Raw genomic sequence first — 72,089 nt, forward strand, 5'->3', positions numbered from 1 at the left:
GAATACAAGCAACAATAAATTTTCATGAGGATGTGGGCAAAGAGGTACATTTACATATTGCTGGTGGGACTACAAACTAATGCAACCATTATAGAAATCAGTATGGAGATTCCTCAGAAAATTTGAAATGGAGCCATCATTTGACCCAGCTTTCCCACTCCTTGATTTATACCCAAAGTACTTAAAATCAGCATACTAGAGTGATACAGCCACATCAATGTTTATAGCAGCTCAATTCAAAATAGGTAAACTGGGAAAACAAATTAGATGCCATTTAACAGATGAATGGATAAAGAAAATGTGGATTTTATATATATATATATATATATATATATATATATATATATATATGTAATATTCTAAAATTATGTAATATTCTATTGTGTATATTACATAATTATATATGTAATATACACAATAGAATATTATTCAACCTTAAAAAAGAATGAAATTATATCATTTGCAGGTAAATGCATGGATCTTGAGAATACCATGCTAAGTGATATAAACCAATCCCAAAAACCCAAAGGCCAAATGATTTCTCTGATACATGAGTGCTAGTTCCCAGTAAGAAGGTAGGGCTAAGGAAAAATAGAGATACTTTGGATTAGGCAGAGGGGAGTGAAGGACGGGGAGAAGGCCATGGGGGTAGGAAGAATGGTACAACGCGTCAAACATTATTACCCTATGTACATATATAATTACATAACTGGTGTGATTCTTCATCATGTACAACCAGAAGAATGAGAATATATTCCATTTATGTATTATGTATCAAAATGCATTCTACTGCTGGGCGTGGTGGCACATGCTTGTAATCCCAGAGCCTCCAGGGCTGAGGCAGGAGGATGGTGAGCTCAAAGCCAGCCTCAGCAAAAGCCAGGCACTAAGCAACTCATTGAGACCCTCTCTCTAAATAAAATACAAAATAGGACTGGGTATGTGGCTCAGTGGCTGAGTGTCCCTGAGTTCAATCCCCAGTACCACCCCTCCCTAAAAAAAATGCATTCTACTGTCCTGCGAAACTAATTAGAACAAATTAAAATGGAATTAATAATGCATCTATGAATAGCTAAATGTTATATGGTAATGGGGAGAATCAAGTTAATATTTGAAAAGTACTTTTTTTTTTTTGGTACCAGAGATTGAATTTAGGGACACTGGACCACTGAGCCACATCTCCAGCCACATGTTGTATTTTATTTTAAGAAGTTTTCAACTGAGTTGCTTAGCACCTTGCTGAGGCTGGGTTTGAACTCATGGTTCTCCTGCATAAGCTTCTGGAGCCACTGGATTACAGGCGTGCACCATGCCTGGCTCAAGTACTTTTTATTAAAGAGAAATTTCTGTAGTGCTTTTATAATCTTCTTTTTCTTATATTATTTCACACAATGAGTTAATAATGATTTACAGAGATCAAAAAGATGATCTTCAACTCACTGAAAAATACTTCAATTTGAATATATCACACTTCTTATCTAATGCTTAGATTTGAGGCAACTGGACACATTAGATCAACAAAAGAATGGAAATGGAGCAGAATGTTTTCTCTTATTAACACATTATTGCTTATTTCACAAGCAACTGGGCAAAAATCATTAGTAGCCTGTTTTCTTCTTAATCAATCTTAGAGTTAGGTGAGGACTAAAATTCAATTTTACAGATATGTTTATTTATTTATGTTTACAACTTCAATGTTTTAAATATAAAATTACTCTTGAAGAATAGCCTGGTTTAATTCAGATAAAATGATAAGAAAATTCATGCTCCAGAGTGTGGTGAGCCGCTTCTGCCGTTTCTGCAGACTATGGTCGCCATTACAAGATGTCGCGGGCTCCGCTGTGGTCTGTGACAAACAACTCCTTATTTGGGAGAGTTGGCGCATGGTTTTTCACCACCCTATGAGAAAGCTCCACGTGGCAGCTTCGCATTGGGGCTTGAGATGCTTTATTAAGGCTGGGAGGGGCATCCAAGGGGAAGAAGAAGAAATATCAAGGGCCTGAATAAACTGCTGAAAGAAGATTCCTGAGTTGCGTCTTCCTTGCGGGCAAGGGGTCGCGACAAGTGGTGCCGAAACCCGGGAACCAGAACTTTCAGCAGTCAGGGGTGGTGCACCGGTTAGTCCCAGGTAAGTGGGATCCGCGACCAAAGCGGGGTTAGTCCCAATAAGTGGGATCCGCGACCAAAGCGGGGCAGCTCCTCTGTAAAGAAAGAGAGAGCATTACATTTTATTGCAGCTGCACTGTGTACTTTCGCTTCTACTTTCGCTTTTGTTTTCTGTGTTTCTTTTGTTGTGTCATTTCACTTTTGTTTTTTGTGCTTCTTTTGTTGTTGTGTCATGGGTGCCGCATCTTCAAGTCCGCTTCTCCTGGCCCTAGATGGCCTGTTACGTTCCAAGGGCCTGGAAGTGAAACATAGTACTTTACAGAGATTTTTACAGAAGATAGATATCGCTGCATCGTGGTTTGCATTTTCGGGCAGCCTTACTGTACCTAGTTGGGATAAATTAGGCAAAAATCTTGACTTTGCTTCTGAGCAGGGCATATTAGAGGGTGGGGTGATACCCCTTTGGAAAATGGTCCGTAGTTGCCTTACAGATGGCAGATGTCAGGAAGCACTTACTAAAGGACAGGAAGTTCTAGAGCAATTACATGAGGAGAAATCGGAGACGGCAGGAAGTGAGGTGCCTCAGGAGGATGGGAGTGTGCGGAGCGTGAAACAGGGGAGGAGACGATTGTCTCCGGCAAGAAGTGAGGTATCTCAGAAGGATGGGAGTGTGCGGAGCGTGAAAAAGGGGAGGAGACGATTGTATCCAGATCTCAGTACGCTGCGCACACCCCCATGTGAAAGTGGGTCAGAGGAAGAGGAGGATGAGGAGGAAGAGCTTGGGAGGCTGTCTCATCAGCTGTAGAGTTTAGCTATAGGAGAAGGGAACAGAAATAAACAGGGGCTCAAGAAAAGCGATCCCCCGGATCCACCGCCATATGGTGGGGGTGTTTCGGGGAGAGCTTTCCATGCCCAAACATGGAGGGCTGTTAACGCTGAGATGGGTCTTGCTTATCCAGTTTTTCAGGATGACAATAGGGGAAGATTCCATGAACCCTTAGATTTTAAAATTGTGAAGACCCTGGCAGAATCTGTCCGCACTTATGACATAGATGCCGCTTTCACTCTCACTCAGGTGGAGGGACTTACTAGATTTTGCATGACTCCCTCAGATTGGGCTAGTCTAGTCCGCGCTTGTGTTTCCCCAGGGAAATATTAGGAGTCCAAAGTTGGCTGTTTAATGTTTCTGGCAGTACCCAAGACTTGGAGCGAGGTAGGAGACTTAAAATTACTTCACACAATTCACAATTGTTTAATGCTACATTACCCTCCGCAGCAGTCTGTCTCCAATCTCCGTTCCTGTTTCTTTTGGCTAATGATACATCACAGGGGATGCTTAATTGTTCTAATATTACCTGTTATTTGTCTGAGTGTTGGAATGGCTCCTGGACTACGGCAGTGATTATGAAAATTCCAACCTTTGTCCCAATCCCGGTTACTGCAGATCCAGAGTCTTTTCCTATTGTTGAACTGATTAGAGCCCGTAGAGATTTTGGAATTATGGCAGCTATAGTGACAGCTGTGGCGGTATCTGCTGCTGCAGCAGTTACAGCTGGAGTAGCCATGGCCAGCCAAGTACAAACTGCTGCCACTATTAATCAGGTTATTCAACAAACATCCACCATACTTGAATCTCAAAGTAGAATTAATCAACACATTCTATCTGGGATTCTGGCTGCTAATCAAAGGATAGATCTGCTTCAAGCTCAAGTTGAGGAATTGTCTGACCTAGTACACTTGGGTTATGTTGATCAACGTGCACATTTATGTATAACCTCTGTCAGATTTTATGATTCCAGAAATGCCTCCCACATCATCGGGGAGTATCCATCCGGAACCTGGTCCATGGAAGCAGAAAACTTGATCCAGTCTCAACTAACCCAGATAGCTGTCTTGAACAGTACCCGTGTCGATCCCGTGACTTTGGGTCAATTCACCAATTGGATATCTTCTGCTTTTTCCTTCTTCAAAGAGTGGGTGGGGGTAGGCATTTTTGGTGCAATGTGTTGCTTCGGTATGTTCCTCTGTTTGTGGTTTCTCTGTCGCCTTAAAACTCGCCATGCACAAGAAAAGGCTATGATCATACAAGCTCTTGCAGCTTTAGAAAATGGCAACTCGCCTCAAGTCTGGCTTGCGCATCTTAAACAGTAAACCTTTGTCATGGTCGTTACACCCCAAGTTATTATAACATTGCACTGGGATCGACATGACTTTCCTTGTTATTCTCTTAGTGTTGGAAAGCCCTTGCACTCTGCCGGTCTTACTGCCATTGCACGCAGATGGGTTTCCACACTAGTGCTTTTCTATCGCCTTGAAGTTCGTGCCTTTCTTTCAGGGTGCTGTCAACTTGTTTGTCATTATAAACAACCACAGTTCAGCCTCAGCTATCCCCCTTCGTCCACCATAGTCACGATACAGGATGCGAGGCAAGGCACTGCACTTGAGTGATCCTTGACGTGGACCTCAAGGAGAGCATGTCCTATTGCATGCGGGTTAGACGCGTCCACGCCCCGCCCCACAAAAAAAGGCGTCGGCTGATATGGCCTCAGATCTGGGGAAGGGCCCTCCTTAGGACTGAGCCATACTATGCAGCCACTTCTGCACAGTGGGATAGGACCTCTACTCTTGCTTGTATTGTTTTAAGAAAACAGAAAGGGGGAACTGTGGTGAGCCGCTTCTGCCATTTCTGCAGACTATGGTCGCCATTACAAGATGGCGCTGGCTCCGCTGTGGTCTGTGACAAACAACTCCTTATTTGGGAGAGTTGGCACATGGTTTTTCACCACCCTATGAGAAAGCTCCACGTGGCAGCTTCGAATTGGGGCTTGAGATGCTTTATTAAGGCTGGGAGGGGCATCCGAGGGGAAGAAGAAGAAATATCAAGGGCCTGAATAAACTGCTGAAAGAAGATTCCTGAGTTGCGTCTTCCTTGTGGGCAAGGGGTCGCGACACCAGAGCCCTATCATTTTGTTTGGCTTAGTTTCCTATTTACAAAACCTACTTAAATAGCCATTAGCATTGAACTACCATAATGGATAATACTAAAACAAAGGTTTCAATTATAAAACTTCATTTTAGTTGATTACATCTAACAATACAGTTAAGGAATATTTTCACAATGATCCATATTTTGAAAGGATGATTTCTTAAAATATTTTTAGATATTTTTATATGATTTGGTCTTCATTTTACTGATATTAGAATGAACTAAAGACTCTGTTGGGTGGAAAAATGTTGTTTTCCTTTAACTACTGTAACTCAATGAGATTAATCTGTAAAGTGAACTATATTATTTGATGATATTAGTTTTATAAGTATTATTCCATGAGTAGTCATCTGTTAGAGTCTGTAAACAAGTCAGAATGGTGCCTGGCAAAATGGATGGTGCAGCCAGTCCGGCTGCAGCAGAATAACCAGGGGGTGACGAATAACTTGTGTACGTTGATACAGCAGGAGTAGGAGCCGTTTATTGCAGGACAGGAGCAGTATTTATACATTCCACACAGCTTATCTAATTAGCATAAACTAGATACATCAGTCAACCAATCAGGAATCTCCACACTTAATGGCTTGCTTTTGTTACTTCTCAAACCACTCCCTCTGGCATTTTGCCAGGCACCATCCAGTCTTGTTTACAGACTCTAACATTTCTCTGGCAAAATGCTAGGCGCCATCCTGACTTGTTTACAGACTCTAACAGTCATCACTAATTTAAAGCAACCATAACATGACTATGCTCAAGTTAGTTCAGGTAAGAAAGTGATTTTAAGTGCAGTTACTTTAATATGTTTTATTTATTTATTTATTTTCTTTTTAAGAATGGAACTTTCTGATAATGCATTAACCATCAAAATGCATTTGGGTGTTTGAGACTTGAAATTATAAACTAGATTTCCATATTCTACTTTGATTGACTCAAAATTTCTAAATCATTAAGTAATAAATTTATTGAAGTAATGTGACTATAATATTTATTTCCATCTTTCTAATTCCTCTACTTAATTTTCCATTAATAATTACTTTGTAGCCAAAGCAATTATATGTAGCTCTAATCAATTTTTCTTCAAAAATTCTCTTTTTCCTCTACTTTCTCTTCCAAAATTAATACTTTGTAAAGTGTCTTCATTTTTTCATACAAATGGTTTTATAAATTTTAAATAGACTAATACCAACAATTGAGCTTCTTGTTTATTCTTTTGGACAACTAATCATCAATTTGTTCCTCATATATAATGAATTTGCCACTAGATAGTTTTGTTATAGCCAGAGGTTGAACATTAATTACTACTTCATAAGCAATTTTTATCTCCTCTCCTTTAATTGCTCATGTAATAGAGTTATCCTATCTGTCCACCCACCTACACTTGCCTATCCATGAAGGAAGAGACAAAAGGAGAAGAGGGAGGTAAACAAAAATAATTAAACATAAAAGCATATACACAAGTATCTGGAGAATTATTTGTTATTAATAAATTAAATTTTAAAACTAAATAAAATTAATTTATTGATTAGATTATAGTGATTGATATGTAATTATATTTTATTCTTTCTTTCACTGTATACATGTGTTTTGATTTCCAGAAAGACCAATAGACATATATGTGGGAGGCCAACCTTATGGGTGACTGAGTTACACTCCCCAGCTGGGTGCTGAGGTGCTCAGTCACAGAAATGGGTGTGTCTTGCTACAGCCCCATGGGTGAAGCTATGCTCACCTGTTCCTTTGTAATATAACCCCTTGCCCTGTTTAGGATAGAATCTTCCATGGAAGTGCCTTGTGTGTGTCCCCTCCTCTTACTGTGCCCTTGGGTGTGGCCTACCCAGGTGTCAGTCAACCTGCTGACAGTGGCCATCATGAAGATAGACTTAGCCCTGACCCCTTGCCTCATTGGAATAGCTTCTCCTCAATAAAAAGGGGGCAGCACGTGCTCTAGCTCTCTTTCTCTTTCTGCGGACCCTTAAGGTCAGAGGAGCCGTCACAGCAACCCCAAAGAAAAAGGTATTTGTGTCTCTTGTGTGGTTATTTCGTGCAGCCCAGTTAGCCCAGTTTAACTAGAGTGACCCCTGAGCCTTTTAGTCGTAAGAACAGAAACCCGGGACATATATTTTTTTCACAAAATTTCTTGCCTGTGTATGAACAACTTACATCTTTTAACTGTTCAATGATACATAAAGTGATAACAATAACATTTCCTACAAAAATTGTTGAGCTTATTTAATGATATAAAGAGAGATATGTTGATATAGTCTGTGTTCAGTAAACCAAAGTTTAACAAAATTTTCATTATAAGCTTTATGCACAATAAAACATTTATTTGTACCCTTGATTTTTACTTCAAGTTTCTCCATGCTAGAATGCCTTAATTTTCCTGTACATTTTCTTTGAGACTATATTAAGGCAAATGGAATCCTTAGTAGTACTAAATGTGTCCTCTTTTGGTGAAAATCAATGCTTTCCAACTTTTAAATGCAATATTGGATTTATAGCTGCCTCAAGCAAGTGAAGCCTCCCAAAAGACTGGGAAAATGAATTTTAGAAAAAGTTTAAATTTTATCATTGGTATTCATTATAGACAAAGCAAGCAGCAGTATAGAAAAAAAAATGGTCATTTTATTTTCCTGCTTTATCTCTATAAATTTAAATGAGTTCTTCCACTTGACTAAACTATTAAATTTTATAGACAGGTATGAATGCATGTTTGTGCATACATTAATTTATTATGTGGTGAAGAATATTTATACATTCAAACAAAACTCAGTAAAATTATACATTTATGCAAGTTTATAAACTTGCTAAAATTAATTTTCTCAAAAAAACATGAAATCAGATACTTTTACTTACCATATGTGTTCATCAAATGTTAGGTTAATTAAAAAATTCCATACTTTATTATCAAAAATAAAACAAAATTCTATGCTAGTAAAAAATAGTTTAATTTAGAGGAATTTCACAAGCAACATGTTGAGCAAAAATATCCAGTTGTTCATGAAGTTATAATACTAGTTATGATTGGGAGGTCATAAACAATATAAGGGAGAACAATGGAAATTTTGGGAGCTTACATTGTTCTGTTTTTTGACTAACTGCTGGTTTCATGGGTGCATACAATTTGGTAAAATCTGTCACATTGTTTGCTGATGATATGTGTAATTTTTTATGTATATTACAATAAACAGAAATAAAACACCTTGTTTATTGATATTTTGCTTTCTGAATTTAAATACTATAGGTAATGGTTCATAGAACCTTTAGAAAGTAGGTCCCTTAGCTTTAAATACTATGTATAACAGTGTTGTTGCCCTCCAAAATACTTGCTTACCCTTACTTTTTGTTTTTTTGTTTTTTGTACCAGAGATTGCTTCCAGTAGTGCTTAACCACCTAATCACATGCCCAACCCTTTTTATTTTGAGATAGAATCTTGCTACGTTGTTTAGGACCTTGCTAATTTACTGAAGCTGGCCTGGAACTTTCAATCCTTTTGCCTCAGCCTCTGGAGCCTCTAGAATTACAGGTATGTGTCACTGCTCCCAGTCAAAAGACTTCTAATTTAAAATTGTCATAAAAATTCAATTATTTACTCCCAAACCACCTTTTTTGCCTAGTCCTACTTGTCTTAATAAACATACCAAATGCTCAGTTTTAGCAAAAAATTTGTCTCCTATTGTTCTCAACTCCTAAATATATTATCAAATTGTATTAATTTCATTAATTTAAACTTTTTCAAACACACCCACTGACAGACTGCCATTCCCTCTCCCCAGATTCAACTCAACAATTTTCTCATTGATTTCCCTTATAAGGAAAATATATTTCCTTATATTTTTGCCAAACTAGTATTCACTCTACACAGCAACAAGAAGACTGTTTCCTCCCTCTCTACAATAGTTTCAAATATATTCAAAATTTGCGTAAAACACTCTACATGATCTGCCCTGCTAATTTCTCTTTTGTAATCAGAAACAATAAAAATTCAAAATCTACAAAATAGATTGTATGCACATGTGAGATCTGCAACCTACACACTGCTCTCACCTCATCTCATTCCATTCATCTTCAGGGCTCTATTGACAAGTCTGTAAAGAGTAACTAGCACCACTGCAAACCTTCAATTCCTATCCCCTGAATTTGCATTCTGTATCATTCCCCATCAGCAGCATCAGTGGCTGAAATATTATGCATCTGATTTTTCCTATCATTTTTGCTGTCTCATTCCACTAGAATGCAATCCCATTACCTATAATTTCCCATTCAGATTATTTAAAACATAATAATTTGCCTAGGTTTGCCATTGGAAGACTTGGGAGACTATTTCTTCATCAACTTCATCTTTTGCCACTCTATTCTCTTTCTGCAGTGTAACTCTATCTTTTTTTTTCCCCAGTTTTTGTAAGAACCAAGTGAGTTTGCACTGTTCAATTCTTCTGTACACGCTATTTCTTCCTTATCCAGAATGTGTTTCTACCATCCAATAAAATGAGCTCCTCACCTACTCTTTTAGTTTTAGGATTTTTATTAAATTAACATTCTTTTAATATCCATAATCCAGATATGAAATTTTCAATGGACACATACATACACACACAAACACACAATCTTGCATATAAACAGTATATTTATTTATTCAATTTTTTTTTCTTTTGGGGAAAGAGTTAGTAATGGATCATCAGTTTTTTAGTTCCAGCACTTAACACAGTATTACAGACATTTTTTTTCTTAAATTAAAAAGAAAAAAATCAATCTAAACAGTAATTGATTTAGATTATAAAATTTAAACAATGATTGTTTATAAAGTTATAATTACATTTTAAATGAATTTTAATTTGTATCATCAAAGTCAAGACAATTTCTCAAATATACAAAACATTTTATTAAACTGTCTCTTGTGAATCTAGATGTGAGGTCCTTTGCACCAGTGCTCCATTATGTGTTGAAGATGGCAACAGTACAGACTGTGCACCCAGCCATATGCAGCTAGATAAATAACTCTAAGACGACCAGTGAAGAAAAAAATAATGAACTCTTTTTCTATAAATTTATTTATATTTGTGAGTTACAGTACCATGATTTGATAGATGTATAATATGTGTAATGACCAAATCAGGATAATCAGCATTTCCATTTCCTCAAATATATAACTTTTCCGTGTGTTAGGGATTTACTAATTATTTGTATTTACTCATTATCTGTATATAACCTTGCATTAGCCCTACACATAATTGTTCCCAAATAATGTTAAGTCTTGATCATATTGTTCTACCTGTCTTTTAATATTTTTGACATTATTTTTAAAAGAAAATCAAGGAACAATTTTTTTGTTGTATTTCCCTCTGGAATCATGCATGCACAAAAATGTGGTTTTATTTAGTTTGAGTTCAACAAATCTGTGTTTAATAGGATTTCATTTGTTTGTTTTCTTTTCCTGTGAGGTTATTTTCTTTGAGTAGCTAATCTGATGCTATTATCTAGCATTTCTTTCGAGTTTAAGAATTTATTAAAGGAACAAGTGTTTTCAAATTTCTCTACACAGTCTTCCATTCTCAAATCCTTTTCTTTTGATTTCTTAAATGTTTGCTAAGTATAGAAAATATTGCAAAATAAAATATCGTATTACTGTGAACTCAAGGGAAGCATTTTATACATTTTCTCAATAAATTATTTATGAACTGGTTTAGTATAAAATTTCACTGAAGTATGTTACTTAAAATATTTTGAAAAATTCTAAGCAAATTATAATAATACAAACATTTGTCTTTATATTAGTGAAAGTCATTATGACCCACTAAATTACCACTTGTGTATCATATACTCATTAGGGAAATAAATGAAAAAAAAATAAATGAAATACCCACTGCCACAGTCTGGCTGGGCACAAATGCCGCAGTCTGGCTGGGCACACAATCACGAGCCACCACACAGCTTGTAGATTCAAACAGCAACTCTTTATTCCCGAACTCACACCAGCCGTCTACAGTCACGTTCTGGGGAAATCCACGTTCTCTGCCCAAATCCACCTCCACTGGGCTTCTATATCCAAAATATACTGTGTGAATCCCGTGAGAACTCAAGGGGAACTCAGGCAGCAGGATACGCCCTATTCCCAGCAGGAATAATCTTAAACCTTAAACCTGGAACCTAAACCGGGAACGCCCTAATCGGCCTTGGTCCTTGAGCAAGGTCACCTACATTCAATGTCACTGCAACATGGGGTACGCTGGCAAGGAAATTGTCATACCTACTTGGCTAATGGCTCCCAGCAACCCACAACGATATGAAAGGGTAATGAATACTAATGCCTCTGAATACACTAGGTACACTGTGTTTGAAAAGTCATAAAATATTTATGAAGCAATGGATGTATAATTATTGCTCATCTGAGGTATTTAGAGTTATTAAGACACAGCACCTATTTTTTCAGGGCTTAATATTTGAGAAGAGTTTATAGGTCAAAAGACAAGGTAAAAAAAAAATCTCTGTGCCCCTGTGTTATGGTAATGACAATTACCATAAATGAAGGTAGATAATGGTATGGACATCAGAGGATACAGGATATTTTGTGATTGGAAAATCTATAAATTGTCACTTAATTTATATTTTCTAAGATGATGTGTGAGGAGGACTTATTTAAGATTGATTTATCTGCCAAAATGGAAAAGAAGACTTGCTTAGGAAAAAACAACAACAACAATAGATGTCAGGAAGAAAGGCATGGTGTCATGGAGCACACTTCGAAGATCTCACATGGTTCCAATTAAATGGAACCCAGGCACCTGGATATAATGATGCTATTCCAGGATCAACATGGCCATCCAATCTTTCACTAGCAAATATGAAGTAATCTTTTACTTTTTTTTTACCTACAAATTACTTTACAATAGGCTTATGCTGAGTTGCCCTGAGATAAGAGAAGCCCTAAAAGTTCTTATCTCTAAAGGCTTTTTGAACTGGTTAGCATTTTTTTTCTTCACCCTCAACTGACTTTTCAATGTTCTTTGATATATAACTTACATAGAGTGCTCAAAATTCATTCTTTTATCTCCTATTTTTTTGTCAATGGCTACATAACTTATTTTTGCTGTCTTATGAGACATGAACATTCTAATTTCTTCACAGGTAAAAGATCCTTAAGGAAGAAAGAATAGAATTCCACATCTGGGATGGGATTATCAAGTGGAATAACCTGGATTTAACTCCCAAATACCTTTATCTTTACTTAGCAGAAGTCACTCTTTTACAACATACCAACCTAAGCCAGAGTTGTCTTATCAAGATCCAAGACAGCAAGCATAAAGGCAAAATTCAAGGGAGAGAAAGAGTGGGGGAGGATTTCACTTCATCAATACATGGAGATGTGGGAGGAAACTCAGCACCTGGGTTCTGGCAGCAGCTATGGGCCAGGCTGATATTCCATAGATTTCTCATAGGTTTCTTCACAGCCTGCCCTTCTCTATTCTGGAGTATAAAGGGCTCACTGGTATTAGGACATAAGACAATGGCCATGATAACCAAAGCTCTGTTTTGATCTTTCAAATCCTAGAAGACAAGTGAGTCCAACAAAACCCAAGAATTGGAAGCACCCAGCACATAAATGGGACCTGGCATAGGTGTGTCACTTTTGCTTTTATTTCTGCCAATATTTCTAGATACTGTTATAGAGTCTCCAGGTATAAATTTATAATCAAATGGCTTTTGTTGCCTATATAGGCATAATATATTTAGAACACTGTACAAATGCTCTTTTTTTTATAAGTCATTCTTATATGTCTGAAGAGGACTCATCTATTGTTGCCATGCAGGGGAATCCTCATGCTTTTCTTATGATGTGCACCAGGATGTTTCCCAGATTATGTAACATGGGAATGGAATGGGCTTCTATGAGACATTACAAACCAAGTGCTAAGGGTGAACTCTTTTATCCTCTGCACCTCTGTTTTCTTCCTTGTTAAATAGCAAATGAAAGAGGAACATTTTAAGTGGGAGATTGAAGAAACATAAGTTTGGTGCATCAACTTCTTGAATGAGCTGTCTGGGAAAAACAACTCATAAGCATTGGAAACCTTGGTGATTATGGAGAGTAGCTGGACGTTTTTTGTGGTGCAACTATCTTTCCCACTGGTGATGGGACAAGCAGGCCTCTATATGGAAGTCAGTCAAAGTCCCATTTGGGCTCTTCTACAAGCAATCCCCAGTAACACTGAAGGCCATTTCTGGACAAACTTATTTGTTGCACAAAACCTTTTAAAAATAACATATAAAGATGAAATCATGAAAGGATACTATAGTGTAGCAAGCATAAAGAAACATACTTCCAACTATTTTTTGCCTGATGTTCTTGATAAGGCCAATTTTACTCAGCTATTGGTAATTATTCCTCTAATAAACATTTGACTCCATTTTTGACTCTGTACAAATTAAATAAACACAGAATTATATATTTTTTAACATAATGTCTCAAATTTCAGGAAAAAATAAGTTTTTTTTTTCTATTGAGTCATGTTCATTCTCTCACAAAATCTGTTGTCAAATTTTTCTACTCCAATGCTCTTTTGATACTTAAGATGTTCTCTCTTGATAATTAATATTAAGGTATTTTGTGAACCATATTTCAGAAAAATAAGTTGATAATAATATACTTTATTATGTATAAATATTACATTTCTTCAAACAAAATTAATGCTATTTCTAGTAGTACTTTGTACATGGTGTTTTTTAAAACATTTAGCTTAAAAACATCGATGATTAACATTTTGGTGTATATTAAAGTATGACTAAAAGGCATATATAATATTTAAAATGTTTAAAAAAATCACATCTGAAACTACTACATAAGACAATATTTACTTTCTATATTGCTATAAAAAGACTGATAATAAGATACAAATTTTGTTATGTAAGTATGTAAACATTTGTTATTAAATGTATGTGGTATTTCACGCAATGTAAAGAGGATGTTTAATGCTAAATTAAATATTAAGCAAGCAATTTTAATGAAATAATATAACACTTTGGCTTCAATTATTTGAACAGTAAAATTGAAGAATAGTGTCAACTAAGGAATAGGCATTAAAAGGTTTTGGCAATTAAAACACAGAAAGCTCTCCATGGCATATCGCTCTGAAATGTTCTTTCCTCCTAAGAAACCATTCCCTGTTGACGTTGATTTGTCCTTCCTCTGTGCTACCAAGACACTATTTTATGGAGACTGATTTTATTTGTTACAATAAGATTTTATGTATTTTCTTGTATTTTTAGTTCTCCAATTAGAAGGTAAAATCCTTGAGAAAAACACTCCATCTTATATTGATTTATCCACAGTACATTACCTTTGGGACATCCCTGAGGAGAGTTGCCTGATGCTACAAATCAACATGTGTCAGTGGCTCCAGACAAATGAACTAAAAAAAGGGGTCTCTGGACTCCTTGGATACTACTAAGATAGCAACTAAGAACTTACATTTTAATAATATTCACAAAACTATAGTAGCCACTCATGGTGGTTCACACTTATTATTCCAGTGACTCTGGAGGCTGAAGCATCAGGATCCAAAGTTTGAGGCCAGCCTCATCCACTTCTCAAAATCTGTCTTAAAATAAAAATAGAAAAGGCTGGGAATGAAATTCAGTGGTGGAGTGCTCCAGGTTCAATCCCTAGTATCCCCAATTCAAATCTGAAAACAAAAACCAAAATAAACAAACAAAAACTAGAGCAAAATGCAGAAACTTTTGTCCTACCCTCCCAAGCACAGTGCCCATATCAGTCATCCTGTTTTCTGGCCTTAGAAACTACATCTAATTCGCAAGCTTTGGAATCACATTTAAATATGTGTTGTGAAAGTGAAATGAGGATTATTCTGTTATTTAATTACTTCATTTAATCCTTCTTTTTGAATGTGTTATTAAGCTTGAATTTGAAATGCATCTTGGTGAAGAGCATCATTGTCCAAGCTCAAATGCTCATTTAGATGTCATATGATTTTGTTCCCAACTGAAACACCAAACGACACTCCTGAAAATTAAAATCATAACTTGATTGTCATAAAATCCACATAGATTTACAGTGTGGATATTTAATGTTTCTAATTTAGCTACTGAGTACCTAGAAGTGTGGGGTTTTACTTAAACCACTGAAATAATTATTAAAGAATTTCTCTTTATTATGAAAAAAAATCCCATTTTACCACCAAGATATCTTGAAGAAAATATGTGAGGCCTTTCCATAAAAATCACATCTGTAGAAGAGATGCTTAATGGGAACAGCTGCATAAGGAAGACAAAGCTGCCGTCATCATCTTTTAACATCACGGATTGTCTCACTCATGTGGAACACCATCTGTGTCATTTAGGGAATTCTCTCAGTTTATATGGTAAGAATTCACAGCAAGTCATACAGGTCTGTTGCCTGAGGTTACAACATCTCATCCTCTTTCTCCTGGATATTTTAGTTTGCACATCTATAACTGATAATTTGACAAGAGCTAACATCTGCCTTTTGTAGCATCACCATTTTTAGGGCAATATATTTTCCACTAAAATCTGGAATATACATATATTTAGAAGAATGCAATACCTAATTCTCAATAATTTTTTGTGAATTTTTTTACTTGTGTTTCACTTCTTTATCACCTGTGCTAAAATTTGAAAATGGATTGACAGCATTTTTATTGCTACCATTTGTCTGAAATGAGCTAAAATCTAAGGTATTAGACATCTATTTAAAAAAATGCAGTTACTAGGGTATTATAGGTGAATAGCTGCTAAATATTCTGAATAATGCTTATCCATGTACTTAATTGAGGAAATTTTCACTTTGAGTCTTTGAGTCTCAGAATTGTAGTGGCTAAAGCTTTGAGGAATGCTATGAGACACCATTATAAATAAACTCATATACTGTATGTGAAATTCTCATTAATTTTATCCTTATAATTATACTATGAGAAATATAACATTGCTATACTCCATTTTAGAGATGAATGTGAGACAAAGGTGTTTTACAAATAACTTTGCAAAATCAATTCACCAATCAGTTTGTTGTATAGGTAGGCTTCAAACAAAAAATGACTATTGCTTTATCTATCAGAAATTATGAAAATGTCTAGAAAAGTTCATCATAGCTCATTCATTACAACACTAATTTTTTCTTTAAAAAAATATCCATATGACTTTATTCAGCCCATTGTGCTTTCTGGGTCTCAAGAATATTCCTAAACCCAGGCATTTGTCAGTCTCACAGTTCTACTCAACCCAGACTGTCCCCTCTGTTCAGGCCAGTCTCCTAAGTGTCCAGTCTACATTCAGGGCTTCAAATACCACTGTTGCTTTCCTCTTTATACTTACTGTCATATAGCATTGTCAATAGATAAAAAGTAACAGTGAATGAGATTAGCACGATTTTGGCTACAATTAACCTTTAATAAATCAGAAGTAATATCATTCCTACTACTTTTAGTATTAAGGCTCCCTTTCTTAATAAATACTATTATTATCAATATCAATAAGATGAATAATAAAATTAAACTCTTACATTTAAAAACAGTATTAAAACTTCAATAAATTATATTTCTTATGATTTAAATATTAGTAGGAGACTTAAAATACTGTCCACATATACACCACCAAGCAGGAACTTTAACATAAAATGTGGACTTTGTCAAAGTAGGTTCATCACCTGTAACAAATACACATTATAGTGAGGGATGTTGGTCAAAAGAAGACTCTGCTTGTGTGGGGGCAGGGAGAACATGGGGACTCTCCTCAATTTTTTCTGTGAACCTAAATCTACTTAATAGTTTTCAAAACATGAACAGAAAAATTTACACTCTGGACAAGAACAAGGTATGTGCAAAGAAATCAAAATGAGGAGAAAGCACTGAGAGGAGAGGGGAGACTTTCTATGCTTTCTTACCCAGTGGTTTCCTTTCCTTCTGATTTTGCTAAGCCACTTTGATTAGCTCCTTTAATTAAATTTATTTATTTTTTATTTTTTTTGTATTGGTTGTTCAAAACATTATAAAGCTCTTGACATATCATATTTCATACATTAGATTCAAGTTGGTTATGAACTCCCAATTTTACCCCAAATACAGATTGCAGAATCACATCGGTTACACATCCACATTTTTACATCATGCCCTATTAGTAACTGTTGTATTCTGCTACCTTTCCTATCCTCTACCATCCCCCCTCCCTCCCCTCTCATCTTCTCTCTCTACCCCATCCACTGTAATTCATATCTCTCCTTGTTTATTTTCCCATTCCCCTCACAACCTCTTATATGTAATTTTGTATAACAATGAGGGTCTCCCTCCATTACCATGCAATTTCCCTTTTCTCTCCCTTTCCATCCCACCTCATGTATCTGTTTAATGTTAATCTTTTCTTCCTGCTCTTCCTCCCTGCTCTGTTCTTAGTTGCTCTCATTATATCAAAGAAGACATTTGGTATTTGTTTTTTAGGGATTGGCTAGCTTCACTAAGCATAATCTGCTCTAGTGCCATCCATTTCCCTGCAAATTCTATGATTTTGTCATTTTTTAGTGCTGCGTAATACTCCATGGTGTATAAATGCCACATTTTTTTTATCCATTCATCTATTGAAGGGCATCTGGGTTGGTTCCACAGTCTAGCAATTGTGAATTGTGCTGCTATGAACATCGATGTAGCAGTATCCCTGTAGTACGCTCTTTTAAGGTCTTCAGGGAAAAGCCCAAGAAGGGCAATAGCTGGGTCAAATGGTGGTTCCATTCCCAGCTTTCCCAGGAATCTCCATACTGCTTTCCAGATTGGCCGTACCAGTTTGCAGTCCCACCAGCAATGTACAAGAGTACCCTTTTCCCCACATCCTCTCCAGCACTTGTTGTTTGACTTCCTAATGGCTGCCAATCTTACTGGAGTGAGATGGTATCTTAGGGTGGTTTTGATTTGCATTTCTCTGACTGCTAGAGATGGTGAGCATTTTTTCATGTACTTGTTGATTGATTGTATGTCCTCCTCTGAGAAGTGTCTGTTCAGGTCTTTGGCCCATTTGTTGATTGGGTTATTTGTTTTCTTATTGTTTAATTTTTTGAGTTCTTTGTATACTCTGGATATTAGGGCTCTATCTGAAGTGTGAGGAGTAAAAATTTGTTCCCATGATGTAGGCTCCCTATTTACCTCTTTTATTGTTTCTCTTGCTGAGAGAAAACTTTTCAGTTTAAGTAAGTCCCATTTGTTGATTTTTGTTATCAACTTTTGTGCTATGGGTGTCCTATTAAGGAATTTGGAGCCCGACCCTACAATATGTGGATCGGAGCCAACTTTTTCTTCTATCAGATGCAGAGTCTCTGATTTGATATCTAGCTCCTTGCTCCACTTTCAGTTAACTTTTGTGCATGGCGAGAGGAGGGGATTCAGTTTCATTTTGTTGCATATGGATTTCCAGTTTTCCCAGCACCATTTGTTGAAGATGCTATCCTCCCTCCATTGCATGCTTTTAGCTCCTTTATCAAATATAAGATAGTTGTAGCTTTGTGGATTAGTCTCTGTGTCCTCTATTCTGTACCATTGGTCCACCCTCCTGTTTTGGTACCAGTACCATGCTGTTTTTGTTACTATTGCTCTGTAATATAGTTTTAAGTCTGGTATCGCTATAATTGCACTCCCTACTCACAATGGTACAATATCACAGAACTCATGAGAGAAATTATGAAGTCTGGAAAATTAAGAATGTTATTCATTAAGTGACATACATATATGTGAAAATTATTAATAGTGAACTCTATACTTATCAGTGAATTGGCCATAAAAAATTTGACACTTTAAGAATTTTTATGTAACAAATGATGTAGACTTTTAAGGAAGAATTAAGGGGACATTATCTTGACAAGCATCAGCAATCAGGTCTATATTTGAAAGAAAACACATAAGGCAAAAATTATAAATATTGCAATAGCAACTGGTGACTATTTATTACCAGTATTATTTATAATGTTGTAATCCTATCTTTAAAAAGACTAAAATTGTAGAAAAACATGACTGGGATTTAATACTTCTCATTTGAAATGTAACTGTTTCTGAGAAGAAGTTCAATATTAAGTCACATAGTTATATTTAGTTATAAAATTGTTTTGTTATTTTGCAGAGGAAAATGAACAATAAATAGAATGTGATTTCTTAGAATATAAGTACTTTTTTAGATAAAAGTCAAATCTCTCTTATTCTTCATTGTATCCTATTACTGAACACTAATTTGGACACAATTAAATACATGTGAATCATAAAATGGAGTATCTTATTTAAAACCATGTAATATTTTCTAGATATATTCAATGCCTAGTGATGTGTTCTGAATTAAATAAAGTCACTTAAAATAAGTTGGCTTGTGTTAATGATCACTTTTGTATTAAAGTTTCTCATGAAATAGACAAAGAACTTTCAAAAGAAACTCCAAAAAGTCCTACAAGCAAATTTAATCTAAATTTAACCTGAGGAATACTTCCCATGGTCTACATAATGATATCTCATTATGCCTGAACCAAATAGGAAATCCAGTTTAGTTAGTACAAAACTGGCTGGAGAAAGGTAATAGACTAGTGCACCTACAAGATGGCCTGACTTCCCTTAAAACCTTCATTTTTTCCAAGATACCCCTCTGTGCCCTGAGATGAAGTTATACTACTAAATCTGAGACAACTATAAGTTTGTTGACTAATAGATATTTTTTTACAAGACATTATTATTTCTTAAAACAGTAATTGAATGGAGAGAGATTAGAAAATCCACTGATAAAATATCACAATAGAGTCAATATTTTTCTGTTTATATAATATTAATGGTTTTGGAAAACAAACTAAAATTTTATCCTAAAATTTTATCTAGTTTTATCCTCCTTTTTTCCCAAATTTCCCAACTTGCCCTCACATTTAAAACTGAATCCACACTGTTTTAGGGAGCTGGTCCATGTGTACCCACTATGCAGGTATGAAAACTTCTCTTAAAAGTCTTGTGTGGGGATTTAAGCACACCTGAATATCAGTAACAGCAGGCTTCATATGGCCTTGTTGGAGAAAAGCATAGAAGTTTCACAGGTTGTGGAAAGTTAATTGATGTGACACATGGAAATGAATAAGTAAATAGAATAAGTAGACCAAGCATGGTAAAGATTGTAACCTTTGATTCACTCTGGAATTTCTTGCTATACATGCATTAGACCTGAATTTCATTGCAACAGGTTTTTACAAATGTCTTAAAAATACTGTCTAACTTATGTGTCCTTTTTGGACATATATATTCATTTTGGATATCTACGGTTTCTTGTTATTGTTTAGTGAAAGTTAAGCCTAACAAGTGTTTCCAAAATCTCATGCAAATGACCTGATCAGACATAATTTTATTATCAGTGCAGGTCCTCCATTTTGTACAGCACCTTTCCATTTTCTAAGCAATGTTTACCTAAGAATTTAACTATTTCAGCTCCAGTAAATGACCTCAGGTACCACTTGTAAAAATCTAAAATACGTGAGAATAATTTCATTCAATTTACACTTGGAAATAGTGGATTGAGCTCCCGCCATGAAATAGGTACTTTTCTAAGAGCCAACAAAAGATATTCAATATTTGCCTCTGTGGAGTTAAATTGTAGTCTTTACATTCAATTATCTGGAATAGAAGTGGTTTGAATGTGTGCATGTAAGAAAAGATCCAACAATATGTATGACTTGGCAAAAAAATCCAAGAATATATTTGACATAAAGGATTAGATTGTTAATATTTCCACTTTTCTTTTCATTCAATTTTTATTTCCCATTAAATAATTATTTTTAATTAATTCCATAAACAGCACATAGATGAATTGTCTCATTTACATATATTATGGATTTAATGTTTCATAATTGATAAGTCTATGAATTACATATCTGATATGTAATATAAATACATATATTCATATGTAATAAAATATTCATTTTATATACTATTTATAATAAAATATTTACTATATTTACTTAGGTGGCTTACATTTAAAATATTACTTAGCTAAACAATCAGGATAAGAAAACAATTAGAAAAAGGTTCAAATAAGATAATTCTTACGAATTAGGTTTTGTTCAAAGTCATAAAATATATATTTGTCCAATATACTCATCCTTAAAAATGTATGCCATATTGTAGTATGAAGTCATTTACATGACAATAGAAAATGATGAGCTCTGGGGCTGATAATTCAGATCCAATTGAAGATTATAGGACTTTTTCCTACAAGAGTATTGAGTATTTTTATCAAAAACTCCCCAGATTCTGTAGCAAAGATTAAATACTTTGTAAGGTCTACATTAGAAGGACTGTAATACTGCATTACTTACAATCTATTTGTAACAAACTAATGAAAACAATATATATCATTCAATAATCAGAACAATAAATAGTTACTACCAATTAGAATTGTGGTGTTGCTCCTTAACCTTGAATAGTATAATCAATCACTCACTCAAACTGAAAAACTCTTAGAGATGACAGATGCTTACACCACAGAGTCAGGGTCACATCAAATATAGCCTCATGCCCTTTCTTTTACTGGTGCTAAGAAACAGCAAAATCCATTAAACAAAATGTTGAAGTAAAAAGATTCTCCTGCTATTCTCTATAATTTAGACAGTTTTGGAAAGATTGCACACTATATCTTTGATGATGTGAAGTATAAAATCTACCAATTTCAATGGTCATTTAGGTTCTATTTACACATTTGAAATCAACAATTTATCTGCTTTCATAAACAAAGCTAAGTGTTGATGCAATATTCTTTAACATGATAAAGACACCCTCTACAGAGAAAAAAAATTGTCTTTCACAAGGAATATGGTTACTTTTATTTTGTATTTACTATAACTAATTTTCAAATAAACCTTGAAGGATTTCTTTGTCCAAAGATGAGGTGTTTTATTTTTTTTTTCCTGGTTGTATACATAGTATATTCATACCAATTCGTGTCTTCATACATGTACTTTGGATAGTAATGATCATCACATTCCACCATAATTAATTACCCCATGCCCCCTCCCTTACTCCAACACCTCTGCCATATCTAGAGTTCGTCTATTCTTCCTATGCTCCTGTTTCCTATCCCACTATGAATCAGCCTCTTTTTTATCAAAGAAAACTTCCAGAATTTGTTTTTTTTTTGGGGGGGGGGGGATTGGCTAACTTCCCTTAGCATGATCTCTAATTCCATCAATTTGCCTGCAAATGCCATGATTTTAATCTCTTTTATTGTTGAGTAATATTTCATTGTGTATATATGCCACATATTCTTTTATCCATTCATTTACTGAAGGGCATCTAGGTTGGTTCCATAGTTTAGCTATTGTGAATTGTGCTGCTGTAAACATTGATGTGGTTGTGTCCCTGCAGTATGCTGTTTTATGGAAAGCAGTATGGATATTTCTTGGAAATTTGGGAATGGAACCATCATTTGACCCAGATGTCCGGCCCCTCCATCTATACGCAAAGACGAGTTTTTCTACACCATGTTTCTCTAAAGTCTTCTTTGAATTCCGAAGTCATAAGTTTCAATGTGGAATCTTGCAAAATGTTGTATTTCAAAGGGAAAATGTGAGCTTTATCTTTACTAGTACATTTTAATATGAGTAATTGTAGTGAAGATTCTGTTTATGTTAGTAATTATGCTCTTAAGGTTAGGTCACTATAGAACTCTTCAAGGTCACATGCAACTTAAGTCACCTTAGGCAAGTTATTTAATTTGTCTAAGTTTCAGTTATGTTACAAATGAAATGTGTTTAAATACTTGGTGTTGATAGAGTTCACTGAGTAGGTGTTAATAAAGTGTAAGCATAATGACCTAATTAATAAACAGACTGATTTTTAAATGTTATCACTGATATTATTGCATTGGTTGTGATTATAATTCATTACTTTGTTTTCAATAAAACTGCTTACGTAAACATGCAAAATTAATATTTCATTATTTTTTAAGAAAATAGGTCACAAATAACTGCTTATGGTAAAAGACAATGCTGTGAGTTGTTTGTGAGATTCTCTTAGTAATTATGAGATGTTTGTGAAAGATATTTATGACTTTTTCTTTCTAGAACTAGCCTCTACCCTGCTCTTCCTGGCCTTGCTAATTCTCCTTCTTTCTGTGTTGAATATGTCTTAGTTCTTGGGCCTAATAAGATTAGGTGTCTCCTATTAAGAAACCACATACAAGCTGATATATGAAAAAAAAAAACACACACTAATCTTATCCAGACTATTTTAAATTTTCCCTTGTACATGGTGTATAAAAGAGCATTTGCAAATCTATTAGAAATTACATTTATGTTTCTGTAATATTATATAGCTTTTATAAAGTAAGTAGATAATAAGACAACAAGAGATTTTTTGGTGAGGAACAATGCAAAGCAAACACTTGATAAAATGATTTCTAAAGGGAAAAAATAGCCAATAATCAATTTATAGATTGCTTAGCCCTAGATGCTATAGACACTAAGTGTGTTACAAAATTACAAAGTAAGATGTGTTGTTCTACTTTCTTAGTTTCATCAGAAATGACATCATTTGCCAATGAATAGAATCAATGGAAATACATTTTTATTACAATGGATTTTTAATATTACTTGATCAATCAGCTTTTAAAAAAATAAGAATGTCATATCAAAAATAAAGTGAAAAAATTCAAATATAGTCTATAGTAGGGTTGTTTTCCAAAGGGACTGAAATCAAAGATGCATTGTTTCAAAGATGCTCTAAAGGGAAAATTATGTCAAAAATAATTCATTGGTTAATCATTACTATATATCTACAGTAGTGCATGATTCTTTTAAACTTCAAATCAAATAAGATGTTAAGATTATTAACGGTAATAAGTACAAAAATTATGTGCACACAAAGAAAATTCAGATGATACACATAAGGGAAAGAATAAGGAAAGCATATCATTATAAAATCCAACAAATCACAAAGCAAGATAGCAGAAGAGGAAAAGAGGAATAAAAATAAATAAGAAAGAATACAATTAACAAAATTACAGCAGTAAGACCTTCCTAATTACTTTAAGTTTAGTGAATGGATTAACCTCTTCAATCAAAAGCAGAGTGACTGGATTTTATAAAGCTTCAAATATATGCTGTTTATAATAGACTCACCTTAGATTTAAGAACACATATAGGCTGAAAGTGAAGGAATATAAATTATATACTTTATTCCATGTGAATAGCAACCAAAAGAGAGAGGAAGTGGCCATGTTTACATCAGACAAAATAAATTATAAGTCAAAGAGTGTCACAATAGACAAATGGTCATTGTGCAATGATAGAAGGTAAAAGAATGAATTCACCAGGAAAATATAACAGATATATATGTGTGTATATACATATGCATTATGCATTATATATACATATGTGCATATGTATATATATATATATATATATATATATATATATACATATACATATATATATATATATATGCATACACTTATCAAACCACAACAATTTTATAAAGCATCTGTTGACAGAACTGAAGAGAGAAATTGACAGCATTGTAATAATAGTTGGAGACTTCAATGATGATTAGGACACTTTTCATTAATCAATTGAACAAGACACAAAATCAATACAAAACAGTACATCTGAGCAACACCATAGCAAAAATGAAACTAACAGGCATACAAGGCATACATACAGAGGAGATTCTGTCCAAAAGTAGAACACATTTTTCTCAAGCACACAGAGAACACTCTCCAGAATATATCATGTTAATTCATAAAACATATCTGAACAAATTTATGAAGACTAAAACCCTACCAAGTATTTTTTTTTTAAATTGAAGTGTAATGACACTAAAAATCTATAGTGGAATTGAAAACCTGGACATTTTCACAAACAAATGGAAATTAAACAATACAACACCGAACAATCAATAGGCCAAATAACAAATCTAAAAAAAACATTAGAAAATATTCTAAGACAAACAAAATCAAATTACAACATATCTAAATTTATGGGATTCTTAAAAATAAGTTTTCAGAGAGTATTTGGTAATGCATTTAAACAAAGAACTGTCTTTTTGACACAACCTAATTTTATAGTTCATGGAATTAGAAACAAAAAATCAAAGCAAAAGCAAACAAAGAACAAAGATCAAAGTAGGCAGAGGAAAGGATATAACAAATATTAAAACATAAAATTGAGAATAGGAAACCCTGGAAAAACATCAGTGAAAACAGCAGTTGTTTCTGTCTTTAAAAGATCAATAATATTACTCAGCTTTAATAATATTCAATAATATTACTTCAATAATATTACTTCAATAATATTACTCAGAGTAAAATTATGGCATTTGCCAGTAAATAGTTGGAGTGGAGAATATCATGCTCAGTGAAATAAGCCAATCCCACAAAACCAAAGGCAAAATGTTTTCTCTAATATCAGGATGCTAATTCACAATAAGGCAGGGTGGGGGTGGTACAGCCACTAGGGACGAATAGCATTACCTTAGATTGGGTAGAAGAAAGTGATGGGAGGGGAGGAGATGGGATGTGGGATAGAAAACATAGTAGAATGAACAGACATTACTACTGTATATATGTAAATGCATGACCAATATGATTCTGCAACATGTACACTCAGAAAAATGAGAAACTATATCCCATCTGTGTGTGCTATATCAAAGTGCATAAATGCATTCTACCTTCATGTGTAACTAGTTAAAACAAATAAAACAATTAAAAAAGTAAATAAAAGTAAGATATTTTAAGCCACTACTAGAGATTACTAAGGAGATGAAAGACTTGTACACTGAAAACTTTAATACATTGGCAAAATAAGTGAATAAAATATGAATAAATAGAAAAATAATCCATGTTCATGGATTGAAAGATTTAATACAGTGAAATTGTTCATAGTACCCAAAGTTAGCTGTAGATTCTATGCAATATCTATCAAAATTCCAATGGTAGTGTTCACAGAAATAAGAAAAACAAATCCTATTGTGTACAACCAGAGAGATGAAAATTTGTGCTCTATATATGTGCAATGAATTGAAATGCATTCTGCTGTCATAAATAACAAATTAGAAGAAATAAATACATTTAAAAATTTTTCCTAAAAGGGCTGCACATGTAGCTTAGGAGTGAAGTGCCTCTGAATTCTATCTCTAAGACCAAAAAATAAAAGAATTACACAAATTTCAAATACATAGTTCAGTGGGGACAAGTGTATATATATAACCACATAAGCCACCTGATTGAGAAAGTATTCCCACAACCTGAGAAAATTCTTCTGACCTTTTCCTGTCAATTCATGATGCTTCTCCAGTAATAACTAATGATTTATGTCACCACGGAATAATTTTATTTATTTTAGAGTTTCATGTAAATAAAACCATGAAGCATGAAAAAAAAAAAGAAAAACAAATCCTAAAACCATGAAAGATCCAAAATGACCAAATGGATCTTGAGAAACAATACATATGGCACATGATGATTTGTGATTTGAAGACATATTAGAAAGCTACAGTAATCTAAATTATATTACACTGACATGAAAACAAATACACAGAACAATGAAAGATGGTAGAAAACTAAGCAATGAACCTATGCTAATATGATCGATTACTCTTCACAAGGGTACCAAGAAAATAAAATGAGGAAAAGACAGTGCCTTCAACCCCTTGTCAAAAATAGATACCCACTTGCAAAGGAATAAAAGTGAAACTTTATAACCATATAAAATTCCATTGAAAATTAATTAAAAACTGCAATATATAGGACCTGAAACTGAAACTACTAGAAGAAAAGAGGGATAAAGCTTTGACACTGGTTGAAGCAATGAAAGAACAAGTAACAAAAGAAAAATATAGACAAGGAGGACTATCTGAAACTCTAAACCCTCTGCATAGCACAGGAAACACTGGAACAAAGGGAAATATCACCTATATGTAATGGAAGAAAATGCATACAAGTCATACGCATGATAAGGGATTAATATTCAAAATATATAATAAACTGCTACAACTCACCAACAAAACTAGCTAAAAACTGGGCAAAAGACTTGAACAGACATTTGTCCTCTGAAGACGTGAAAAGGCCCAAAAGGTGTATGGAAAAGTGTTGTATACCACTAGTCCTCAAAGAAATGCAATCTGAAAACACAGTCAGTTGTGTTTTCATACGTGTTAAGATGGCCATTACATTTTAACAAAAACAACAGAAAAAGTTATTGAGGATATTGAGAAAATTCAAGTCATATACACTGTGGGTAGAAATGCAAAAGAGTTAAGTAGACATCACGGTAGACAGTATGGAGGTTTTTCAAAATTTAAAAATTAAATTATCATTAATCCATCAATTCCACTTGTAGGTATACCTAAAATGATTGAAATCAGGATCGTACAGTGATACCTGCATTCCCATGTTTGCTGTAGCATTATTCCCAGTAGCCAAGATGTGAAAACAACATGTATGTGATTTTTGTATACAATTGTATACTATTCAGCCATGAATTAGCCAATCATGAATTAAGCCAGTAATAAAAGACAAAAACAAAACAACAACAACAACAAAAAAAAAAACAGCTGCAGAATTTCACTTATGTTTCTCCACAGTAGTCAGAGTCATAAAAACAGAGTGCATGGTGAGTAACAGGTACTAGGGGAGGATGAAATGTGAAGTTACTATCAACAGATCTTAAGTTTCAGGTTTGCAATAATGATAAATTCTAGAGGTAACGACACAATACTGTTGTTGTCCCCACTAAAGTTTGTTAAGAGGGAAGAACTCGTGCTAATGGTTTCTCCCTGAAATTAAAAAAAAAAAAGGGTGTACACTGGAGGTGATTGTCATAAACTTTGACTCTCTGAAACAAACATAGTACCTTGCATCAGTGATATACAAACCTCAGCAACCAAAGACATTTGTATTGAAATCATACATTTTAAGACTATTGGTATTACATCACATATTTGAGAAAAACTACTACTAATAGTAATAGTTTTTAGCACAAAATGGTACTTTAGAAGTCTGTAATAATAAACTCCCCAAATCAATTAGATTAACTTCATTGACTTATAGTCTATTGATTTTTTTAGAATGAATTTCATTAATTTCAAGTCATTTGTTCAGAACTCAATATATAAATATTTCTCTGTATTGTTTTATAAAGGGCAGAGAAGTTCTCTTTGAGAGACTATTTGGAATATGTCACAAAACGGCCAATAATAAAGAAACTTAAAGGCCAAAAGAAACAAGCTTTGCATATTTAATTTAAAAAGAGAGCAGAAATGTATTTACTAAGGCATTACAACCAACACTGATTTTCAGCCAATTGTTTAAAATATGCACTCATATTTCATTCATGCATGTTTTGCAAGGATATAGAACCATGATTTGATTGCCTATCACAGATACTTTATTTAGGCAGTTTTAGTATTGAACACGATCAGAAATACTACAGTAAGTGAGAGAATGGTGCGAAAATGCACCTCTTCCAGCACTTGTCACAGAGGATGTTGACATATGATTTAATTATGATTGGTGATTTTTAGAACATTTCTGGAAATGTTCCTTTTCTATTATTGCTTTCAGTATTCTTTCTTCCTATAGTCTGAGTCCAACTTACTTGCTATGGGCAGAGAGAAAATATCTGTTAGAATCAGACATTTCTGTGGGCTTTAATTTACTCTTCATTGGTTATGAAATCTTACATTTGGATTGTGCAAAACCATCATGTGAAAATTGTATTTTCTGTTAAAACCTAAGTTTCTGAGACGCATACATCGAACTTTTCAATTTATGTGTGATTAATTCTATTGTGATATAAATTCATAAATATTGTTCATTTAATTAAACTATAAATTTTGGTATGTCAGGATCTCAAAGGAACACCAATATTTCTTTCACTATAATTGATAATAGATATTTAAACCAATGATAATGTAATAAGAAAATATATTATATAACATATAACTTCATTGAAATATGTGAATGTTGTTAGTCATAGATAAAATATTAAAAAATAGCTGTTTAGACAAAAATTAACAAGAAGAAATTTTAGAGGCCATTTTTGCAGAGACAATTCCAGGAATCATTAACATTGTTATTTCCTATAGGAAAAATACTAATTTTAAATCAAAAAAGAGACACTAAAATGTACATATAAGGAGTATTGTCATTTTTACATGCATTAGGTTGTTTCTCTCTTTCTATCCAGTTTATTAAAAAATTCACAACAGTGAGGATTGCACTGAAATTGATGTTGTAAAGTTCTTAAAATTTTTGGAGAAGGTTTCTTAGAATGGCCTCATGATATAATTCACTCTGTAAAAGAAAGAAACATATTAGTTATTTCTGACTTATAAGCATTTGTTAGTGTAAGTTGTGTGTGTAAGTAGCTTTCATAGATTATTTTAGATTAGTTGAGTCTCTTCCTATTTTTTCTCACTAGGGGAACTTAAAAAACTAATAAATAAATAAAGTATTTGTGATACTCCAAATAAAATATAGATATAATAAAGGTGTTTCCACAATATACATAGTTCTCTATTTTGCAGATCAGTTTATATTCAGTTATTTTTCGAGTAAAGCCTTCCAAACCATATCATTCCTTTTCATCAATTATTGGAAGTCCATTTGGGAATTGTGGATACTCTAGAGGGATAAAAATTATAAAAGAAGCTTTTAATATAATTCTGCATTTAGAGAATAAAGGAAGAATTGTAAATGAAAGATACGAATATCCTTCCTGTCTCTGTAAATGCCCAAATTTCTATGCTAAAATGGAGCTGAGGATTAGAAATGAAGTACAATATCAAGCAGGTAGTACCCCTGCTGCACTTAATCAATAGGAGACTTTCCCAGGGGCCTCAAAAATCATTAAAGTTCAATTTAAAATGAATCCAGGTCAGTTTACAAGTACCAGGGTCATCCACCCTAGAATGAGCTCTCACATGTGTGGACTGCTCTGTACAGCTGATATTCCTCGCTGAGGCTTAACCCTAAACACTTCCTCCTCCTCCTCCACCTCCTAATTCCTTTCCTGTTCAGGTCCTCAAGTGCCTCCAGGAGATATGAACTCTGCCCTTGCAAGACTTAAGATTCTTACTCTTTTATGCTTCAGAGTCTGATCTGTTTATAGAAATCAGATAGATGATACAAATAAATGTGGAAAGATATTTGTTGAAAAAAAAACAAAAACTTAAAGGTGAGCAGTGGTGTATCCAAAAATGAATCAGGATGACACTTGAAAAGTCGGAAGGAGGGAGTATACAAATTCAGTCTTTTTTTTTTTATTTTGCAAAACCTTTTTTTTTATTTTTTATTATTGGTTGTTCAAAACATTACATAGTTCTTGACATATCATATTTAAAGAGCAATAGTACGGTAACCTGGGTTAACAATCTCATCAGAACTAGAAGTCAATCCCTTACCCTTCCTTCCAAAGAAATTGTGTTCCTGGGAACTGCATGAAGGTTGACATCCTGAGGTTATTAAATTCACTGGCCATGCTCACCAGGCTTCCCCTTATGATTTTCCCCGGTGGTCACTTCGTAGTCTGAGTTCATATCAATGTTCAAAAGACAGGAATCATTTTTCTAATTTTGTGATGCAAGTTCTGAAGTACGTATATTTTTAAAATGTTTTCTTGTTTTAAGAAGATTCTCATGTTGTTCCAAAAAGATATATCTTATATAAGTCCTACTTGGGGAACATCACTTTGAGTTTTGTTAATTCTTTCATTGTTGTCATCATGCAAAGAAATCCCAAACAATACTTTATTGTCATTTGAAGAAAGGAAATTGTTATCTGGTACTGGAATCTTGAGAACACCTGGTTCAACATGGAATAGTGACCACCTCAAGTATGGAGGTGACAACAAGAAGGACCCTTTGACAACCCCTAGAAATGCTTAACTAAAAAATTAAGTTCCACCCTTCATGTCCCTATATCCTACCCCAGGCTTTATGTGGAAGTCAGTTCCCAGTCTCCACTGGGACCCCTCTTCAGGTTTGTTCCTTAACTTGTATTACAGTTGAGTTGCTTCTCCTCTCTATTTTCTTCATCAAGTGTCAGTAAATAAATGCCCTCACTTTCTGACCTCCAGGGGAGTGATTCCAGGGAGCTTTCTATGTGAATCTTCAGAAGGTCCTCAGGGGACTGAATCCCAGCTGTGCACAGTGATAACTGGCTTAAAAATATCTGATTAATCAACTCTTTTTATTTTCCTGTCTCTATCAAAGCTTTTGGGAATACTTTTCAAATATAATTTATGCAAAAATATTTCTTGTCTCAGCCTATGATTTCAGGGTGAATTCATTCTAAAAACCTATCACTTAGTATTTAATTCTAAACAGGATTTAGATTCAGCTAACAAAGGAATGAACATTACCTAAATATACTAAAACGGCTATGGTTTATAAGCATCTGATTGTAATCTTTCCCTGATTAAGAGCTAGTATTTCAAGTAAAAAAGAAGGAAAATTTATTTTTATTTAGAGGCTTAAAATTGCAGAATTATGATCTGACAATAGATACAGTTTTACTACAGAGTATTTCATAAACCCAGCCTCAACACACCCATCTAAATTCTCCTGTGAGTCTCATAGGAAAGTTAGTAACTCTATTTTCCAGAACTCCTTCCTTATCTGTATCCTGTTTGGACTATGCCACAAAGACACATTCCCTGAAGATTTAGAAGGTAAAAGAGTTAATAGAGACTGCATGCTAGGGACCAAATCATGAGCAAATACTTCATGTGGGGACAAATTCATTGACTTACCAAATATCATAGGAGTCATGTATATTAATATCACAAGCTGAGATAGTCAAGGGCCAATGGCCAGGCATATCTTTTTCATAGCTCCTTTAGGGAGAGATCTTCAGTAATTTTAGTGCTATCAGCTGCATATATTGTCATTGTAGACTTTAAAAGACTTGCTCTATCAAAGATTATATGTGCCTATATTTTCCTCTATTAAAAGTATTTGTTCTGGATCTAGTAAGTGTTCTATTTTCTTATTTAAATCTTAGCAAATGCAAGAGGTTATAGGATAGCCCAGTGAGAAATAAACGGCAGGTGAATGCATGGAAATGATGTTGCCAGATATAATCGGGCATTGTTTGAGACGTGAAGCTTCTTCCATAGACAAGAATCAATCTTATTTTTATAACTGGGCCTATTTCTCTAGGCTTATGCTTGAGGTACTTATTGTGTGTTGTGTGAGTGTGTGTGTGTGTATGTGTGTGTGTGATGTGAGAGAGAAAAAGATTTGGTTAGTGAATAATAAAACACACTTAATGTGACTTTTTCTGCAATTATTTAATGTGCTCAGAGGTAAAAGAGTATTTTAAATCTACTTATTGCTTTCATTAACAATGGTCTAGCCATTTGAAACTGATTATCTTTATTATACACAAAATATTGAAAACAGAATCAAGCATGTAGTAGAGTTTTTCCATGAGAATTTCATGAGTTTGTATCATCTCTACTTCTTCCCTTCATGTCTTCAACTTTCATACCAAACCTCAAATAAAACAAAATCAAAATCAAAGCAAAAACAACAACAACAAGAATAACACAAACCAATATGTACTAACCCCCCACCACACACACACACACGCACCATTTTTTAGGAATAATTAAAAATTATTGACAAGGATAGAGACTGGGTGTTGAAAATCAGTGTCCTGAAAGAGGATGTTTATTGAGGAAAAGATAGTTTTGTCAATTTGACACAGCAAACATGGTTTGAGCATGACTGTAACAAAAATAATGGGAAACATGACTGTCAAAATTGGGGGTGTGGGGATGCTACCCATCTCTAGTAAGTAGGCCCTAAGGGCCCTGATAAATACCTTACAAAGCACAGACTACATAGCATATGAAATTCAAAAGTTACATGGTTTTATATGTCAGCAAATGCTGAGAAATTGTTTTAGTATTGGGAAAGCAAATGCAAGTGGTAGAGTGACTTGTCACTTTTGCGGTATTTCTACAATGGTGTGAGTTGCTTTCTCACTGAAAATTTCATTATTCATATAAAAAGCGGATTTCTAAACCTAGAGTTAGAATAAAAAGCATCTGTCTATATAATCATATGTACTATAACCAGAATAAGCAATATTTCAAAAAAATGTTCCTGAATATGGATTAATATTTAGGTGTTTGAAGAAAAACATGTCTTACATATCTCACAAAGTACTAAAACAAAGCAGGGCAAAAAAAAATGGGAAACATTTTAAAGAAATGTAGACTAGAAATATAAGGTAAGAAAAAGATTGGTGGATTTAAAAAGTTTTCATGTCTAGAATAAAATATGGTTTATATAGCATAGTTTGGTCAATTTCATGTTAATGAATATCTATTCATCACTATTTTAAAAATCAGTAAATAAGTAGAAGAAAGACCAATAAAGTAGGGGAAGGGGAACAGCAGGAAGGGAAAGGGCAAGGAAAAGGGAAGGGCTGGGGGCTGAAGTAAAGCAAATTATATCCCATGCCTGTATAATTATGTCAAAATGAACCAAAATATTATGTATAACTACAATGTACTAATAAAAAATTGAAAATAAAAACATGATTTTTGAGTTAAGGAAGGGAGTGTGAGGACCATATGGAGAGGCAGACCTTACACCAAGCTCCCTGCTTTCTAGGCAAGAAAAATATGCATGCATAGTGACTGTCTGTCTACACCGAAGTCATCAGCTACCAATATGCATGAAGCTCAAAGAGGAAATGCAAAATCATCAAATTTATTTTAACAATATGAGTGATTTTGCATTTCTGGCATTTCTAAGGAGCCTGTTAATGCTCCTTAGAAATAACAGAGAGGATTCTTGATTTATGGGTTCTTGTTATCATCCTTTCTCTAACATTGCATATGATCAGGATCAGTGTGGTGTGATCATAGGAATTGGATTCTGAAATGGAAAAATGGCAAATAACTAAAAGGAAAAAAGAGTGAAACAAGAATATACTTGTAGTAACCAATGTGATTTTTAAAAAAATAAACTAGAAGATCAAGATGGGAACATGAATTTGAGACAACTAAGAAGGATTTAATGTTCATATGAAGTAATTAAAAGAAAGATCTTCTCTGAGCCCATCACTACAAATTCTTTCCTAGTCACATGAGTAGAAATGGTGAAGTTGAGGATTTTGAAGTTATTACACAAAGAAAATTAGGAAAAAGCATTATACATTTATTTGTCACTAAGTTACTTAAAATGTAATGAACAAATCACTTAAATTAGTAGAATTTTTTTTTCCTGGAAGAGTGATATTGTTTCATTTTTCTCTGAAAGCAACAATAATATATGCTGTATGTTTGATTTTTGAACAAGTATCTAATACTGTTTAATAATAATTTTATATTTTTCAGTAATATTCTATTAAATACAGTAATACCCTCCCCTCCAATGTTTCATTATCCACTTGCTATTACATCAGAAAATTCTTTGTTTTTCAAACTAGATGAGACTCATAGAACATGAACTTTAAGAAAAATTATAGTAGCGAGTGTACCACATAAGTAAAATAAAGTATAATTCCATACTAATATGAGAAAGAAGCTTAGTTATTTTTTCTGCTGTCACATAAAGTTTTAAGTGTCTGCACAGTGATGTCATTTTCTGGTTCAAGATGAGAATACACTGACACATGCTCCCACAGTGATGTGCTGCCCTCTCCAAGGTTTCAAACCAATGTGACCATCAGAACTTGGGCTTGAACATCCAGAACCATGATCCAATTTCAACCACTGTTTACTTCATATATAAACTGTCTCAGCCTGTATTTCCTTAAAGAGAAGAAAAGTCAACTAACACAATGCCTAATAGAGTATACATCATCCAAGGCAGAGTGCTCTCAAGATAGCTCATCAAACATCCTGTTATCTTTGTAATACAAACATTTAGGTACACAGTAGACACTGCATTGCTCCTAAAAAAATTTGCTAACAAAACACTAAAAGGTGCCAAATAAAAGTGGCTTGGGGGATGTCATAACCTGATACCTTTATATGGATGGTAATTCTAAGGATCACACTTAAAATGTTTAGGCCTGAGGCAGATATAGGACATATTGAAAGATGTTCACTTACTTAATAAAAGTAAAATTATGGATATGGCACTGGGAAGAAAAAAGTATTGAAGCCACTTTCTGCTGTTGTTAGTTTTACATAACGATTCATCTCAGAAATCAATAAAGGTTCTACATTTATAATGAATGTATCAGAGATTAAAATTGAAGAAATGGTAGAGTGACTTCTGCAAGATGACTGACTAAAAGTGCCCAGCACATTTCCTTTCACAGTGAAGGATGAAAAAAAGGGAAAAACAATAGCCATTTTACTGGAATGTTTGAGAATAGGGCTGAGATACTGCAGAATAAGAAGGTAAATAAAGTTTTTTATTTATCGTTATTTATTCTAATTAGGTATGTATAACAGCAGAATGTATTTTGATTTATTGTGCACAATTGCTACACAATTTTTCAATCCTCTGGTTGTACATGATGTAGTGTTGCACCATATGTGGAGTCATACATGTACCTAAAGGTAATGATATCCATCTCATTCCACCATCTTTACTGCCCCCATACCCCTTCTCCTCCCTTCCTTTCCGTTTGCCCAGTCAAAGATTCTCCATTTTTCCCATGCCTCCCTATTATGGATCAGCATCCACTTATCAGAGAGAACATTCAGTCTTTGGTCTTTGGGGATTGGCTTACTTTGCTTAGCATGATATTGTCCAACTCCATCCATTTACTTGCAAATGCCATAATTTTATTCTCTTTTAATGCTGAGTAATATTTCTTTGTGTGTATATACCACATTTTCTTTATCCATTAATTTACTGAAGGACATCTAGGTTCATTCCACAGTTTAAGTATTGTGAACTGAGCTGCTATAAACATTGATGTGGCTGTACTACTATAGTATGCTGATTTTAAGTCCTTTGGGTATATACCGAGGAATGGTGCCACAGTCTGGCTGCAGCAAAATAACCGGGGGGTGACGAGCAACTTGTGTACATTGATACAGCAGGAGTGGGAGCCCTTTATTGTAGGACAGGAGCAGTATATATACATTCCACACAGCTTATATTAATTAACATAAACTAGATATAGCAGTCAACCAATAAGGAATCTCCACACTTAATGGCTAGCTGGCGTTACTTCACAAACACTCCCTCTGGCAAAATGCCAGGCACCATCCTGACTTTTTCTGCATATAGATTTCCAGTTCACCCAGTACCATTTGTTGAAGAGGCTATCTTTTCTCCAACTTATTTATTTATTTTTGGTATCTTTGTCTATTATGAGAGAAATATATTTATGTAGTTTGTCTCTGTGTCTTCTATTTTGTACCATTGGTCTACATGTCTGTTTTGGTGACAAAACCATGCTCTTTTTGTTACTATAGGTTTGAATTATAGTTTAAAGTCTGATATTGTGATGCCTCCTGCTTCACTCTTCTTGCTAAGGATTGCTTTGACTATTCTGGGTCACTTATTTTTCCAAATGAATTTCATGATTGCTGTTTTTATTTCTATAAGAAATGACATTAGGAATTTAATTGGAATCACATTGAATCTGTATAGCACTTTGGGTAGTATGGCAATTTTGACAATATTAATTTTGCCTATTCAAGAGCATGGGAGATCTTTACATTTTCTTATGTGTTCTTCAATTTCTTTCTATAGTATTCTGTAGTTTTCACTGTAGAAGTCTTATACCTCTCTTGTTAGACTAATTCCCCAGTTATTTTTTTTTCGGGGGGCGGGGGGTGAGGCTATTATGTATGATGTAATTTTCCTGATTTCTCTTTCACAGGATTCATCACTGATGTATACAAATGCATTTGATGTCTGGGTTTTCATTTTATATCCTGCTACTTTGTGGAACTCATTTATTAATTGTAGAAGTTTCCTGGTGGGGTTTTTGAATCCTCTAAATATTGAATCACATTGTCAGCAAATAATTATAGTTTGAGTTCTTCATTTACTATTTGTATCCCTTCAATTTCTTTCATCTAATTGCTCTGGCTAGATTTTCAAGGACTATGTTGAATAGAAGTGGTGAAATAGGGCATCTTTATCTTTTCCATTTTATGATGGAATGCTTCCAATTTTTCTCTATTTAGAAGGATGATGGCCTTAGGCTTAGCTTTTACAATGTTAAAATATGTTTCAATTATCCCTAGTTTTTTTAGTGTTTTGAACATGAAAGAGTGCTGTAGTTTGTCAAATGCTTTTTCTGCATTTATTGAGATGATCATATGATTCTTACCTTTAAGTCTATTGATGTGATGAATTATATTTATTGATTTCCATAGGTTAAGCCAACCTCACATCCCTGGAATAAACCACAATTGATCATGATGCGATATTTTAAAAATATGTTTCTGTATGAGATTTGCCAGAATTTTATTGAGAATTTTTGCATGAATATTTATCAGGTATTTTGGTCTGAAATTTTCTTTCCTTGATGTATCTCTTCTTGGTTTTGGTATCAGAATGATACCAGCTTTGTAGAATGAGTTAGGATGATTTCCTTCCTTTTCTATTTCATGGAATAAATTGAGGAATATTGGTATTAATTCTTCTTTCTGGGTCTTGTAGAACTCAGCTATGAATTTGACTGGACCTGGACTTTTCTTGGTTGGTAGGATTTTGAGAATGTCTCTATTTTCTTGCTTGAAACTGATATTTTTAAATTGTGTATGTCCTCTTGACTCAGTTTGGGTTGATCATATGATTCTACAAATTGGTTTGTGTCTTTGAGATTTTCTATTTTACTAGATTATAAACTTTCAAAATAATTTCTAATTATCTTCTATATTTCAATAGTGTCTTTCTTGATATTTCTTTTCTCTCATGAATTTTAGTAATTTGAGTTTTCTCTCTTTCTTTTTGTTAGGGAACTAATGGTTTGTCAATTTTATTTATTTCTTCAAAGAACCAGATTTTTGTTTTGTCAATTTTTTGAATTGTTTATTTTTTTCAATTTTATCGATTTCTTCACTGATTTTCATTATTTCCTGTCTTCTGCTGCTTTTGGTGTTGGTCTGTTCTTCTTTTCCTAGGGCTTTGATATATAATGTCAGGTCATTTATTTGTTGACTTTTTATTCTTTTAATGAATGAGCTTAATGCAAGGAATGTTCTTCTTAGCACTGCCTTCATAGGGTCCTATAGATTTTGATAAGTGTTATTGGAGTTCTCATTTATCTCTAAAAATATCTTTATCTCCTCCCTCATGTCTTCTGTTATCCATGCATAATTTAATACCATATTGTTTACTCTCCAGTTGTTGGAGTAGCTTCTATTTTCTATTTTATCATTGATTTTTAATTTCATTCCATTATGGTCAGATAAAATGCAGGATAGTGTGTGTGTGTGTGTGTGTGTGTGTGTGTGTGTGTGTGTGTATATATATATATGTATATATATATATATATGTATATATATATATATATATATATATATATATATATATATATATATTTGTATTTGCTAAGACTTGCTTTATGGTATGACATGTAGTCTATTTTTTTGGAGAAGGATCCACATGCTGCTGAGAAGAAAATCTGTTAAGTCTAAATTATTGATTGTGTTATTGAGCCCTATAGTTTCTTTGTATAGTTTTTTTGTTTGTTTGTTTGAAAGATATATCCAGTGGTGACAGAGGTATATTAAAGTCACTCAGTATTATTTTGTTCTGGTCTATTTGGTTCTTGTATTGAAGAAGGGTTTGTTTGACATATGGAGATTCCCCAGTGTTTGGGAGAATAGATATTTATGATTGTTATATCTTGCTTATATATGGATCCCTTAAGCATTATGAAATGTCCTTCTTTAGCCCTTTTTACTATCATTGGTTTGAAGTCCACTTTATCTGATATGAGGATGGCAACCCCTGCTTGTTTAAGCGATCCATATGAGTGGTACATTTTTTCCCACCTTTTCACCTTCAGTCTGTGGATGTCTTTTCCTATGGCATGAGTCTCTTGAAGGCAGCATATTGTTGGGTCCTTTTTCTTATCAAATCTGTTAGTCTGTGTCTTTTAATTGATGAGTATAGGTCATTCACATTTAGAGTTACTATTGTAATATGATTTGTATTCCCAGATATTTTGATTTATTTTTGTTTTTTAACTTGATTTGGTTTCTCCTTTGATTGGCCTTTCCTTTAGAGTAGTTCTTCCCTTTCCTCATTTTCATTGTTGTTTTCATTTCCTCTTCATGGGATATTTTGCTGAGAATGCTCTGTAGTGCAGGCTTTCTCAGTGTAAATTCTTTTAACTTTTGTTTATCATGAAAGGTATTTATTTTGTCATCAAATCTGAAGCTTAATTTTGCTGGATATAAGATTCTTGGTTGGCATCCATTTTCTTTCAAAGCTTGGTATATATTGTTCCAGGATCTCCAGGCTTTGAGGGTCTGGGCTGAAAAATCTGCTGAAATATAAACTGGTCTCCCCCTATATGTGATCTGATTCCTCTTTCTTTCAGCCTCTAAGATTCTAAACTTATTCTGTATGCTAGGAATTTCAATTATAATGTGCCTTGGTGTAGATATGTTGTAATTGTGTACATTTGGTGTCCTATAAGCTTCTCTTATTTCATTTTCCAATTTATTCTTCATGTTTGGGAAATATTCTGGTATTATTTCATTGAAGAGATTGTGCATTCTTTTGGTTTGAATCTCTGTGCCTTCCTCTTTGATTTGATCTTTTGATGCTGCCCCATAATTCTTGGATATTCTGTTCATGATTTCTTAATCATCACTATGTGTTTAACTTTATTTTTAAGGTTGAATATTTTGTCCTCATTATCTGACATTATGTTTTCTAAGTGATCTAGTCTATTGGTGATGCTTTCTATTAATTTGGTTTATTCTTTCCTTCATTTCAAGGATTTCTGATTTTTTTTTCTGGAATCTCTATCTCTTTCTTGAAGTAATCTTTTGCTACCTGTATTTGCCCCCTTATCTCTTTGTTGGTGTGACTGATGGTTGCCTACACTTCCTCTCTTATCTCTTTGTTGGAGTGATCAATTTTTGCCTGTTTTTGCTCAGTTAGGTCATTCTTCAATTTGTAGATAATTTTATTTAATTATGTACATTCAGAACTCCTTCTCTGACATTTCATCAACTGCATTGTCCATGGGTTCTATTATTGTAGTATCTTCATTTGTTTGGGGCACATTCTTCCCTTGTTTTTTAATGTTGTCTATTTTTCTTCTTGTACCTCATCTTGTTGTTCAGCTTCTAGACCCAGCCAGTATCCCAGGATGGATGCTACTGCAACTAAAGTTGGTGGCGGCAATAGCGGAGGTAAATCAAGATAGTAGTGGGGGTGTTCCAAGATGAATGCAATCAATTTCATAGATGGGGCTGAAAGGGTGGGACTTACAATGGCTTTGAGATGCCTGATCAAAGATGCAGCTACCTCCAGTCCCTGTCTGTTGTCCCACTGTGGAGGCTACTCTGTGAGGAAGGCTGTGGCTGCAGTATCTTAAGATAGAGCTAGGTCTGGGCTTCAGGATTGGCTGTGCAGTACTGGACCTGACCTGTTCCTGGGCTCCAGATGCATATCTGCTGGTTAATGGGGGTATATAATAGTTTTATATAAAATGTTATATAAATGGCTTTAAACAATACACAGAGCATCTGCAATTGTATCTCTCTCAATCAAACCTGAAGCAATATTTTTTTGTGTGTGTGTGTATGGTAGGCAAAGGATAAATAAAATACCTCCAGCAATATTTACTCATGCCTCACCTGAAGTATCAAAATTTGCAAAATCCTGTAGTATTCAACAGACCCTTAGCCAAATTTGGATAGATACCAGATTACCATGTAATATTGTCCTGGAGATAAAACTTAGCCCTCCTGAAACCAGACTGTTGCTACATGAAGCCATCCTAAGACCCTACATATTAATGTGTCCTATGAAGAAGGTCAACAGGTGCCTCATGCATCTCTTCCAAATTAGCCTGGTTGTCCTTCCCATATTCCCACAGTCCATAAAAGCACGTCAGCAGCACACTCTTAGTAACCCTGCATGCAGAGACACCCAGAAAATATTCATAAAGAACCTCTCACCTTACTGATGCCCCAGAAGTAGTAAGATGATTTCAAACATTAATTTTGGGCATGACACATAGAAATCAGTCCATCTGAATGTCTTGGACCAAATAGAAATAAGGGAAGCAGATGAACAGCTCCATTCACCCACCCACAACTCTGGGAAGCAGCCAAGATGTTTTTCCCAAGTGGCTTGGCCTACCAGTACCCTGGAGAAAATGAGCAAGATCATTCATCCTCCTGTGGTTCCAAAGTCAGTTGTGCTCTCTGATCAGCACTTGACTCTTGAGAAGCAATTACTCAGTGTTTGGTGCTGCCAACATACCCATACCCTTGGCACCAAAAAAGAAATGGGGAGACTTCAGTGAAAAGATTTGCCTAAAAAGTCTCACTAATTCACTAGTGCAGTCCTAGGACATTGATAGGTGACTTGTCTAAGTCCATGTGGTGAAGCTGCCACATTGTCCTCAGACACTAAAAGGCACCACACCTTGCTACTGGTCACTGTCTGCTGCACCACCTCTTAGAGGTAAGAGAGACCCTGACCCACACAATCCATAGACACAGATGAGTGCCATACACTTATAATAAATCCTGCCATGCCAAATTTATCAGTGAAGCCACTCCACCCAAGGAAGCCACCTCCCTGCTGATGGTACAATTCCACATCCCCTGAGGCCAAGGTCACCCAGACATCCAAAGATATCCTTAATGTTCATTTTAGCTGAAGAAACTAGGTACATACTAACTAAAGAATCCACATGGAATAATAGTCAATATAGCATATCCAATCAACCCTCTAGGACTTATCAACAGCACAAACCTTTTGTTACAAAAGTCACACTACAACATTTTTAAAGACAACAGGAGATGTACACATACTAGAATAAGAACACAAGAAGCGGGAAATAACAAGGTAACATGACACCTCAGAAAGAACACAATAACTGTGGGAACAGACTCCAAAGGGGGAAAAAGCTCAAACTGCCAGACAAAACAATTAACAGGATGTTTTTAAGCAACCCAAATGAGTTACAAGAGAATGCAAAAAGAAAATCCAACAAAATTAGGAGTATAATTCATGGTATGAATGAGAAATTCAGCACAGATAGATATCTTCAAAAGAACCAAATAGAAACTTAGAGCTAAACAACACAGTAAATGAAATTAAACATATAATTGAGAACGTTAGGGGCAGAATTAATCAGAAACAAAGAACTTCTAAGTTAAATTATAGGTCTTTAAGATAAGTCAGGTGAAAAAAAGAAGAAAAAAATGTTTAAAGAAAGAAGAAAGCCTTTGGAGCTAATTATAAAACTTTAAGCCAGCAAACATTTGTATTGTGGTTATTTCAGAAGAAAATAAGGTAGAAGGCATAGAAGAACTATTTAATAAAATAATTGCTGAAAATTTTCCAAATCTTGCATAATATATGGACATCCAGATTGAGGAAATTTAAAGAATCTCCAATAGATTTTTACCAAAAAAGACCCTCTCAGAGGATGTTATAGTCAGACTAAGAGACGAGAATTCTAAAAAAAAAAAATTAAGAAAAATGTATCAAGACTTTATAAAGGAATCTCAGATCTCAGTTAAACTAACAGCAGACATCTCAGGAAAAATCTTACAGGAGAGGAGAGAATGACATGATATATTCAAAGTCTTGAAAGAAAAAAGAAGTGCTAATCAAGAATATTGTAGCCATCAGATCTGTCCTTCAAAAATGAGAAAAAAATACATCTTTCAAGATAAGCAAAAACTGAGAAAATTTATCACTACTAGACTGATCACACAAGAAAAGTTTAAAGAAATCTTGTGCTAGTAGCAAATTTAACAACTACCATCATGAAAACACATAAGCACAAAATTCATTAGGAAAACAGAGTAATACTTTTCTACTTTTATCTACCATCAGAATATATATAGACATTTGAATGCTAATTACATTTCAATATAATTCCTAATGATATTTAAAGTTGCATTTTTCTATGCATTATAGTATCACTATACACTAAATACTTTGTTAGATATACTTCAATTGATAATGGCACATTAATAGTTCAGTGTATTACTTATATTAATTCTAGATACTTATCACACAATACCATAGTGTTATGCCTTATAAACAAAAGGAAATTCTCACTATTCTAGAGGCTAGAAGCCCAAGGTCAAGGCACAGGAAGGTCAGGTATTGGTGAGGGCCTCTTCCTGGTTGAAGACTGATGACTTCTTATTGTGTCTTTGCATGGTAAAGGAAAGAGTAAAATAGTGCTTTATGATTCTTTTAATAAAGATACTAGTCCCATTCATAAGGACTAAACCCTTCACAAAGATCCATCCTCCTAATATCAATATGTTGGTGGGTAGGGTTTCAACATGCAAATTTTGGGAGAAAACAAATGTTCAAATCATAGCAACCACATAATATTCTTGGAAATTTTACATCTACTAATAACAGAGAACTTATTTTATTACTACTTTTTAAAACATTTGTCAATATATAAAATCTAATAAATACTAGAACCATATATGAATTTGATGGTTACCCAACTATTTAAAAATTATTTTAAAACAGTTTGTGTATGTATGTGTATAAATCACCTGTTTTGAAAAAAAGCTATCCTATGAAAAAAATTTAAACTTAATTTAGAGCAGATCTCATAATATTATTATTAAAATAACAACTCTGCTGCAAAAGAAATAAGAAAATTATATATTTTGTGAACCAAATATGAGTGAGCATGGCCTAGAAATACAGATTCCAGTTACCTTGAGTGATTTTCACCATGGAAGACACTACATGAACTTTTACAGTCACAGAACAAAAGAAAGTCATCATAAATTAGAGCAATTACTAATTACAGAGGTGTAAATATCAATTAGATAAGTGAGCTTTAGCCTGGTGAAATAATCTATTTTATGGGTTTTACATCTATCATATTCTTAGCTTGGGGTTGGTGGAGGCTAGAGATCTTCTAAGGTTAATGATACATTCTGAGGAATTTAGCTAACAGGAGAACTTTAGGTATGTTATAAAATTTAAGGTAATTGTTTATCAAAGGTCCTAAAGAGCCAAAGCTATGGACTTGGGACTTGATCACAGTATTTTGGATATGGCTCAGTGGTAGGTTATTTGCCTACCATGCATAAGGTCCTGGGTTGAATCCCTAGTACTTCAAAAAATATACAGCAGAAACAGAGCCCAAGCTAATTTTTACTTCTGTCCCTCAACATTCCATTTCACCATAGTCACAATGTTCTATTCAGTCAAGGTCTTTAACAGATGCAGCTATATAGATGTAGATTATTCAGATAACTTCAGTTCAAAATATTTACTACATTTTAATTAACTATGCTATTTTATGGATAGTCTTTTGGGCTGTTTGTTCCTTTCTTAATAAATCAATGTATTTTAACTTATTTTTGTACTATGTAATTTATAATTCTGTTGTTATTGCAGTTGTATCTAGAAAACAGCTTTTCCATGTTTTATTTAAGGGTATATTATGGTCTGTGCCTTAAAGTATATTAGATTATTTGTTATTAACAGTCTTTCATGATAATTAGAAACTTTCTGATTTATATATTTGGTTTTATACATATTTGTGTTATAAATACATGGGTTTGTCACTTACATAATAGCTATGACTTGCAGGTAGACCAGAATAGTCTTTTGCCTATTTAAAGTTTTTGTTATGAATAAAATTAGTTTATATTTTTTGACCATTTTGTTAATCATCTGTCTCACTTTAAAATTATACATAGCTAGTCATCATTTTTAGCAAGTTTTAAATTTTGTGTTAGTTAAATGTTTACTGTGGAATGAATATTTGTAACTTTATAACCAATCTAAGTGACTTTGCTTTTCTTTATAGTTTAGATATTTTATTTTGATATAACTGTACCAAATATGTCATTTGCCATCTTATTGCCTTCTACTGCTCATCTAGATAATATATTATTTTATTTTATATTTTCTAATTCTATAATATGAAAGACTCTTTTTCTGTTATGCAATAAAGTGTTTGCCAACCTAAATAGAATAAATTTAAATTAAGAAATAATAAATAAACCATATTCTCCTTATTTTTGTATTCTCTAAGTTAATTATACTGGAGTTATAATTCATAGAATTCTAATTTAAAGTGTTTACATCATGTCTTTCAAAATGTGATCATTTGTATACATATTTAATTCAAGTGTTAGGTTTATATTGTACACTTATCAACTTAGTGTTCTACACAATTATACTGTATAATTTCTCATTCATGTTGCTGAGTTTTATTGCATTTTCTATTAGTATCATGTCAGATTATCTGATATCACTGCATCTGTGCCGACATTATATATCCAAATGTTATATATATCAACTATACCTATGAATATTTTAGTGTGATCTTTGAACAGCAAGGAAAATAGCACAGTTTTTCCTAATATATATTAAGTAAAGGGTGATTTTAGATCAATATCATATTTTCCCATCTTTGTTATTTTGAAGAGGAAACTAAGTAATTTCAAAAGCTTTTTATTTATAAACTTAAATATAAAATAGGGTATTAAAATTATGCTTCTTTTTTGCATATATCCCTTTCTACTTTTATTACCCTGAAGAGTGAATTTTAAAATACAGCATAGTATATCATAAAAATAAAATCTAGCATATCAACTCTAAAATTAAAATTCTTCCCGTGTTTAGGTTTCTGATTTCATTGTCTGTGTATCTTTCTTAAATTGTCATTGTTTTAAAACTCCCCCCTTATGCTGTACGAGTTAATTACAACAGCCTCCAATTTGCTTAGCTGAAATGCTGTTAATCATACTACTGTGTAACCATGTCTCCAAGGAGTGGCAGAGACAGGTTGTACTTGCATGTTAGTACTATCAACCACAGTAACTGAAGAGTTAGCCTGTCAAATGCAAAACAAATGCAGATTTCAGTAAGGAGTGATTTTGTCCAAAAGCATGATTGTTATAGGGTTAAAGGAATTACCTCACTCAGGCAAGGGAGTTGTTAGATTAAAGAGAACATTCTGATCATTAAGATCTGTCAGCATATCAAAGGTCAGGCAGAAAGTTATTTCTGTCCTAAACTGGAATAAACGGATCTGAAATAACCAATCTGGAGAAATGGAATGAATGGATGGTGGGATTCGATATTCTCTGGAAACAGCACATTCTTGAAAAAAAATAGTTTTTTTTTGTTGTTGTTGTTTTTTCCCTTGGCTGGCAGGTAGGTTACAGGGTTTGTTCTACTTTTTCAGTCTTAGGAGCCAAAGTTTATCAGCTTATGGGGAAACATACAAACTTAAGTAAACATAGACAGTGTTTCATTCCCTCCTTTTTTACTTCACAAAACTCTATCATACATCTCTCCTACATGGCTTCACAGTTTTCTATTTCTGTTCTCTTTCTTTCTGAATAGCTTATGTGTTTTCTACTTATGAATCATTTCCCCCCTTATAGTTCTCAAAATCCAAAAATGTGTCTTACTATATGTCTGTTCCCATTACCTAAATAAGTTGCTGACACGTGCGTCCAGACAGAATTTTTTAGATAAATCAAAGAATAAGTGCAGAAAGAAGCTTATCTTTTAAATAAACAAACCACTATGGCAAGGTACAATATTCTTTAAAATAACTAGAAACAACTCAAGACTTCACAACACTTACTAAATTTCTTTAAACTTGAATTTGGCCTTAGGTATATTAAACAAAATTTGGGAAAGGATATAAAACTAAGTGCATAAATCATTTTATGACATCATTTCTAATTTAGAATAGGTAAGACTGTCAAAACTAAATTGGATATTTAAGCAAATTGCAACAAAGGTTTGCAAACTTTTGGATCACAGTGGAATCTTAAATGTTTGAAATAATGTGACATGGCAGATAGTTAATGTGAAGCACATAAATGAGCATTAACTAGTAAAGATAGCAAATGCTTTGCCACATTTGCATTTAATTAATGTGAGAAATTTGCATAGTAAATCATTGAAACATATTACCTGACCCTTTTTAGCTAATAAAAAAATTTGTTTACCATGTCATTAATAAAAGGCAAGCATTTGTATTGAAGTCCAGGGAAGTGTCTACAAGTGAAATCAGTTGAAAGGTTGAAAGGTTTTTTTTTTTTTTTATATAATGTTTAACACAGTAAGAACAAATTAAAATATATACATAATGGTTTGTGATGATTGGCAGGGAAAATTTATATTGACATCAAACTTATGAAATATGTCTCCAGTTTGAACCAATAAAATGCTTTCAGGCTTTTTAAATATTTACTTCAATATTTCTCAAGTTATATATTTTGATTGCTAGAACTAGTAAACTTGAACTACCATGATTAGTGTAAAAACAGTTTGGGCTGGGAGTTGAACTCCGTCACAGACTGGTTGCCTAGTGTGCGCAAGGGTTCACATCCCCAGCACCGAAACAAACAGAAATACTTTTATTTTGTAGTTGAGATGAAACAGCTGCTTTGGAGATTATCTAAACATATTTGGAGACATTACCATCCTTGGCACTGTGCTGATGGGTACATGTAATAACGTAATCATGTTGGTTAGTATCAGGATTCTGCTGTTATAATGAGATTGATGAGAATTTTATTCTTAGGTAAAAGTTAGATCCTATTTATAAGATATCCAACCAACTGTTGTTACAATTATGGTTCCTCTTTAGTATAGTCACATTAATTTATGAGCATCACAGTTAGAAAAATGAATATTAACTATATTAAGTATAATTAAAGTACTATGTAGATCTTATGTTTCTTTAAGAAAAGGGAAGTAAATAAAATACATTTATTAAGAAGTTAAGGTATTTATGCTAATAATTTATTTAAAAATTGTCTATGTGTAAAAGATGAATTTTTAAGTTAAATTACCTTTTATTACCACAAACTCACTGGAAAAAGTCATCTCATGTATCTTTTAATAGACTTTGGCCACCAAATCTTTTCACTCAAAATAACATAACATTATTTCTCTCTATTGCTTCATAAGATCTCTCATTCTTTCTTTTGAAAACGATAGTATGTTTATCATTTTCCTGTTAAAACAGGAAGTCCAAAGACCCAGCTATTCCCCTTCTCGGTCTATTCCCTAAAGACCTAAAAAGAGCATGCTACAGGGACACTGCTACATCGATGTTCATAGCAGCACAATTCACAATAGCTAGACTGTGGAACCAACCTAGATGCCCTTCAATGGATGAATGGATAAAAAAAAATGTGGCATTTATACACAATGGAGTATTACTCTGCATTAAAAAATGACAAAATCATAGAATTTACAGGGAAATGGATGGCATTAGAGCAGATTATGCTAAGTGAAGCTAGCCAATCCCTAAAAAACAAATGCCAAATGTCTTCTTTGATATAAGGAGAGTAACTAAGAACAGAGTAGGGTCGAAGAGCATGAGAAGAAGATTAACATTAAACAGGGATGAGAGGTGGGAGGGAAAGGGAGAGAGAAGGGAAAATGCATGGAAATGGAAGGAGACCCTCAGAGTTATACAAAAGTACATACAAGAGGAAGTGAGGGGAAGGGGAAAAATAATATAAGGGGGGCAAACGAATGTCAGTAGAGGGAGCAGAGAGAGAAGAGGGGAGGGGAGGGGAGGGGAGGGGAGGGGAGTGGGGATAGTAGAGGATAGGAAAGGCAGCAGAATACAACAGACACTAGTATGGCAATATGTAAATCAATGGATGTGTAACTGATGTGATTCTGCAATCTGTATATGGGGTAAAAATGGGAGCTCATAACCCACTTGAATCAAAGTGTGAAATATGATATATCAAGAACTATGTAATGTTTTGAACAGCCAACAATAAAAAATTTTAAAAAAATGAAATTTCTTTTTCATAATAAGACATTTCAGAATATTGAAACATTGCCATATGGCATGATGAATTAGATAACAACAATGAGTTTCACTGAAAGAAAATAGGTTCATTAAAATATTTTTTTCTTTCTCATGTTATCATATTTTGTCAGCATCTTTAAACTCTCTTTTGAATTTGTAAGACCCCATTGTGCTGAGGTGGAACTAAACAATTATGCCAGAAGCATAAGACACTCTTCCCAGGCTTAGGAGAAAGAAAGACACCCACAGTGCAAGATGGTGATCCCTAGATTTACTATCTGTCAGTAGGTGTTCACTGAAATGAAAATGTTCCCTGAGCTCATCTCATGCCTACATTCTTTACTCTCCAGTATATTTCTTCAGGGATTTACAGAGATTAGTATCTCTTCCTTTTATAATGAACACTTGGAGCTCACCAAGGAGCATATCTTTTGTCCCTGCCCTTGGGAGTCATTTATCTCCCCTGAAACACATTTTCATTATTTTGTTTTAAAGAGAAAGGTTTGGGTGCATTTAACCCATTCCGTTATCAGGGTCAGATGCAATTGTTCCTGTGTCCCAGAGAGCACAACTCCCCATGAGTGGCTTAGAAATGCTGCACCCTTGTGTTATGTCTTTGCTACCTTCTATTTAGATAAAACCATTATTCATTAAATGTCTGCTGCAAACATTATCAGAACCTAGTAAAATTATTTTTCTGATGCTTGAATTATCTGAACTGAACAGAAGGAAAACTGGTAACTCATCGCTGCTTCAAGCTCTACATTTCCAAATTCAGAAAGCAGGATACCCTGGTTACCAAAAGTAGGATGGAAAAGGCCCCTACCTGGTGACATGCACAGGCCCCTGGAACACTGTCCAGCCAGGACTCTAAATCAATCTTTTTGATGGCAAAGATGCTTCATGCTCCTTCCATTTATGTTGTGCTGCTGCAGGAAATAGCCCAAGCTCTCCAGTCTTTTCTCAGGTCTTTTCAGTCCTCACGTCTCCCTTTCTCCTCCTGCCCTCTCTCCATCTCTGGCTATCTCTTATCCAGCTTAGTTCCATTTTGTAACCATCACTGGACACTCTATTTGAAATCATTCCCTTTTAAATGTTCTCTGCTCTTCAAATTTATATTTTCTATGATCTATAACTTCTTACAGTCAAATTAAGAAGGGAATGAAAACTTAAGGATGACACTGTCAGGTGTTATGTTATGTTAAGCCTCTACACAGAAACACTTGCTCTATTTCTAACAAGCATTGTTACGTAGTTATCCTAATTGATAAAATTACACATTTAATGCAAACAATTCTATTATGATTGGCAGTTTGCTCAACAATAATGGTTTCAGGATGTACTAGCTCCCTATCATATGTTTTCCACCCTTGAGAAAATGAGGGTGTCTGTGTTACTGGCTTAACCCAACTGTATTGTCTGAAAAATAAAAGGAAAAAAAAAATGACCGTAGGTAATGAAGTTGCAGAAATATATTTGACTACTTTCTAAATTCATAGCATCTGTAAAGGGGGTCGGTTTTGCTACTTTTCAGAATTTCAATTTTTCATTGTATAGTCATTTCCCCTTCTCTACTAAAAAACTGCATTTGTGATGAACTGAAGTAGAGAGGCCCACACTGTTTTGTTTTATTTTGGTATTTGTGAAGTTTCACAAATCTACTTGTCTCTGCCAGTAAAGAGGCACACACTCAGGCATGCCATCTCCTTCGATCCCAAGCTCTATAGGGTGAACCTGTATCCATAATGATTGTTTCCTTTGTATAATGTCAGCTGAAAACAGACATTTGGATATTTAATTTCTTCTTTAGACTTGACAGCCTTTTGGTTTACTCTATAAGCAGATTTCAAATTTTATTTTATCAAATAGATATTTTAAATTTTTTTGGTTAGAACTTTTCTGGTTTTTCCTGTAGATGAAACAATGTGATCTCTTTCCTTGGTAATTGTATTAGTTTAAGTACCTTAAAAGGGAAGAGTTTTGTACGTATGGTTTAACTCTTTATTCTTCCAGGTAATATCTCTGTGCATTCCGTAGTTATTGGAGACTAATGATAGTGAAATGTTTTAGAACATAAGCTTTCTACCAATGTCAAGTTTTCAGGTACAACAAAGAGATATTTAATCTATTTTTATTTTCACTGAAATTGAAAAAAAAATGCTAGAGGTTATTTCTCTTTGAGAGCAGAGAAGTGTCCAAGTGATTCTGAAAAGTAATGTTTTCCCCAAGGACCAGATAAAATGAGAATTCAGTCTCAGAGAAATGTAATCCTATACTTTTTCGATCTAGCTAAGTATTCTTCTAGTCACATATTAGTTTTCTCTACTGTCACAAGGAATGAAGAAGAACTGCTAAAAATGACCTGGATAAGTCAACTGGGTACTTATGTGTAAAATATGCATATAAAACAACTATTCCTAGAAAAGCATCTTCCTGACAAGTTAGTCCCAAGGAAAATGCTACCTGATCTGCTGCCCTGGGGAGATGAACTGTGAACCAGGATATTTTATAGAATTTTCCTATAATGCTTTTTTTGTTTTTAACTGTGAATGCTAGCACACATTTTTGTATTAGAGCTTTATGATTAGACATAGTAGTTGGATTCATCCCCACAAACACATAGAATTTGATATCAGTTCTTGATGCCACCTTATGTCTCTCTTTTTTGCTTCCTGTTCTCCCTCTCTTCCTCCATATTTCTTTCTCTACTAAACTTCCATTCACTCATCTATTTATTTATATTTGATTGGCTTTTTCTAGTTACATATGAAGGTGAAGTTCCCTGTGGTATATTTATATATGCACATAACATGAATTTTCAAGAATGGTTCCTGCATTGCCTCCCTTTGTGCTTCTCTCCACTACTTCTTGATCTCCTTCTTTATCACTAATCTTTCCTTTATCTTTATACTATCAACATGAAGATTTCCCTGTTTAAGGCTTTTCTAACCATCCAGTCTAGTTTTTCTCCCTCCTAAGTTCTTAAGCAACTCTCTGTTTTTCGTACTTTCTATTTTTCTACATCTCTTTTGTGATACTGAGCATTGAACCTAGGGTCTCACAAGTACTAGGCAAGTACTCCACCACTGAGCTTCATATCTAACTCCATACTGAGATTTTCTTTTCCTTTTCTGTAGCTCTTCATTAAAGGAACAGCATAAACTGCAATTCAACCTTTATAGGGTCTGTCACTGAACATGAAACAGTGTCTTCCACTCCTATGTGTGTTATAAGTGAATGCATAGTAAGCATAAAATTATTTTCAGGAAAATCTAATCTTTCTATAAGTGATAATTTCACCAAAATATCAGTATATTTTTTTCCAAAAATAAATGTTTCTTTTGCATGTACCTAGGCAGCCTACTGAATACTTTTTCAGAAATCATAAAAATGGTTTTGTTTTTCAGCTTTGAGGCTATTGCATATGCTCTAGCCACTGCCTTTAATGATGGAAATATCAGGCTTTCTATAAGAATATGAACAGCTGTCCAATAAAGGAATACCACCAATCTTGTTAAGGTATACTGTGGTCTGAACAACCCCTCCCCCATACAGAATTCACAGATTGGAATCCTGTCCCTCAACTTGATAGTACAAGCAGGTAGGGCGCTGTGGAGGTAATGAGTTCATGAGGGCAATGATCATCAGGGCAGAGGACATGAGGCCTGAGGCCTCATAAACAAAATTAGTGCTTTCATGAACCCCGAGATTGGCTTGCTCCTATCACCACATAAGGACAACCAAAATGTACTTTTATGAAGCAGGAAATAGGTCCCTCCCTAGAAAAGAAATCTTCCAGGTTCCCAAAATTCAATCTCCTAGACTCAACTGTGATGAAGAATTTCTGTCGTTAAAAGTTACTCTGTTTATAGTACTTTATAGCAGCCCAGATGAACAAGTACATGGACACTTTAGCTTTTTTCCATGTCTTTTGTGTTTGTATTTGTGTGTGGGTGAGAGAGGGAGAAGGGATTGATATTACCAATAACACTGTTCAAATATTTTAAGGTGTTTAACTTATTTACCTAAATTTATTTCAAGGTTGGTGAGAAGATTTTGAAAATGAAGGAACTTTTTAAAGGAAAATAATAATAATAATGATTGAACTACGTAGACATGCCCCTTTTAATATTTTTCTCATGTATCTATTCTCCTTTTCTCCTTTCTTGTTCTTTCTATATATATAAAATATACAAATTCTGAGTATTAACTTTTCTTCTTAAGCTTTTAATTTAGTAGCTAAATATTCTATATGGAATAACAAAATACTAAATATTTTCAAGCTTTTGTTTTGGGATATTTATACTTTTAAGACTTATTGCCCAGGGCTGGGGTTGTAGCTCAGTGGTAGAGTGCTTACCTCACACGTGTTAGGCACTGGCTTCAGTTCTCCGCACCACATAAAAATAGACATTGTGACAATCTACAACTAAAATATATATATATATATATATATATATATATATATATATATATTATTATATATATATATATATATATATATATATATATATATATATATATATTAAAAAAAGAAAAAAAAAGGTGCACACGGAATGCCCTTCATTTTAGGGCTGGGGCTGAAGCTCAGTGACAGAGCGTTTCTCTAGCATGCATGAGGCACTGGGTTCAATCCTCAGCACCACATAAAAATAAACAAATAGAATAAAGGTGTTCTGTCCATTTACAACTACCAAAAAAAAAAAAGAGTTATTGCCCATGTAAAAGTTATTTTTACAGAAAAATTAACAAGTATAAAAATACAAACATAATCATTCTGTGTGCACATGAACTCAGTATGCAGCTGTCCAACTCCTCTTTAACTGAACCAGAAGATTAATCAAAATAATTTCAATTACATATTCAAATAAAAACTTGATTTAATAGATGTGATTAAATAGGTAAATTTGAATATGTGACATGCCAATATTAAATCTTATGCTAATACTCACTAGACTGAAGATAGGTTAAGAAAATTAAAGTGCCAGAAGAAGGAATTATTTGCAATACTTCATCAAACATAATTCAATTTGAGAGTACTATGCTTTATAACGAAAGCTAAAGTAATCTGCAAATCTTGCATTTCGATGAATGCCAAGGTAACCTGCTTAGTGAGATGATTACAAATTTAATGATCAGGAGCTTCAGCACTATACTTTCCATTGGATGATTGACCAAACTTTTAAGATTTTTCTAAGGATCAGATCCTTCATCTGAATGTTGAAACTATTTATTTCTATGAAAATAAAATTTTAAAAAAGGAATTCTAAACACTTAAAATAATTTTTTGAAATATGTATTTTGTGTATTTATTCAAATAGAAAATATTTATGAATTAAGAAAACAAATTTAGCTTTTGTATCCCCTTTGTATATATCATTAATTTTTTAATATTTCAAGTAAAATAAATAACTCATTTGGACTGAAATATATAGATCCATCTTGTTAGGTTTCCATTGGCTTTACATGTGTTGGCATGACCTCTCTACATATATATACCTATGAAGACATTTTATCATATTTGTTGAATCGTGAACAAAATGATATCTTAAATAGCCTATGCACTTGCCTCTTTTTCCACTTGGATAAGTACATTTATTTTTCATCTTGTTTCAGGTAGTGTTCTGCTTGTATGTCCCTGGAGAAACAACCGTGCCAGATGATCATGTCTATAACAGGACACATTTTTGAAAAATGTGTACCACAGTTTAGGAACTGATCTCTTTTGGTGATTTTTTTAGACATGTACCTAAAAATCTAAGCAATAATGGATGAACTTTGAAATGTAATGCCATATATATATATATATATATATATATATATATATATATTTAATTAAAATATTTTAATCATAATTATTGTCTGACTTGGCAGGAATTTTCAAACTTAAAATACACCCCCATTTCCAGGAATACTAGTAATGTAACATGATAAGATCAATCTCACCAGTCATTGGGTTGCTGCCCATTATGCCATAAATAGAAAATATGTACACTCTTAGTCCTCTGTTCAACTGACCAGTCCCCAAAAACCACCATATTCACTTCTTGTATATATATATATATATATATATATATATATATATATATATATATGAGAGATAAGGATAGATAGATAGATAGACTTTCTTATAATTTCTTGCACTTATATTCTAGAAAGTTGCCATTAATACCAAATTAATAAGCACTGAACCATGGCTTTTAGAAATACAACAGTTAGGTGTGAGTCTCTGGTTACCTTTTCACCAACTGACCAACATATATCTTTGTTTCACGTGTTACTATTTAAAGATATCTTATTGAATATCTATTTTTGATCATTAACATTAAGCCCAAGACCAACACACGTGATCCAAGCTTATCCAGAGTACATATTTTCTCAAAAGGTATCTCACAGCTTTCTTGCCCTTATGAACATTATAAACAAATCAGCTTTGTGTTTAGAACTCTTTTAGATGGGAAAAAAAAAACACCTGTAAAACACACATAACTGTAAACAACTTGGCTCTAACTAGACATGAAGACAATAATGTTTTACTGTATGAGCTTTATAAATTTATTTCAAATTTTATTGGCATATCATAATCATACATAACAGTGGCATTTGTTATTACACATTCATATATGCATACACTATAACAATATAATTCGGTCAACTTTATTCCCTAGTACCTATCCTTGCCCTCCTTTCCTTCTTCTTTTGGATCCCCTTCCTCTACTCTCCTGTTCTTTGAGAGTGTACATATTGGATAAATCAAAACTTTTCACTGTTCTTCAGATATCTGCAAATAACCTTGAAGAATTGTGAGCATTAATGTTGAGGATACAACTAATATTTAGTAGGCAAATTCTCAGATACTTAAATCACAAAAAATGGAAATTGACTACATATACATGCACATAGTAAAACAAATAAAATGCCATATATATACAAATTATATATTAAAATTAAAATCATGTGTAAAAAACACAAAATTCAACTTATATGTAAAAAAACGTCAGTAAAGAACTAGAATCTGGAATGAAATAAAATATTTTAAAAGTTGCTGGTCATTTAGGAGAGTGGTACAGCTTTTGGCTAGTGTGTGTGAGATCCTGGTTTCAGTCCCGAGTTCCCCCACACACACTCATAAACACAAAGGGAGGGGGAAATCCTAAAAGTTAAAAAAAAATTAGTGTGCAGAAAGTTTTATAAGAATTTTTATAACATATATAATCAAATACAGAAGTTAAACGTTAGTAATCAGGGAATTTCAAATTAAGTCAGTGAAATTTCATTACAACATGTACTAGAGTGACATCTTTATAAGTCTAATAGTATTATTAGATGATGAGGTTATGGAGTAATGGGGGACCCTCAATAATTCTGTAAAATATTTTTTAAAAAGCACTATGAAAAAATTGTATGTAATGACAGACTTAAGCATCAATATGCTACAATCCAGAATTTTTTTTCTATCGAATTATAGTTACCCAAGACTCCTAGTACATGTTCACTGAAACCCAATGTGTCATGTTCAACCTTCTTTCTTAGAATGATTAAATAAGCTCTGTTAAGTTCCCAAAATATAATATTATGTATTTGAGGAAACTGAGGAAAAGCTAAACATGTATTTACCTATAAAACAATATTTCACAAATATATAAAGTCAAAAAAATGAATGCTATATACTTTTATTTACATAAAGTTCTTAAACAACAATACAGACAGATAAGAATATGGTTACTAGATAATTCAGGAAAATATTTACCTGTGGTTCACTGGAGTGGGGATATAAAAAAAATAGGCTCTGATGTTAAATTTGTTGAAAATGGGAATTGAAATGTTCGTTTCTTAAGATACTTAGTAAGTAGTAGTTATACTGGTATTGTTATTTTTAAAACACAGTAGTTCATAATAAAAATTTAAAGTTCTTCTTGTATTAGGAAGATTTTCATGGAGTCAAATTACTTTCTTACGCTGCTGCCCGTGTCATCAATTTGACTAAGCCCCTGCCATGCCTAAGGACTATTCAATATCTATGCTGCAAGGTGATGGGAGAATGTGTAGTAAAACTAGATCTGTTCCTCTAAAATTAAATCCTAAAGAATTACACAATATTGGATATTGCTTTTTTACCCAGCTGGGTAGAATCACCCAATTGGGAATGCAACTAGACTATAATTTCCCCCTTAAACTCTTCAAGCAGAAGAAAGAACAATAGAATCTAATTTTATCCTGGTATTAATTCTTTGTAGAAGCTCTTCCTTAGTCCATCAGTGGGGGAAAATTATATGAATTTTAACCTGTGAACTATATTCACAGGCCCACAAACTCACTCTGCCATGTTTAAAATTCTAACAATAAATGTGAATACCATTTATGGGGCTGAGGGTATAGATCAGTGGTAGAGTGGTTATCTAACATGCACAGAGCCCTGGGTTCAATGACAATACTGCTGGAAAAAAAAAAAAAAAAAAACATTCATAGCATGTTGAAAAATTTTACCTATAACAATTTTTAAATGTAATGAGATTTTTTTACTCAGATATTGCATATTTTATTCTACTTACATATTGTTAATCTTTATTCGTATGTGAAAGCACATTTCTTTATTTACAGGAATTGTTAATTAACTTGATGGATTATAGGTAGTTTTGTTTCCTCCTTGTTGATAAAAATAGAGAAATATAATATAATAAAGAAACAAAGTGGTAACAGAATGCTAAAATTAAAAAAAAAAAGATGTACTTTTGGATAATCTATTCCTCCCATGCTTCCCCACCCTACCTCACTATGAATCAATCACCTTATATCAGCGAAAATATTCTTCGGCATTTCTTTTTTGGGGATTGGCTAATTTCACTTAGCATTATCTTCTCCAACTCCATCCATTTACCTGCAAAATGCCATGATTTTATTCTAAGGTTATTTGCATATCTTGTACAAAAGTAATTGTGTTAGTAAACTTTTCATTGCTGTAAATAAAATACTTGACCAGAAGAAGTTAGATGACCAAATTTATTTTTCCTCAGTGTTTCAAAGTTTCAGTCTGTGGATGGCTGGTTTCGTTGCTCTAGACCTAACATGAGACAGAATGATAACTGTCAAGTTATCATAGTGGGAAACAGACAGAGAGAGAGAGAGAGAGGGAGGCAGGGCTGCAGAGAAGATCCACACTTCCAGGGAAGGTTTCCAGGGACTCCCTTTCTCCAGACATATACTCCCTGCCTACAGTTAGCACCATGTTAGTTCATTCAAACTAGGGTGGACTGACCAGATTATAACTCTCATTATATGATGATTTCACCTTTTCTTATTCTTACTTAAAGACAAGAGCTTTTGGGGGACACCTTATATTCAAATCACAACAGTGACATTCCAAAATGACAACCTGATTATGCTCTAACTTCTTTTAAATTTATTAAATGCATAATTTATCCTGCTTCAGAACTTAATAGAGTGTATTTATCAGAAGAGATTCTTTAACTATTGGAGATTTTTAATTGTTTTCTTTAATTGAAAGACAGTTAAATGCAGCAATTCCTAAACTGAATTGTGGACAAGGAACATGCTAAATTAAATGTTTTTTTACTATTGCCATTCTTCCAGAACATTCATCAACTACAAGAATCCTTATTTCATTATTTATTTTTTGTACCAAAACTTAGATTTCATCTTATATTATTGAAAATACACAAACATTTGCCATGATTAATTTCTCTCTGAAAAAACAAATTGTCATAATTCATTTCCATCTGTTAAGAAAGACATTAGAAGGCGTATATGTTTTAATTTTCTCTTACACCAATTTTTCATTCTTTTTATGACTGCTTTTTAAAAATATTTCTACTTTTTTTCTTTTCCAGCTGTAATCCTTACAATTGTTATTATTTTATTTATGTTGACCACCTTTTATCCTATTTCCAATATGGTATGTTGATTCTCCATTCCAATTGCTCAGAGAGTTCATTAGGGCTAATCAATATATGTGTTACAGTTTGGATCCATTTGTATATGATGTGTCCTTGAAAAACACCTGTATTAATGCATGAACAGTCAGAGGTTAAATGATTAGATTATGAGAACTGCAATCTAATTGGTGGATTAATCCATTTAATGTATTAATAATTGGAAAGGACTGTTGTACTTGGTGATAACTTTGGCAGGTAGTGCAGATTGGAGGAAGTTGTCTCTAAGGATGTGACCTTGGGAATTTTATCTTGTTTCCTTGGCCCTTCACCCTCCCTTTGCCCCCACCCTCTCTCTCATTCTGCTTCTTGGCTACCATAAAATGAGCTGTTTTCCTCAGGCCTTTGTTCATGACGATTTGCCTTAGCTCTGGCCCAGAATGATGGAGCCCGCCAACTATTATCTAAACTTCTCAAACTGTGAGACCAAAATAAACTGTTTCTCCTCTACGTTGTTCTTGTCAGGTATTTTGGTCACAGGGATGAAAAGCTAACACAATATGGACTGCAAGATTTTGTATGAATTATTTGATTCCCATGAAAAACAGCAATTACCTAGTTTAAGCTTTAGCTAAACAAGATCTAAATATCATAGTAAGGGTAAAACAAAAACAAAAATAGAAAGACAAGTCCTTATAATCCTTTCACCATAATCTCAGTTTATAATATGCTAATGCAGGAATCACACAGTACTTACATAAAATAGAACATTATATTTTAATAAATCTCCATATAATTGATTATATATTTAATCATAAATCATATTATTGCATGCTATTATGTATATTTATTTATATTAAATATTATGGATATGTGGTGTATATCAGGATTTCATGGCATTATTGATACTGTGGAACAAATAATATTTTGTTGTAAATGGCTATACTGTGCTTCTTAGGATATTTTACTTTATCCCTATTATCAACCCACCAGAAGCCAGTAGCATCCCGCCCCCTTTCTGTTGTAACAATGAAAGATGTTTTCATATGATGACGAATGTCCATTGATCAGAATAATTGCCCAGAGTTGATCAAGTTCTGAACCACTGATGTCTATTGTATCAATAAATAAAAAAAAATATAATTATCACACAACCTATGCAAATATAAATTATAAATACATGCACCTAAAACAAGGCAGCTTAATGTTCAGAAGGATGATTTTGGTTTGGATTTCAGTTTGGGCTCAATAAATTCTGGTTGTCAGGATTGCTATTAATGACTTATTGGTAATTGTGAATTCAAAACACATCCTTAGGATGTTTTTGATTTGTTTGCAATCTTATTGAATGATGGGCCTGGAAATAATGAGACATAGACACCGAAAAATTGAAAAATACTCACATATGCTTTGTTCATAACTTCAGAGTAAGAGTTAGACTTTTGTTTGTGAATTCAGCTCTTTTCTTTCCCCTAAAATACTTAGAGGAAGAAATGTACTGCAGTTTTTCTTGGCTCTGCTTTAAGTGCTGAGGGAAGCTTGTTGGATCTGAGCTTGGAGAAAGGAAACACAGTTATGGAAAAAACACTTTGGCATCTTTTTTGGCTGTAGATTTTTGTAACACTTAGATCAATCTTTCATTTGTTTCTACAACCTGGTGAAATTCCCTGATGTCTCATTCCCACTCACAGTGTTTTAAGAGCCTTATATTTTATTTATAGAAGATGTGTTAAAATAAGAAAAGAATTTGCCTCCCCTTATGCTCATAAACAAAACATTTCAAATTTTACAATATTCTTCTGAACTGATTTATTGCTATCAGAATGACACAGCCATAAAAAATTTAAAAATTATCCAAAAAAACATTAATTTTTATATAATATTTTCCATCTGCTCCAATAGAGACAAAAAATCTGTAGCTCAAGGGGAAGCCATTCAAATTCAAGATAGTATATTAATATAAGCTGTTTTCATACTTAGTTTTTATTTGCTTTGTTTAATTTTACTAGGGACTTTGCAAAGAGTTCTATGGTATTATAGATAAAAACAATATTGTATCTTTTCTGAGGAAAGCTTTATATTTGGAGAAATAAAGCAGGCATTGAGCAATACACACTCTTCTTAAATTCATCTTTTTTCTGTTGTGTTTTGAAGAATTTATCTTCTGGATGGTGTCCATCAACTCTTATCAATAAATAATAAGTGTCTCTAAATCCTTATTCATAGCCATACAATATGCTATGTGGTGTTTCATTTCTTAAAAATTAGTATTTCAACATCAAATTTCTTATGGACTTAACCCCTTGGGAGTCATAAAATATTAGGTAAATCAAATTTGCATATCACATCTAAATCCCTTTTTGTAGGAAAATTTCATAAACAATTCAGTATTTTCTTTCATCCCTTAAATCAAACTCACCAAGTATACAAGTAATGATATGTTATTATTATTATCATATTAACACTTATAAGATTTTGAAGTGATTATTTCTTTAAAATCCCTTTGATCTTCCAGATGAACAGCTTTCACCTGCTTCTTATTATTTTTCATCTTATGATAATGTTTCAGAACATCAAGCAAATTAGCTTCTAATAAAAAGAAAACCCTGATGTTTTGACAAAAGGTCTTGCTGTGCTTGTAGCAACTCCCTTCTCCCAAAGTCTCTGACTGCTCAAAACCGTACATTGCTTATATACTATTCATTGTTTCTGCATTTTAATTAGATACTGAAAATATATCAGCCATTGCATTTATCATTATCTTGCTTGTTCAAAAAATATCATAAATAAATAAGATCAGCAAGGTATATTTCATTCAAGACTCCTATTGCAATATGGAGAGAGTCAACGCAACTTTGCTAGAACAAAAAGAAAACTGATATTTAGACACAAATGGAAAGGTATTAGAAGAGAAGTAGTTTTTCTCTAGTAATTGAGCTAATGGAAAAGTACTGGAAGAATTTAGAGGGAACTTTGGTCAATGTGAGTAAGACCACCTTTGTTTGTTCATTTTCCATAGTGGATGACAGGTTCCCCATACCTCAAAGAAAATGGAGATAGAAACTCTATTTTCTTAAATGATGACAGGGTTAAAGGGAAGGCGTCCAGGTCCTTGAGAAAGACCATTTTGTGTTAGAAAACTGTCAGGAGCCTGTGAGAAAGAGATAGCACCTATAGCCCTCAATCTTATTGGGGCAAGAAACATACCAGAAAATTGGGAGTTAAAAAGCAGATGAGTCATCAGGGGTAGGAAATTAAGATCCCACATGGGAAAATGGGAATTGGGAACTCACCTCATTCTTCAAAGACTATATGATTGGTGCAGATTACTAGGGGGAAAAAAATCACCTCCACCACACACACCAAATAAACAAAATTGTTAAAACCAAGCTCACTGCTTCAAAAGCACATCAGGAAATTTCTCAGAGGATAATGATTGTGTTGAGTCAGCTTTCTATCACTGTGACAAATACCTGAGAAAAAAACAAACTAAAGGAGGAAAGACTTATTTTGGCTCACAGTTTCAGAGGTTCAGTCCATACTTGGCTGGCTCCATTGCTCTGAGCTTTTGGCAGAACATCATAAAAACAGAAGAAGATTAAGGAGGAAAGTTACTTACCCCAGGGCAGTCAGGAAGCACAGAGAGAGGATAGGGAGGAAACCGAGAACAAGTAAGTAGGTAAACAATGTAGTCTCCAAGGGCACAGCCCCTAACCTACTCCCTTCAAACAGATCCCACTTCCCAAATTTCCATCATCTCCCATTCATAGCATCAGATTTTTAAACCATCAATGGATTCATCTACTAATGAGGTCAGGGCCTCATGATCCAATCACTTCCCAGTAGCCCATCTGAACATTGCTGTACTGTGTCAAGAGAGGTGGGGGTTGGGGACAACGGGAGATGACAAGCCTTTGGGCATTCAAATCCAAACTTTAACAAGGAGCAAATTCCAGATGGTAAGGGGCAGGCAAATGCATATACATAGTCACTAAAATATTCTACAGTATCCTTTTACTTAGTAAAGTGGCAAAAAATCATGCTCTAGAGCAGAATCCTAACATGAAATAAAGAGACTTATGTTGTGTGAAAAGACATATACAGACATCTGGAAGACTGGGTCCCTGCCTACCCCAGATGCCATAAATGCTGGGCACTTTTCCTTTGTTTGAGTCAGCAGGACTCCTGACTCCCACATGGTGTCTCCTTTGTGCTTGAGGATAAGAATAAAAAGTCTTGTGCTTGTGCCACTGAGACTCTGTCTGATTCTTTTCATAGCACAAGAACCCATGATGTTGATAACAAGAAGACATGGATCTCAAAGAGGCAGGGAAAAAAAAATGGAGTCTAAACTTTTCAAAAATGTTTTATGAAAGTAAGATCAAATTCTGGAGTCAAGAAAGAAACCATCTATTTAGTCAAACTGAAGGGAACTTTTAAAAAAAATATATTGTTTTTTAGCTTTAGGTGGACACAATATCTTTATTTTATTTATATGTGGTGCTGAGGATGGAACCCAGCACCCCGTGCATGCCAGGCGAGCGTGCTACCCCTTGAGCCACATCCCCAGCCCCTGAAGGGAACTTTAAGTCCTTCTTGGTCAAGCTGCTGGACCTCAACTCTTGGGAAAACTAAGAAACAAATCATCAACACCTGCATGGTATCTATAAATACATACCTTTGTATGTTGTTAAATTCTATTAGATTACAATTGAGAATAAAAATCTTTAAAGTTGTGCTCAGCCAGCTCTAAATTCCTTTTCTGAGAACTCCATCCTGATTTCATATTATGTAAAAGGCACAAACTATAATTCAATAATTCAGTCTTTCCTACTTTAAAAGAAACATTGAATTTCTTTTGGAATAATCCTGAGATATTGTCACTTTTTCTTCCAAGGTTCCTATAAATGGAAATCCAAGCAATCCAAATCAGAAACCTGGATGTTTTTCTTGTCACTCCTTTCCTGAACTCATTTGGCCTGCAGGTCATGAACATTGGAGCCACCAATAAATATCAGCTCAAATAATAAATGGAATTTGCTCTAAGCTCATTTATATCATCCTTAGATCAAGGCTTTTTGATTAATGACTCTGTGTGATACTTTCCAGGGACAATTGCAAATATCTATCCCTAGCCCCTGTTGGCTGTTACCCTTGCATCTCTGTGAATCATTGTCCATCCAGAATGTGGGATAAACCATTTTTAAAATGTTACATTTTCTCCCAAATTTGGTATAGATGTTAGTTTAACAAACTATCTAAACAGTTATATCAGTTTACTTTTTTACTAATTTTGAATCCTGAGGCCAATATTTAACCTGGCAGCCTGTCATGTTTTAGTCACACCTTTTCTAGTAAACTTTGTTTCAAAGCATATTATTTTTTGAGAAAGACTATCAAGAAAATAATCATATTAACTGCAACTTTTAATAGGCCAATACTTAATTGAGGTGAAGGGAATGAATTCAGTACTGAATACCTCAATGTAGGAATTCTTCCTGTGAGGTCTTCTACCTCAAGTTTTGTGTGTAAAACATTTTTTTTAACATATATTTGTGTTTTGTAGGGAATACAAACTTCTATAGACTCTAATTGGTCTTTAAAAAAAAACAAATTTTATTTTATTTATGTGTTTATTTATGTGGTGCCAAGGATCGAACCCAGGGCCTCACACATGCTAGGGGAGCACTCTACCACTGAACCGCAACCTCAGCCCTCTAACTGGTCTTGAAAAACAATCTGTACATATACTGTCAGAATTAAACCTGTAGCAATTTGTTTAACTATTTTCTCTGATTCAAATATATAATAAAAATTGTTTTCTTTCCCTAAGAGGGATACAAGGTGCAGCTTGGACTAGATCCCTATGTTAACAGGGAATCTGTACGCTAAGTGCTATGTACTTACTTTCAGAAGGGAAAGTCCTAGAACTTGGAGTTATTTCTAGGTTATAAGAGCTAAGACATGGAGGATAGCTGACATCTGGAAAGATTGATTTACAGAGTCAAAGCTTAGAGTCAGGAGGAAATCCTTTTAGGAAGCGAGAGGGACAGCTGCTGTTTTTCTGTCTTCTCTTTTGCTTATGTCTTGGTGCTGGAGTGCCCCACTACTGGAGGAAAACCAGCTTCCTGCCTCTCAAGTTCGTTTTCACTGCACACACCAAAGAGGAAAGACCAGGAAGTTTGAGTACAACATGCTTATTATTTGCTGTAAGATAATTTCTAAAATATCTGATCAGAGAATCTCCTGTGTGTGTTCAAATTAAGTTCATGATGAGAAATACTGAAAATTCAAACACCTCCCTGCAGAAATATTGTGTCTTCAAAGAGCTGAACTTCACCCTCTCTAAAATTATTGCTACTCACATTCACTCATTTTTCTCTTTCATTTCTCTTTTTCTGTTTTAGCCCTTATTATCCAAAGTAATATAATTTCTAATTTTCCTTATATTCTGTCTGTTTTTTCCACTGAAATATATATTCCACGATATCTTGAACTTTGTCTGCAAGGCAACAAAATGCCTTGCTTAGAAATATCAGGTTCATGAACTCTTCTCAGACTTGCAGCAATGACACAACTAGCTCACTTGTCCACAAATTCATATTGTCCACTTTCATTGCAAAATTTGTTATAATATTTAACCTATAAATATATCCATTTCAATAGTTAGTGAAATGATATTAAGGGAAGCTTTATGAAGGAGACAAAATTAAATGATTTCTTTATACATGCTAAATAAAGTATATACCAATATATGGAGAAAAATTCACACCTTAAGACCCATTAGAGTGAGACTAAAAGCAATATGTATGCAATAGGGAATAAATAATTGAATGACTTACACCTTGTTGAACAGAACTAGTAGTTGTTCAGATTTTGTTTATAGTTGTTCCAACATTATTATAAACTAACTGTGGATATATCTTTTAAGTTTTTTTTAGGAAAGCTAGGAATATGAATGTTTATGTAAAATTATATGAATATGTGTTGGCCAAAGAAACATAAGTTGGCAAGTGAACTGAAGCAGGAAAGCAGAGAGTGTGCAATCTCTAATGAGATACTTATAAAATCCCACTGAGATGTGTTTTATTTTATTTTAATTTACAGAAACTTCAGTGCCATGTCATTGGTTTGTCTGGGGGACACAATGACAAACTTAGCTACAAAACTCACTATTTTATTTACTTTAATGAAACTTATTGCACTTTACTTATCATGTCTTTTCAAGAAAGTTCCCAGTGTACACTGTTTTTTTTTTTAAATTCTGATTAATAAGTGATCACTAGGGATGAGATAATAGAAGATGATATTTGGTTTTTTTTCCCCCCTGTTTCTCTTTTATTTGAGGACTGTGAGGAAGTCATCTTGATCTAGCTAAAAAAAAAATGTATGGAATCATTTCTGTAGTAAATTTTCTACAACAACGAGTTTCTTATTGGATTTATGAAACCTCCCTAAACATCTAACCTGATTTCTATTTTACTGTCATAACTACCTATAGCTTATTGATGCATTCATATAATGTATGATGTCCTCTGTATTTTAGCCAGCTTTTTTTTTTTTTTTTTTTTTTGCTGCTGTCACAGACCTGACCAGAACAATTGTAGAAGAGGAACAGCTTATTTGAGGGCTCACAGTTTCAGAGGTCTCAATCCCTAGAAAGTTGGCTCCATTCCTTGGAGTTCAAGGTGAGGCAGGAACAACAGGATGGAAGAGTGTGGCAGAGGAAAGAAGCTCACATGGTGGTCAGGAAGCACAGAGGGAGGGCTCCACTTGGAAGATACAAATATATACCCCAAAGTCCTGCCCCAACTCCCATCTCCTCCAACCACACCCTATCACTTCATTTACCACTCAGTTAATCCCAATCAGGGGTTTAATTCACTGATTGGGCTAAAACTCTTACACTCAATAATTTCTCCTCTGAACTTCTTGCATTGTCTCATACGTGAGCTTTAGGGAGACACCAAACATAACACATGGACATCATATGCATTTATAAAATATGAATTAATTGTATTATCAATTTAAAATTATTGCATGATTTGAAACATTTGAATCTGCATTTAAGCTTATCATGTCAGGTTATAATGCTGCAGTAAACTCCTCTTTGATAATCTTTGTGAACATCTGTGTTTATTTCATTTCTAAAATTAAGATTGTATGGGAAGTGTAAGTGCTACAAAAATTCATGTGCATCTCTCAGCTGTCTTCTGGAAACCTTTCCACAATTACACCTTTCCTGTGACAAAGAATCTCACATCATTTTTGATGATTGACTGCTGGAAGCTCTCAAGCCCCACCACTCCTGTTTTCCCATTGGTGCCACTTAAGTACAATCCATACACAAGCTCTTGGGCTCTGGCTCTAGGTGCCTGTAGGAAATTCAAGCCATTCAAACCCAGGACCCTGGAAAACTTCACACTGCCCTAGCACCTCACCACAGTAAAACTCAAGCCACCTCCCTCTGTTTACTGTTGTTCAACTTGGGATCTAAGCTGAATACCTTTTCTTGTAGATCTGGTTTGTTCTTTGCTCTGTATTAAACTTCTTCACATTCATTGGTGCTTCTGTTATTTTTCCAACATCTATCTAAATATTTTTGTGGAGAGGTTTGAGGTTGGGGGCATGCCAAGAGTCAAAGAAAAAAAAAAAAAGAATTTACAGTGCAGAAGTACATGCGATAGTTCCCCTTTATCAGTCTTGCCTTCTGCCTTTTCAATTATTAACAGTCTATTCCACTCTGAAAATACTAAATGGAAAAGTTCATGCAGAGACCACAGTCACATAACTTTTACTAAGTTATATTATTATTGTTTTATTTTATTTTGTCATTTTTATCAATCTTTTGCTGTGCCTAACAGATAGATTAAACTTTATCCCAGGCATGTGCAGGAAATTTGGAACATTTCCTAGTAGAAGGGGAGATCACTGTACTCATGCTATGATACTTAGGCAAATTTGATGAGTGTAAATGTTTTTTTTATTATTTTAAATGGATACGGAAATGTAAGTTATAACTATATGCTTCCATTTAACATTTCAAATAAACTCTTCTTTTAAAGGAGATGAAGACTTTTAAAATAAATGCACTGAAAACCAATCTATTTTCATATGTTGTATATGAGGAACACAGCCTTCAAACTATAATTTCTATCCACACCATCTGCTCTTATTTAATGAGAGTCTATTTGATCTGAATGATGTGTATAATTGCCTCAATCTTTCATTTCACTTGTCATTTTGCAAGCACAGCTCTAAAAAGACAAAATGAAAATAAATAGGCCTCATTTGGGGAAAAAAAAATGAAGGTCTTTCTTTTTCCCTTCAATAACAGTTATAGCATTGTTTGTTTTAGGAAGAAATACATATCCATTTTTGATATTCAAATGCAATTGTTGACATTTTATTTTTTAATTTGGAATATATTTGAACAATTGTTTTCAAATATTAATAGTTTTGCTTACAGCTATTTAAAGGTTAAGATGAGAAGTTATTGTTTTTAATTATGAAAATAAATGTTATCTGAAGAAAAGAATAAAATTCGTCTAGACAAATTGAAACAAAATATAATTTCAGTTTTCTTAAAATGAGAATAAATTCTCCGGGAAAGGGAAGAAATCTATAACAAGGGATATCTTGAATCCATCAAATTTCAGATATGCTTATTAATGATTTCAACAGGGCTGGAAACACGTTTAAAGATAGGCAACCCCCTTAAATTTATGGATCATCTCTAAATCACTGCCTTGCATATGAATTTAGAAAAAGATCCTGTAGCTTTAAAGATTTATTGTATTTTGAATGGTTGTATTCCCCCTAATAGCTAGCCCCTGATAAGATCTTTTTTGGGTATGGGTCTTTGAGAGTTAATTAGGGTTAACTCTCCAAAGGTTAGGGTTAGGGTTAGGTGAGCTCATGAAAGTGAAACACTTAGGGTAAATCAGTGCTCTTATTTATAAGAATTATCACAGATGTTTCTCCCATGCACCACTGACACATGGGAGGACACAGGGAGACAAGGTGGCCAGCCTCAAACCAGAAAAGTGCCCTCATCAAAACAAAACAATGTGGTGCTTTGTCTTACAGACCTCATATACATATGAGAAAATAAATTTGTCTTGAAAAAGGTTCCAATTCTGTGGTATTTTGTTATGGGAACTGGAGCTGATTCATATGACTAAACGGACTTGGACCATTTTTTTAAATAGTGACAAAGAAACTGGAATAATATAGACTTATGTTCTTTAAGAATAAAAAGTGATTAAAAATTAGCTGGGCACGATAATCCCAGTGGCTAGGGATAAATAAATTAAATAAAAATTAAATTAAATAAAAAAAACTTAAGTTGGACTTACAGGATCTATTAATATTAGAAACCTGTTTAGATTATGTTTTATATTTCAAACATTTCCTATGGAATACAGCTTATAACAACCATTAAGATGCTGATAAAGTAATTTAATATTGTGAAATATATTCTATCATACTGCAACTTCTAGAATCACAACAAAATTATTTTTCATATGTATGTTGGAGGTTTGGCACTTCCAACTTTAAAGATTAATTTAAAAGATTTTAATATTTCTCACTTTTTTGGGGAGCATACTGGGAATTCAACTCAGGGGTACTCGGCCACTGAGCCACATCCCTAGCTCTATTTTGTATTTTATTTAGAGACAGGGTCTTACTGAGTTGCTGAGCGCCTCACCTTTGCTGAAGCTGACTTTGAACTCAAGATCCTCCCTCCTCAGCTTCCTGAGCCAATGGAATTATAGGCGTGTGCTGCCACACCTGGCTCTGGCAATCGCAATCCTTTTTGTTTAAAAACTGGAATATTCCATTCCAAACCTTATCTGATTTTAGGTTGTGAGTTGAGAAGTTAGAAATGTGCCTTAATTTGCCTCTAAATGTTACTTAATGTTTTTCTCTTGAAGCTTTTACTATTCTTTGCCTTTTTTCTGTATTAGGAATTTTGGTGTGTCTGGGGAGTTATCTCTTCTGATCTTGTCTATTCTGTATTGAATGTTTATCTCTTTTATGAAATGGGGAAAGCTTTTTGTTACTATCTCATTGAAAATGTTCTCTATGTCTTTAGCCCATGGTTTCTTCTATCCCAATCATTCTCTTCTTTGTTTTCTTCATGTGTTCCAGAGTTCTTGTATGTTTGAATCATGGTCTTTTTTTTCTTTTTTTATTATATATTGTGTATTCAAGATAATATGTTCTAACATTAAGACCTAAAGTTCTATTTTCTATACAATCTAAAAAGTCAGTGATGCTTTAAAGTGAATTTTTAACTTGATTCATTATGTCTTTTATTTCCAGGAGTTCTGATCAGTTTCTTTTCAATATCTATATTTATTGAAATTGTCTTTCATCTCCTGTATTTACTCTCTTAATTCATTCCTTAGATTTTTTTTAATTTACTGGACATTTTAGTAATCACTTTTTGAAAATAATGTTCCTCTGGAATTTCATTCATTTGCATGTCTATGGAATCCTTTGTTTGAAGATTGTGAATTTGGGGAGAGATTTCACTTCCTGTTTTCTCACATTTTCAGTGGTCTTGGGGCTATACATCAATTAAGATGAATTATTCTTCATCTTTTATATGTGTGTCCTTTCCTATGTAGTTAATCTTTTTGGTTCTGGGACTTCTCCCTGTTTTTGATGCATGAGCAGATATCCATGAGTGGGACCAGTGGTCTTCCTCTTAGTAATCCTACTTGGGGTTTGATTGTTGGTTTGGGGTTTTTCTCTCCCCTATTCTATGTAAAATGTTATAAAAATTTAAGTGGGACTGTATTGTAATTAGATTGAGGTTCACTGTTACTTTAATAAATTTTAAGTATGTTTTGGAAGCAGGAAGGATCTTTACTTTGTGAAATTAAAGTGTTATAATCACTTTCCAGCCATTTTCGAAGAAGGAGAGAGCCAGAAATTGTAAAACTGTTAGCAACTCATGTAGAGCTTTAGGATTGATGTCCAGTGTCTACACTGACATGTGTAACACTAATTGCCACCAATATAAAAATGGCAGGGTGAGCATTTAGCATCAGTACCAACAATTACAAATTGTGCACAAGAGCGTGCATTAAACAGCAGGTGTCTATTATGTTTTCCACTGGATTGACAATCATAACAACATGAATGGCATAGGAATTATGCAAACTATGTAATTCTATTAGTTGGTGAGATTGTAGTTCCTTAAGAGAAGATAAAAAAAGGGTAGGAAGGCAAAAGACAGTTTCAAATGTTTCAAAAATTGAACAGAGGAGAAATAGGTGGTAGGCAGCAGATGTTAGCTGCAAAGTCGAAAGAATAAAACAATAAATAAATGTGTTAAAAAATGAAAACATGAAAGAGGAAAATTTATTCATCAGTAGTAAAAGAGAATGAAAAAGGGCAATAAAAATGACAAAACCAACGTATGAACAAACAAGCAAATGTGAGATCTAAACAACTCAAATCCAAGTGTAATTTTACCCCACCTAAGTCAAACCAAGGCTAAATAATCATCAGGTGAAGAAGAAAACAATTAAATTGAATATAAATTTATCTGTGTGTGTGTGTGTGTACACACACATATATATATATTCAATAATATATATTATATCATTATATTACTATATACACTATATATAGTAATATATATATATATATACATATATATATATTATATACACACGCACTATATATACACTATATATATATATATATATATATATATATATATATATATATATATATATATATATATATATATACACACACTATATTATTATACATACATATATATTATTTTTGGACCTATCTAAGCTGTGATAGTTCCACATAAACACACAAACACAAACATGCAAAATGGGGAAAAAATAAAAAAGAAAAATAAGAAAATAAAATATAATTTTTTAAAAAATTAAAATTAAAAAGTAAAAATAATGAGGAAGGAATAGAAAAAAAAATGATTGAAATTCTTAATGATAAATAAAGGGATTGTTTCTGCTGACATAGTCAAAACTGTTAAGGATGGATTTTGATTCTTGGTATTTATGTTTGGGCTCTGTAGCACTTGCGGTTTGTTAGACCCAATATCTTTGTGTTTCTCAACTAGCTGCCAGGTGATGCAGTTAGGAGCCAAAGCTGGCTGTTGTAG

Source organism: Marmota monax, unplaced genomic scaffold, assembly GCF_021218885.2.
Source record: "Marmota monax isolate L192 unplaced genomic scaffold, Marmota_monax_Labrador192_F-V1.1 WCK01_AAM20220418_F8-fsc00016, whole genome shotgun sequence".
Classification (NCBI taxonomy): domain Eukaryota; kingdom Metazoa; phylum Chordata; class Mammalia; order Rodentia; family Sciuridae; genus Marmota; species Marmota monax.